This window comes from Oxyura jamaicensis, chromosome 4, assembly GCF_011077185.1.
Source record: "Oxyura jamaicensis isolate SHBP4307 breed ruddy duck chromosome 4, BPBGC_Ojam_1.0, whole genome shotgun sequence".
NCBI lineage: Eukaryota > Metazoa > Chordata > Aves > Anseriformes > Anatidae > Oxyura > Oxyura jamaicensis.
The window spans coordinates 44,262,594-44,316,975 of NC_048896.1; the positions used below are offsets into that span (position 1 = coordinate 44,262,594).

General features: G+C 41.8%; 1 long non-coding RNA gene across 1 annotated transcript; it reads left to right on the forward strand.

Moving 5' to 3' along the window:
- The first annotated feature begins 3,674 nt into the window (after positions 1–3,674).
- LOC118165600 lies at positions 3,675–32,240 on the forward strand. Its single transcript, XR_004750128.1, has 2 exons — positions 3,675–3,847; positions 31,907–32,240. It is a non-coding gene; the product is annotated as an uncharacterized LOC118165600 (long non-coding RNA).
- The last annotated feature ends 22,142 nt before the right edge of the window (positions 32,241–54,382 follow it).

Below are 54,382 nucleotides of genomic sequence, written 5' to 3' on the forward strand. Positions count from 1 at the left end.
TGTCATCACAATGTGGCGCTTCATTGAAACAAATTAATTGAACAGAGCCCAGTTCTGCCTGGAAAACCTTATTATAAATAATGCCTTGCTAAGCTTGCAAGCAAGGTGTTGCTAATGCAACACCAAACTGAGTCTTGACCTTGTTTGACATTGAACTAAAGGAAAACAAAGTAGAATAGAAACCTCAGTCTTCAGCTCTCTTAACCCTTTTTCTCCACTTACAGAGCCTATTTCAGTATGTTTTTAATTCAGGCACATCAGTTTGGCTTCATGCCTCCTGTTTTAGTTTATAATGAGATAGATTACCATTGCTCTTCACATCAGTTACTATTCTCTGACTATTTGGCCTCTTTTTTTATTTTTTTAAATTTTTTTTTTTTAGAATGGAGATAAAGTTTTACCTGGACAGGGAGATTCAAGACTTGGGTTGGATATTTAGGTTGGATATTAGGAAGAACTTCTTTACTGAACGGGTTGTTAGTCACTGGAATAGGCTGCCCAGGGAAGTGGTTGAGTCACCATCCCTGGAGGTCTTTAAAAGACGTTTAGATGTAGAGCTTAGGGATATGGTTTAGTGGAGGATTTGTTAGCGTTAGGTCAGAGGTTGGACTCGGTGATCTTGGAGGTCTCTTCTAACCTAGACTATTCTGTGATTCTGTGATTCTGTGACTTAAAATTAGTGAACACATGCTCCCCATGAGACACACTGTGTCAGGGAAGGAGCCTTTCCAAAACAGACTTCATCCAGTCTATTCAGTCCTTTTAGAAATGAAACTGCTCCCAAGCTTTGTAAGTCTCCCTTTGAAATATCATCAGCCACCACCCAACTTCGGCCACCCAATCCACATCAGCAGTCTTATAGCACACTGCTATTTATATTGCTTATTCTTTTAAGGGCAGTTTTCCATTGGGAATTGAAAAACGAAAAGGTCTTTTTTTTTTTTTTTTTTTTTTCAAAAGTGAAAAGAAAAAAAAATCAAGCAGAAAACTAAAGATCTGTTTCATATTATGTCTGGTTTTATTGTTTCCCATTTCCCTCTTGTGATCAAAACTAGATATGACATGGGAAACCAGTGTCCTTTAATGGATTGGGTAAGAATTTAACTTCCAGCAACAGAGCCAGCATTGAAGATCATGGTCTTAACATTTAAAACCATTTCTGCTTTTCTTTTGTTCTGATTGAAGATGACATGAAAACAGAGTGAGAATAGATTTTAAATAAGACATCTTAAGCCAAAGCAGGCCATAAGTGACGAGATAGTAAATACGTCTTGATTTCAAACATGTTTTTTACATCAATACGATTTTCCTCCTCCATAGCCAAGACGTTTTCTGTTAAATTTTAAGTCTGTAGGTTGCAGAACAAGTTATTTATTCTAATTATGAAGAGACTTACAGGTTTCTTCCCTGCTAACAATTACCACCTTCAGGGAAATACTAGAAAACATATCTTGATGAGCTGGTCCTAAGTAGCAAAAATATATGTATGTCTTATCCTAAGCCTTAAAAACAACAGTAGCAGTAAAAGCCATTACAAACTAATGAGGAGTGACAAATATATTAGCTCAAAAAGTAGCAGAGATTATTAGTGTCTTTTTGCCAGTCAAGAGCAGTAGTGCGGTTATACACGAGTTATCAGCATTGATACTCTCTTAATAAACACTGAGGTTGAAGCCTAGCTACAGCCAAAAAGAGGTATCTATATTTCTGATAGTGGCAGTTAAGAGCAGGCTTATTACTCCCATATCAGAAATATGCTGATTTCCTAGCTGGCACCAATGGGACAGGGAGAGAGAAGGAAACAGCAAGCAGCTGTGCTAAGATGCTGCCTAGCTGCCAAGGCAGCTAGGGAGCAATAACCCTATATACTTATCCAGGGATGGGACAGAGCTGGAGCGATCAATTCCAAACAAGCAATAAATGAGGGCAGAGCACGCCAGGGCTGTGTGAGTGCACTTGCTGCGTGGTTGTCCCTATGTAGAAAGGGGCAGGGAACAGGATCTACCTCCCTGGAGAGGAGGTTATGCAGACCAGTACCATGGCCTCATCACAAAGCTACACATATTTTGCCTCTGCTCTTCCCACTGGTCTAAGATGATGAATATGGAGAGAAAGCCCACCCCAAGGTACTTCTGCATAAACCACAAGCACGACTGTGTTGAAGCTGGCAAGTGCTGGTCAAGCTTGGAGGGCTTTAATTTGGTTTAATTTCATTCTAGAAAACTAGAAAAGGGTTAGAACAGTCTTGTCAGTCAACTGGACAATGCTAATGGCTGCTATCATTCATTTGGTGTTGAATTTTAATTGAAGCAATTTCACCTTAATTTAGGATTTAGTTCTCAGTCTGAACTGGCATTGCCACACCAGTTCACCACTGCCCTTTTGGCTACCTAAAAAAGAGGGAGGTACTCTGTCTTGACATTGCTGGTGGGGACATGCACATGCCCATAGGAACAAAATCAAAGATCTTTTCAGACAACTACCAAGAATGTAAATGCATCCTATTTTTTATCCCCCAAATGGTCAGCCTTTCATTTCCAAGATCATTTCCAATTTTAAGTTCAGAAAGTGGAATAAGATTTCCGCAAGTGACAGCCAAGAGCAGCACTAGCACAAACCTGCTGCAAGCTTTCAGCAAGAAGTGACACAGTCCCAGGAAATCTTTAATTGAAGTTGACAATGCGCAAAGAGCTGCTCTGGAAAGTGTCAGAGACATGGAAATAAACAAAGTATATTAAAAAATAATACTAAAAATCAAACTCCACCGCAAATCACAACAAAAGAAACTCCCCCGAGCCAAGTCCATCCTTGGAATAACATGAAGTACTTACTAGGCCCATGCCAAGGATGTCTTTGCTCCCTGTACCCAGGGACATTAAGGCAACATGAGGGCAACAGAATCAAAGGACGTCTGGTTTCCTGCCTGTTGCTGAGCTGCCCCTGCTATGAAATTTTGGGATGCTGTAATAGATGGAGCCCCTATGCCCCTCCATCAGGAGCTATTTGGCTCTCTTTCCATTAAACTGATACTCCTCATTAAATCTGTGGCTTCAGAAAAAAAAAAAAAAAAAAAAAAAAAAAAGGCATGAAGCAATCTGCTGTAGTGACTGTTTTCTGGCAGAGCTGCTCTTGTAAACTTCTCCCCTGTGGCTCCCTACCCCTGGAAAAATGTTCAGGACATGGATTTGAGAGATGAGAAACTGATTGTGGTGTTCCACCAGGTCACAAATGAATTGTACAAGAAATAATTCCCCCATGTTGTATTTTCATATGTCTGTAATGACTGATAATGTCTTCATCTTCAGCATTGAATGCCCTGTAACTTTCATGAATTCCCTAGAAGGTTCTGAAGTCTGGTTTACGCTGGTCCTTGTTCCACTCACAGTCTGTTCTATGACAGTTTTTATCTATAAAACAGCTCATCCTGGGTTTACACTTTGTGGAAATACAAATGTTTGAAGCTGGTTTGAGAGGGACGGTTGGACTTTCTTCAGTCCTTGCTGTTTCCCCCCAGTAAAATCTTTGAAAGCTAGCCTCAGCTGTGCCAGATTGGTGGCTGTGGGGCCTCAGGAGGACTGTGTTATCTCCTGCTGCAGGCTGACGAGCTCTGCATATAACACTTGCAGTCCCACCATCTTTCTTGCTGGTTTTCTCCAGTGTGCTAGCAGTGGCTGTTTTATCCCTTGAGACAAGGCTCAATGGCTTTTTCTCAAAGCCTCTTTGCCAAGGGGGAGCCATACATTACCCTTACAAGTTGTTTTTATTTATTTCCTGTTTTTATCTTCTGCATATAGATTCTGTGCCTTGAAACATGAATGTCATGTCTTAGATTCCTTGTGTTAACAAGGTAAGTGAGGCTATTAATTTGTTTTGCTCTATAGTATTGTTTAATCTTCTACTGCCTTGCTTGGGTCCCTTCATTCAAGTTATTAACTTATAATACAAAACCATAATAGTTCCTGGTATCCTGCTGAATACTGTTGGTATTTAACAGCTCTAGTGTGCTTTATTGTTGTTGCTCCTTGGTACTGTGGTTCTTGTTAGCACTGGTCATTAGAGGAGTTACAGGTTACAGCTATATGCTTCAAAGATTAGCTTCCAATATGGAGTTTCCTTCTTATCTTGAAAAACCTGCCTGAGGTGACTTCTACTGTATCAACAAAATACAGTTAAACTTACACAGGTTTTCTTTCAAGCTTGCTCAAAAGAGCATCTTTTTGCTACTTTTATATGTTCTGTTTAATAGCTTCCTAAGCAAAAGTGAGAAAAGCAACCAGCTTTTACAATGCAGTCTTTAGGATGTGCTGTGACACCAGCAGGCCCACAGGAAAACCAGAAATGTTCAGAGGGAAATTTCCTGAGGAACTTGGGGAGGCATTTTATTCTCTTACAATGAAATACTTGCTTTCTTTTCTCTTTGTGAATGAGGTTGACACCTCAGACCTTCCCTCCACCTGCAATTTAGGACAATCATTTTAATCTATTTCATAAGAGTTGCAGTTCCCTGAGGTGCCACCTCTGCCCTTGAGCATTGCTGTGTCACTTGGTGCACAGCTATATTGATCTGCTTCTCTAGCTAATAGCAGGGCATGAGGAGAAAAAGAAGGCATTCTTGATTGAGGAGAGGTATAACATCCTCTTCCCACCTTGACTGTCTGTAGCCTGAAACTGTTGACCTTCAGAGCAGGCTTCTTTGTGTTGCTCCCTCCTCTAGAAGCAGAGCAGGAGTTTAGAGGCCAAATAAATAAGTATTAGCCAGACTTGTAATGGTGTCTGCTCAGCACGCAGTGACAGTACTACACCCAAGTAACATACTAGCTTCACTGAGCAGGTGATTGAGATTGCTGTGGGAAATGTGTTATCAGCTGATGGCGTGTTTTAACTTACAGTAAATTATAGGCTTCTCGTTTTACTGAAAAATGGAAATACAGTAGAAATGAAAGAAGACATTAAACTAACTGGAGACAGAGTGGAAGGATCAATCATCCTTCTAATCACTAAAATCACATTAAAACACTACTTTCTCTTGCAGCTGTGCACAATGGGAGCAATTCTCTAACAGTTAATAGCAAAGTGTTTGAAAATCTGCAAAAAGAGTAATAAGATATCATATGTGAAAATAATGAATGGCTTACTTTAAGATAACTTGCCTATCCAGAATATAATAACAAGGACACTCATACTGGTTTTGGAGGTAACAAGTTTCTCACAGATTAGAGAACCTTTCAAGTTAATCTTGTATCTCACTTGAGGCCTCTGTAATGAGGGGTCACGTGCTATTTCTGACATATCTCTTGCAAGTCACTGCAAAACAGTGAACTGTGGAGACCTTTGAGTTGTTCTGCTGCTAGGTTCATGTGGTCCTTTGCTGAAGATGCATCAGAAGTCATGACAAGTCACAGAAAACTTGCTCATATGATTTCTGGCACAAAAGGAGTCCTGTAAGTGAAATCAAGTTAATGTAAGAGGAAACTGTCCAACTTTCTTTACTCCATTGGAGGTATCTAAGGGGAGTTCGCGAACATGTATTTAGGTTCCTTGCAAGCCTGTTACATCTGCATTTGCCCTTAGTTTCATTTTCTTGGCCAGGATGATGAAGCTGATAAAACAAAGCAATTGCAGTGTCATAAACTTTCTCATTTGTCTATTGTATTTAAAAAAAAAAAAAATAATCCTTTTCCCCTGTTGTAAACAGGATTGTAGCTATATTAATGTATTTGAAAATGAATGGAGATTGGAGGATGAAAGTCATCAATTACAGATCTGGCTTCCTTTCCTTCCTTCCATTTAAATGATGTTATTTTCCTGTGAAATAGAAATAGAACAAGCTATGTCTTTGGGACTTCAGCTATTTTTTGCTCTGCCCTGCATGGAATCTTTCTCTCTCAAGAAATAGCTTAATTTTTATCAGTCCTTATCTCCCTACTTTTGCAAAGGCTGAGTAGAGCAGGACATAGGGATCATCACCTTATGTCACATGGATAGGGTATCAGAATATCCTAAAATGATGAGGTGTGTGATGGGGAACCAGCATAAAGTATGATATTAATGTTGTGGGTTTTTTTTTTTTTTTCAGTGGCTGTAAGGACAAATAGAGGGCAGGTGTTAGAAGCCTTGTTAGAAAACTTTTTCTTTGAAAGGCTTAAATCTCTACAGTTCTAGGGTTTTTTCTGCATTTAGCTGGGACACCTAACAGATCATCTCCCTTATATAATTCTGGATAGCCACTTAAATATTACAGAAACTTTGTATTCACATGGATAATTAAGAAGTATCCTCAGTTTCTAACTGATGGAAACAGTTGTGCTGCGTCACTTTGGGGCTTAGGGGTAGCACTAAAGACTGTGCTAGTAGAAAAAACTTTTGCTGATCAAATTGGTAGTAACGATGAAATCAGTTTTTCCTTTTGAGGCTAAGAAAGGTTTAGGAATCTCTCATCTCCTGTAGCAATACAAGCTTTGTCTGGAGGCCTAGACACTGCTTACAAGGAAAAGAGTGGCAAAGAAAGATCTTTAATCTGAGGTAAATACAGTAAGGACATCTCCTACACTTAGTAATGGACCTTTACAGGGTTTTTTCCTTTACTTAGGACAGCCAGATCTACTGGTTAGTCCTACCAGTATCCCAAAGTAGCATTGTGAACAGCATCCTACAGTGTTCTACTACATTTTTCCAAGGGGTTTTGGAATATATTCTACCTGAATTCAAATGAGCTAGAAAGTGTGCCTTTTTTTTTTTCTTTTCCCTGCTGGGGGCATGCTTTATTTTCACCCCTTTACATTCCTAGCATGGCATGTAAAAGCATGTAGAACTATCTACAGTCTATCACAATTGTCACCCATTGTTGGTGCCCACTGTATCAATGGGTTCCACACAGAAGCCTTCCATGCAGTGAAATGATTGAGTGTCCTGGTTTCAGTTAGGACAGTTATTTTTCCTCCTAGTAGCTGGTAGGGTGCTATGTTTTGGATTAGGATGAGAAGAGTGCTGATAACATGCTGATGTTTTAATTGCTGGAGAGCAATGCTTACACTATGCCAAGGACTTTACAGCTCCTCACTCTGTCCTGCCAGCAGGCAGGCTGGGGGTGCAGCAAGAGCTGGGAGGGGACAGACCCAGGACAGCTGACCCAAACTGGCCAAAGGGGTATTCCATTCCATCTGATGTCATGCTAAACAATGCATAGGGGTGGCTAGCTGGGGTGGGAGGCTGGCTGCTGGGGGATAGGCTGGGCATTGGTCAGCGGGTGGTGAGCAATTGCATTGTGCATCACTTGTTTAATACACAGTAGTAGTAGTACTATTATCATCATTATTGTTACTATTATTTTTCCTGTCTTAATAAACTATCTCTATCTCAACTCATGGGCTTTACTTTCTCGTTTCTCTCCCCCATCCCGGAGAGGGAGGAGGGAGGGTGAACAAATGGCTATGTGGTGTTTAGCTGCCAGCCGGGTTAAACCACAACAGTCCTACTGCTGTGTAGGTGAGGGATGGTGAGGTATATTCTCTGGAGTACAAGTTAGTAAATTTGCCTGAAAGGGGGCCTCATGCAAGGAGGAGGGATTTGATATGAGTAATATTTTTTTTATCTGGGAGTCATGCAGACAGTTAGTCCGGCAAAACAATGACTATCCATATCTCTTCACACCAAAATACTCAAATACTTGGTACTATTTTAGCAAACAGAATAATTTAGGAGTACAATTTTATGGGCTAACAGCTAAGTCCTCACATCTAAATTGATTTATTATGAGCAGCAGCAACCAAAGTAGTAAGTTTCTACACAAGAATGAGGGCATCTTTATTCTTCAGGCATATAACATATTTGAGCTTGTGTGCAGCAGTACAGCTTGCCAAGAGCGTAAAGGGACAGACCAGCAAAATTTAGTACTTGATAAAGACTGCACAGACAAAAAAGCAGCAAAAGCAATGAAACCCAGGAATTTCTTATCTTACATATCATCAAAACAAAATTCATCTTATAAAAACAGCAAAGGAGTTGCATGTTTTTGGGTCCATTGGGTGTTGGATATGGAAGCTTAGACTTTGAAATGATCAAATGATCATTTCTTGGTCTATCTGGATCCAGTTCAAGGTTTCAATCCCTTGTCCAGGACTTTCTCCACTGATAATCTAAATTCAAGTTAGTATAGATTGTATGTGGCAATTCACCTAAAATTGTACTATTACTGCCTCTCCTTTCCCTGGAGTTCAACTACTAGTGCATATTGTCACAGGATGGGATTTCGTTGAACAGCCTGGTATTTCCTGCAAGGCCTTTCTTGCTTGCTTTAATTCAATATTTTCATTTCCCTCAAACCTCAGTGATAGATTCTAGCAGGTATTTAGGTATTTTCCTTTTTTTTTTTTTTCCTAAGTAACTTCCTTTCCTAGAAATTCTGGCACTAGAAGACACGAATATCCACTTTTGTTTATTGGTATAAAAGTTAACTTGTCAATCTATGTCATAATGCCTTTTAGGAACTCATAGTACTACATCTGTATGTTGTTTTCAGCCTATTTCTAGAGTCAGTATTTCCATTCTCTGTGGAGAGACAAGAAGTAGAACAAAAGTTCAGGCCTATGTTAATTGCCAGGTCTGAGGGAAAGGTTTAGACACAGTTTTCTTCCCCACAGAAATTTTCTCTATTTATATACTTGCATTCAAGAGCAACTTAATGGTTTTAGACAGAAGAGACTTGGTCCTTGCCAAGAGAGTACATCTGGTGTTAAATGTGACCCCAAAAAAGTAGGGCACTAATGAATGAAAAGGGAGAATGCAATGAAGTGATAGAATGACTATATTGGTGTAGCTGTACAGGCAGGTAGATATGTGCTATTTGTCTTGATTACTTGTAATCAACACAATGCCTATGAGAATAGGCTCATTCTGTTGACTGGCATCTCATAGAGCCATAAGCCTTTAAGTGAAGCCTTTTAAAAAATAATTCCATTATTTTGAATGTATCTAACTCTTCATATGAGAAGAGCACTTACTAAACTCTCAGACAAAGCAATTTTCAGCTAAATTACCAGAAGTCATCTATGGTGCAATCAACAACATTCTTCAAATTTGCTGAGTCAGTCTCAAGGTTAAAAAAAAAAAAAAGCTGTTTGACATAGTTCTACAGTAACCATACTTTGTTTTTCCAATAAAACAAATTTATTTCTGAAGCATATGCTTAGGGTAATAATGTAAGGTTCAATCTATTTAATTCCATCTTGCATCTTAAAGCTCCATCTCCATTTTAGAATTGAAATGTTTGTTTTTTTGAGGAAGATACACTACTACAGTGATTCATGACAACAAAATCTTAGACAAATCACTTAAGTTTATATGAATTGCGTGTGAAGATGACTAAAAGGGCATCTTGGCACAAGTTATGAATTCAGTCTGCTCACTACAGTCGGAGGGTCAGTAAATATTTTCCAGAAGCTATGTTGCCTTCTTCCATCTTCTTTGGTCTGTAATATCTGTATTATTGATGGATGTTCAAATATTCAGATATAGCCAGCAGGAACAGGGGAAAGCTTGGAGAAGGAGGTAAAGGTAATCACAAATCAGAGGCTCAAAACAATACTCTTATTGCAGTTGCCTGTCAATACAAAAAGACCAAAGCCTATTTCTATCCACCAGTCCTTCCTGTTTCTTTGAATTATCTGTAACCCAGAACAGAACCTGGATTGCTGATATTCTGAGGTTACTTTATGTAGATTGCTATATGGAACGCTTTAATAGTAGTATTTCAAAAATAAGAGATAAAAACAATGTCCTCAAGAGAGCAGCAGAAAATACTTTTTTTTTATCAAGGTGGGGGCTGTCTTTCCTGAGTTGTATTTTCCTATAATGTGTAACTGCACACTTAGTGCTGGAGAGAACGCAGAGTTCACAGCCTTGTTTTCAGGCAGACTCACTGCAGTTTAAGATGCAGCACAAGCTGTTCCCTATTGTTCTGTGGCAATATTTTGGCATGTGCTCAGCTGAGACTCCCAGATTCACATGAAGCATTTAAACAAGTGGCCCAGTTTTCAAAGTGCGTGATTGTGAATTTAAGCACCTAATTTAACTGTCTTCAGGGAAAAAATATATTTTTTGATGGAAAAACAGTGAAGAAACTTTTTTTTTTTCTTAAAAAAAGGGCAACTTCAGTACCTGCTTTCCAAGGTTATCCTGAAAGCTTCTATGTGGTACATGCTGCAGCTCTAGGCTCACAGAATCACAGAATTTCTAGGTTGGAAGAGACCTCCAAGATCATCAAGTCCAACCTCTGACCTAACACTAACTGTCCCCACTAAACCATATCCCTAAGCTCTACATCTAAACGTCTTTTAAAGACCTCCAGGGATGGTGACTCCACCACTTCCCTGGGCAGCCCGTTCCAGTGTCTAACAACCCTTTCGGTAAAGAAGTTCTTCCTAACATCCAACCTAAAACTCCCCTGGCGCAACTTAAGCCCATTCCCCCTCGTCCTGTCACCAGGCACGTGGGAGAACAGGCCAACCCCCACCTCGCTACAGCCTCCCTTGAGGTACCTGTAGAGAGCGATAAGGTCACCCCGAGCCTCCTTTTCTCCAGGCTGAACAAGCCCAGCTCCTTCAGCCGCTCCTCCTAAGACTTGTTCTCCAGGCCCCTCACCAGCTTTGTAGCCCTTCTCTGGACTCGCTTGAGCACCTCCATGTCCCTCTTGTAGCGAGGGGCCCAAAACTGAACACAGTACTCGAGGTGCAGCCTCACCAGAGCCGAGTACAGGGGGACGAGATCAGCTCCCTAGCCCTACTGGCCACACTGTTTCTTATACAGGCCAGGATGCTGTTGGCCTTCTTGGCCACCTGAGCACACTGCTGGCTCATATTCAGCTGACTATCGACCATCACTCCCAGGTCCTTCTCTGCCTGGCAGATCTCCAACCACTCATCTCCCAGCCTGTAGCTCTGCTTGGGGTTATTACGCCCCAGGTGCAGGACCCGGCACTTGGCCTTGTTGAACTTCATGCAGTTGACCTCGGCCCATCAGTCCAGCCTGTCCAGATCCTCCTGCAGAGCCTTCCTACCCTCGAGCAGATCGTCACATGCATGTAATTTGGTGTCATCTGCAAGCTTACTGAGGGTGCACTCAATGCCCTCATCCAGATCATCAATGAAGATATTGAAGAGGACCGAGCCCTGGGGAACGCCACTAGTGACTGGCCTCCAACTGGATTTGACTCCATTTACCACGACTCTTTGGGCCCGGCCATCCAGCCAGTTTCTAACCCAACGAAGCGTGCGCCAGTCCAAGCCAAGAGCAGCCAGTTTCTTGAGGAGAATGCTGTGGGAAACGGTGTCAAAAGCCTTGCTGAAGTCAAAGTAGACCACATCCACAGCCTTTCCCTCATCCACCCAGCGTGTCACTTTGTCATAGAAGGAGATCAGGTTCGTCAAGCAGGACCTGCCCTTCATAAACCCATGCTGACTGGGCCTGATCGCCTGCTTTCCCTGCAAGTGCTGCGTGATGACTCTCGATAATCTGCTCCATGAGCTTCCCTGGCACTGAGGTCAAACTGACAGGCCTGTAGTTTCCCGGGTCAGTCCTCCGGCCCTTGAACCATACCAAAAAGTATTAACTTCCTGACTGCATCTTGACTTGCAGGGAGAAACACAGCCTCTTTTTAATAAAGAGAGGAGTTCTGGTTATGCTCACCTGATCACTTGGCGTATTGCTACTGCCATGCTGGTCTGTGTGTCTGTGCGTGTGTTGTGCCAGCCCTTCCCTGCAGTGCAGCAGGAGTCAGGATTTTGTCTCCTGAAATACACTGAAAGCACTGCAGAGAGGAAAGCTGTTACGTTGCTTCATGTGATGCATGTGACCAGCAGTAGTGTCTTGGCAAATTCTTGCTATGGCCTGTTAGTGCTTCATAACTGATGCCTACAAGTGCAGTGCTCAGAGGAAGGATCCTGATACCTGTCTGTCATCCCACCAGGAAACGGAATTCAGCCCTAATCTACTTGATGCCAGAAGCCTGCACCCTCACTCAGGGCAGACCTCCAGGTGTAATGGGGACCAGGGTGACTCTCCTGTGTCCAGCCTTGTATCACAGCCCCTCTGAGCAGCCAGGTGGGAGACAGCCCCAACAGCCTGCCAGCTGGTTCCTTTCAAATAGCCCATCACTTCTGCTGCATCTAATGCATCTCTGCAGTGCGAAATACAACTTCCCAAATTTTTGCACTCTTCTTTCAGGCTTGATGAAGACCCCACCTGCCAATTCCTTTACCCAGGGGAAAATTCTAAAAAATCAGTTTCTTGGGTGTTTTCTAGACTACACTATCAGCTTTGGGAGTGTCAGAAATCATTGTAACAAGGCAAAGAAAGTGCTTTTAGGCAGCAAATCACTAAAGCTGCCTTCCCCCTGCAAACATGATAAACTGGTCTCTTAAATACAGTTCAAAATCCCTTGATCTGTGGGGATTTAGTGGCCTTACCCAGAAAGCAGGGGGTGAAGCCAGGCAATGACCAGGGAGGAGAGGAAAGTGCCTTAACTGCTCTGTATTAAGCAGGCTGGGGAGAGAGTGGGCAAAGGAGATGGTGGCAAAAGGAACTTGCTTTCTAAAGTGCAGCTTCATGACAGATTTCTGCATAGCTGCTGTCAAGGGTGGATACATTATAAAACAAAAACAAAAAACTTCCCTGAGTGGACAGTTAATGAGGCAACCTAGTAGTTCTTGGTTGGTTTATTTTTGGCATTGGTGTGACTCAATGACAGATGTGTAACACTTGAGATGCACTTCCCTCATGCTAAACTTACAGCAGTGATCCCTTGTGTCCGTCCCCTATCAGCACAAGAGCAGCCGGGGCCAGGCCTGTGTTTATGTTGCTCCCTAAAGCTGTGATTATTTCTATACTTCAGATAATTGAGTTTCAAAAGCCTTGAGCCGAGTGACAGGGAGGCAGAGGAAGAGTGGAGCTGAGGGATTTTTTGTAACAGATTACGATTTACTTTCCCGTTCCAGCAAGTGGAAACCCGCACTGCTTCCCTGTGCTGCCTGTCTCAGAAAGGTACATGTGCTACTCTCATGAGGACAAGCTTCCATTGTCTTACTCTGGGGCAACTTCACTGCTCGCTTATAAATAGGAACAGATGTTTCACTCGGAGCAATGAAGAACAGGTGTGCAGAATGAAGTTATTTTTTCCTGATTTAGTATTGTTTCCCTTCCTTCACACTAGCTTCTCTGTGAAGATAATCCACTTCTCTGCTGCCCAGCCACTCAGGCTGGAGTGGTGGCTGTGGGGTGTGCTCCCTCCCATGTGTGCTGCCCTAGAACATCTGGATTTAACGCTCCTGTTCTCCCCAGTGCCCAGCAGTACAAAACAGATGACTTTTGCAGCTGCAAGAAGGTGGCAGTGAGGGAACCTGATTCAGTATGCTTGATTATGTAAAAGGTGTCAAGGCACAGTCCGGTTTCCTTATGTTGATAGATTTGCACTATTTTCAGTATAGATGGCTGCAGCTGCTGGCTCTGAGAGCAGCTGTAGCTTAGATGGAAAGCGAGTGTTCATTTTCAGAGGGATTCCTGGCCTTTGCTACTACAGTTAGTCTTCTAGTTAGAGTCTAATTGTTTACTCAGTGTTCACCAGTACATTTTGAAATGATATAGAAATGGTTCTGCTATGTTCTGTGTTAGTGGACTTTATTCCTTTGTAGGGAGCGGCTTTAATGGTCATGAGATCACACAAATAGTATTAGCGTTCCCACATACAGAAAGTGGGGAAGGTGTAAGTGACTGGTATGAGTGTTTATTACCAGAGGAAGATTTCTAGTCAACTTGAAATAAACTGCAAAATTGTAGGAACAAGACACTAAATTTAACAACGCTACTTTATTTGGGAGATTACCATGATACATAACTGTTACTGTCTGTGTTTTGTGCGTACCCTTTGATCACTTTTCTTAAAAGAAACCAGAAGGCTAAAAGGACAGGCCCTTAGAGCATATGTGACATCCCTGTTCCACTGTAAAGTACAGAATGTTTTTCTGCCATCCTGTTCTGAAGTTAAATGCTTAATATTGCTAATACTGAAGGCGTCCTCAGTCCTTCTGATTCTGAAATGGCCTTTTAGGAAGTGAACTGTGCTATTTCTTTTTACACCACAACTGTTCTGAAAGCCAGACTCCAGCATTTCATTACTATGTAACTTCAACTGTGCCCTTGCCTGTGCTTGATAACTAAGTTATTTCTCTGGAATTAAAAAGGAACCTACTCCATTAAAGTAAAGGTGCTGACATACACAGGACTTGTTTGCAAGACAATACACAGGCACCCAACAGCTTAGCTTTTTAGATCTTACAAATCAATTCTGGTACCATCCAAGGAGTGCTGTGTTTTCTAAAATGACTGAGGTCTCAGTTCATACTTTGCTGACACTATTCCTGTTGCAGTCAGCTTTCCCAAGCTGTGGGAGGTACACTTCAATTACTTTCTTATCTGATCTGCGGTCACTCTCCTCAGCTCCCCTAAACTATGACTGCCTTTGAATTCTGGTCAATAATATACCTGTATAGTACTTCTTGTCAAGGTCTTCATTTCATCTTTCTTGGTATTTTCCAGCATGCAATGTTCTTTTAAGAGCTATGGGGGGGAGCAATTCTTGCAGAAGTGCTTGGAAGCTTTTCTGTGTCCATGGAAAATACTATCTTTAATGGAAGTTCCACAGTGGCATATCAGAAAATGACAAAAATAATCTTATTTAGGGAAGAATAAGGAGGAAAAGCCTGCAGGTTTCTTGTATCAGGCTACACAACAGATATACAGCTTGCCCTGCAATGAAATGCTGGGCTGCAGGCTGGCAAAACATGCTGGTACTCTGGATTAGCAAATGAGAAGTCTTGTAAGTAAGTAGATTACATTTTTAGTGGGGACGTGAGGGCATCAAATGAAGATTCATGTGCATATTGACCAACTGATATGATAGTGAATGAGAGTTTAAGTGAGGAGAAGGAAACTGCTGTGAGCAAAGGCAATGTGCGTTTTTGAGAGTAACATGAAACCTCTTGCCTTGGACTGCTTCCAAGAAACCGTGAAGTTACTTGACATACTATTTTTCCAAAGTTATGCTAGTGATGATTAATACAGTGTTCACTTCTTGCACTGAAGCTTCTAGAATATGAAGAGAAGAAATAATTTTACTGATGTTGATGGTTAAGAAATGTTCATGGCTTCAGAGATCTGAATACTGTAACCTTTTAAAAGTCAAACCCAATACTTTCATAAAATTTTCTTATTACTATGTCTGAGTATGAGACTGATGCAAGATATCAGTTTCCATGACCAGAAAGTTCCTGGATTAGTACTTCTGTCCATTTTGTTCATTGCCTAACTTTTGTCACAAAAAAGTATACAACTGTTCCATTAATATCATAAAATGCAGGCATCAATAATCCTTGAGCTGCTTGTAAAATTGGTACAAGGATGTGCCTTTCAAATGAATGCTTCTATCTGCAACATGTGAAACATCTTCATGAGATGTCACACCCATTGCTGGTGACCTGCAGCTCACCACATGAATGCTTCTGCTGAGACAAGGCATTCTTATGTGAGGTACTTAAAATCAAACCAGCATCATTTCCAAGTTAAATAATGTTAGCTGAAGAAAAAACAATGTTTTATTGTTCAATAAAACTAAGTATAAGAGCATAGCCTTGGAGTTTGATTGTAGGTAAGCTTGCAGAAAACATTTCTTCTACCTGGAGGCATCTTAGATTTGAGATTGAAATCTTCCTGGCCTACTCCATCTCCAGTAGAAATCTTGCAAAATTTTGGCCACCAAAGTTTTCCTGTTTCAGAAGTGGAACTACTCAAACCTTAATTATTTAATTTGCTTCAGTTTTGAACTCTAGAGTAGACTGCTTTTGATGTGAAGAATTAAGCTCAAGTCTTTGCTCAAAAGGAAGTGAAGCCACAGACTTCCTAGGAATAGCACCAAAATCTTAGCATCCCTTGGAGGAGTGTCTTCCTCCTTACAAGTGAGATTCCTGATGGAGTACCAGGGTACCACAGGGGGCAGCTGCTCTCTCAGGGACCGGGAGCAGGGAGGTAAGGTGGCTGGCAGGGCAGGGGCCTTGGTCACCCCACAGAACCTGAGCAAGGCAAGCCTTGAGGTGGTAACGGGTCAGGTGAGAGCCCTGTCACCATGTGCATCCTTGGTGATAAGGCAGGGTGAAGGTCTAGCTGGGAAGCCACTCCACCGTGGGAGGGTCCATGGCAACAGAACTTCTGCAGGTGCACTAGATGAATAGTGACTTAAGACCTCTGTTCTGGCTGAGAAAAAGCTTTGTAAGTGCTAAGACTTCAGGGCCATGGGAAGAAAATATGAATGGGTGCAGTAGGACTGTATATGTGTGAAGTTCTACATGTATAACACTTTGGGGGGGGATCTGTATGACCTGCACTGCACTAGCAGAATGGCCTGGAGAGGTTATGGTTCAGCTCTGTTACCTGCAGGAAGCAGGGACTGCACAGGCTGTAGAGCGGAGAGTACTTCTGTAGGAGGCAGTACTTCTGACCTCCAAATGCAGGAGCTGCAGGAGAAGGAAATGGAAACCAGGTGGATTACATATTCCAAAGTATGCTTTTTGACCTCTGCTCCCTGCCTAAGAGGTGAACTGGGTGCTTTGTTTCCACCTTGCGTGTGGGCCTAGTTCTTCCTAGAACTCAGTGCTGGGGCTCATTCTACTGCCATTGGAGTAGAAGCAGCAAGGGAAGGACATTGTCCTCTGCCACCTCTCTTGATCATGTGGCAGCTGGGAATAGGTTGGCCTTTGATACCTGTATGCTACATAACAGACACAAAGTAGAAACATAACCAGTGCTTACAGTGAGCGTGAACATAAGATGGGTCAGCTTTAGTCTTAACAAAAAAGTTTGTATGTTGGTTAGCTCTTCCAAAGGAGCCTGATTGCTCGCATCACTCTTCTACACCACACCCTTAGAAATAAGTACAATATTTTATTTCCAAGGACAGTATACTTCCTTGACTTTTTGTATTCTTCAGGCTTGTCACTTTGTTTTATTACTGCTGTCACTATAATTTCCTTTCTTCCTGGTCTGGACTACAAAGTTCCAATGAGTGTTTTGGTTTACACTCAATCTGTGCAGCCAAATCCTTATGCAGACCCTTCTCTTAAAGCTATTGGTGCTTGTTCTCACCACTTTCTAGCTTTTAACTTCTCCTTGTCAGAATTATTTTTAATAGCTGGAGTAGTCAAGCCCAGTTTCTCTCAGTCTGCAATTGATTTTTTTGTTTCAGTATCTGTACTTTCCCTACTGAAAGGGCAGAGAGGCATTAGAAGACAAATGCTGATGCTTTGGCTTGGTTTCAGGGCTTCTCTGCAGAAGGTATTAACAGTGGGATTCTGGTGTATTGGTGAGAGCAGGTTTTGGTATTCTGGAAGTGTTGGCATCTGAGGATTCCTAGACTCCTATAATCTATTCCTGGAGATAAAGTACTTTTCTTACAGTGTAGACAGAAGTGCTCAGCCTCTACCTGCTCCTGCTTCTTCTTCTGACCTTGAAGATGTTTACTTATATATAATTATCTTATTGCAGTATTTTAATGATTTAATAATCTTCCTTGAGAGTAATGTAATTCTTCTAAAGTAGAGCAGCACTGCAAAATAGATAGATGCATTATATACTGTAAAATCTACCAATGCCAATTACTTCTGACCAAAAGGCAGCTGAACAAACTGTACATGAGTATTTTTTTGTCTCATGACTGCAGTAAAGACAGGTCAGTTTGTGTCACAGTTACATCACTTGAGATACCAAGGCTGTTGAAGGCATAAGCAATAAATCTGAAGTTGCTGCTGAAGTGCAGAACTGTCAAGAAGAACAAAAGCTAACATATATACTAGATTCTTAAAAAAAAAAAAAAAAAAAGAGGTGTAGGTTCTTCACTGAAACTGCTCTGATTTAATCAATGGGACCCCCACCCACCTACAGGTTGTTTAAAGCAATAGAAATGTCAGTTTCCTCTCTGGAAGGAAAAGATCTCACATCCTGGTGCACCAAGTTTGCTCCAATGTGCCTGAAGGCATGTTTATAAATTACTGAGTTCTAAATAGGTGTTATGCTGACAAATTCCATGGCTACGATCTTAGTCTCCACAGATACTGCGGTGAAGAATGTTATAGCACCACTGTATTTGACACACCTATATGAAAACAACACTTTTATCTCTAGTCAATAAATGTCAATATCTTCATGACCTCCAGATTTAGACTATTGACCCTACACACCTTAACATTTAATTGATTCAATTTACTGTTGAACTTATGAGAAGTCCAAGTGACTGGGAAGATCAGACAGGGAAAGCATTGTCTGTTCTTAAACCTGAAGTGACAGATGAGCCCACAAAATGTCTCTTACAAGCTGTTCAGTTGCAGATCTCCTTTGACCTTGGGCAAATTCTAGAGTATAACCTTTCAGGATTTCAACAATGTCTAATGTTTACATGGAAATCTGTCAGACTACCATACATTGAGACACTGGGCAGACACCTCCAGGTGTTCACATTATTTATATTATGTTTTGCAGTGTTGTAGACAAGTTACTTAAATATCAGTAATCAGCCTAATCTGGCAATCTATCACTTGATAATGCATTTTCTATACTGTCTTTTGATAGCAAGTAATTGTAGTTATTGCATTGCATGTGTAAGCTTGTTTGAGCAAGGAAAATGCCACTTATTCCACAAGATCTTTTGTGTAGATAAAAATAATCGTTTTTAGCTACTTTGCTAACTTAGCACCAGGTTCTCCCTTTGCAGTACACTGGACGGGAATGTCTCCATAACTGTTATCAGTGCTCAGCTGCCTTGGAGTTGTGCTGGGATATTGCAATTGTACATTAGCCCTTGGGAGAACTATTGCAACAGTGCTTCCTGGTCCACATCTAAGGCAAAATTAGCTTTACATAACTCTAATTGTTCAGATATTTGATTTTAAGATAGGATGTACCCTGGGTAGGTATTTGGGTATTTACAATACCTGTTTTTACATGTTGTTCTTTAAAATGTGAGGTTTTGATCATAAAACTGCAGTATCGTCCTGTTCTCATTTCTGAAGTGCCATGTTGTCCCAGCTTGCAAAGAGGACTGGCTGGAAATTTTCCCTTTCCATTCAGCTTTCAGCTCTATTTTTGCTGGAGTAGGATGTTAACAGGAATAGTATGATACAGTTTGCTGTGCTACAACTGGAAATTCCTGTTTGGGGCAAATTATGAGAGCTGGGTTCCATTTGCTTGTGGGGCTTGGGCAGACTCCTAGCTGGAGGGTACCGCTGTCCAAAGGGGAGGAAGCTGTCTGAGCAGAGGTGAATACAAGAGTGGTAGACAAACTGTCTTCCCCCTACTGGAAAAAGAAAAAAAAAGCTCACTGTTGCTGATTAGTACCCCTCCTCTGTAGAAGTAAGGGGGCTCTAGGTTGTAGGGATGAGAGATTGGATCACCCCATTGCCCTAGTCTGTGTTGTATGTTCCTCTCAAATGCTGCCTTCTCTCCTGTGCTGTTAATAGCTGAGGGGCATGATGTTAACTTTGAATCCAAATTTAAGGGTAGCAAGACAGTATTCCTAAGGCAAAGGTTTGAATTTGTAGACATGTTACCACATTAAAGCTCTAATGCTTGCTTTTACATACTTTGGGGGCTCTTACAGCACAGTAGTTAGAGGTATTTGGAGGATGCAGAAAGATTTCCTGCATGGTGCAGAGTAAGATATATACCTACTGTCAAATCAGCTTTTCTGAAGTCAGCTTTTCTGTACTCTCAAAATTAAGTAATATTCATAGTAGTACAAACTTGTACTGGAATCTACTGGAAAATTCTATTAAATTGTCTCATACTTCATTGCATCCTTTAAATCTAGGCTACATTTCTTTAATGTTTAATTTAGAGCATGTTCTGCTCCTTCTTAGATACCTTTGAATTAAAGGTCAGTATTATTGCTAATGCAGGTTAGCCTTATAAAACTGAAAGGTAGTCATGCTGTCTTTCATGTAAGACAGTTCAGGAAGAGCTTGTGCAGCTGCAACACCAAGAAATATAGAGGGAATGGTAGGTTTAGATGAAAAATTAGACATTTTAATTTGCTCTGTAATTTGCTGCTGGCGTCAATTGGAAGGGAGATAATTATTAACAAGATTAATGCAGTAAAGATTATAACTACTTGATTTTTTTTTTTTTACTCTTTTCCAATCATGGCAACCTTTAACCAACTTTTCTTGTTGAAGACCAATTCAGATAGTAAGGAAGGTCCAGGACGTATTCCAAGGCACGGGCCTATTTTTTTGTCAGTCCACTTCCTTCCTTGTAACAGATTTTTCCAGCCTAAGGCAGAGCTCACAAGCATCATTCACACCACTCATGGTGTACGGTCACTTCCATGTGGCGATGGCCTGGCACAGGGACAAGGCCTCTTATTGTCAATAGTGACCTAAAATGCTGGAAACCTGATCGTAGTGGCATGACAGGGTCAGAGAACAAATTACAGGTAAACATTCTTGTTTGTGTTTCCAGGCCCTCAGTGAAAAATGTTCTCTGTATCTTCAGAGGGGATATTAGCAGCTGTTCAGCTTCCACATCTTCAGTAGGTATCCCAGAGCTAATGAAATCCTGGTGGATCCACTGAAACAAGCAGTGCTATGACTTTGGCAGAAAAGAGCCTGGTCCTCCAAATACTGAGGAACCAACAATTGGCACTTTGTCACTGAAATTTTTGCCAAGAAAGCCAAAAATTCAGCAACAACAATCACATGGGCTTTGAAAGAGTCAAGAAGCCCTTGTTCAGGCAGATGTGAATACCAAATATATTGGAAGATTTTTGTCTGAAACTTTTATGTTCCTCTTCAAAAGGAGAATTTTAACACCATTTACAAAAATATCTCTTCCTCATTTCACTAGTCATAAGTTCAGGCACAAGGTAAGGATTTCTCTTCTTGTCATGTATGCGGAGAGGTACTGAGAAGTAAAATCTCATGTTGCCTTGCCTTCTCATCACGGGTCTGGACAAGTTGTTTCATCTTTAGAGTTTTAAAGTCTCCCCAAATTCAGATGAAGGGGCTGTTCTAAGCTTGTTCTTTTTAATAGTTTCATCACCTTCTATGATTCCAGTATGCTTTACCTTGGTGATAAACTTTCCTTATCTCAAACTCTGGCCCTTAAAACAGAAGGTTTTCTTAATCTTACAAGGTTTTTAAGATCCAAATGTTTGAGTAGTTATCAAAACACTCCATCCTTGCAACAAATCGTATAAATGAGACATTTTTAATACACCCTTAATCAGGAAACTTCAGAGAGTATAGTATTAATTGTAGGCCAGCTAACCTTAGTGCTTTTCCAAGGAGCTCTCAGCCTTCAGGCTGGGACAGGATCTGTAATTCTTCCTATTCTTGCTAATAATTATGACCTAGTTATTTGAGAAGGTTTGTTGCTACCTGGGAGCACCATCTTAGCGATAGTAGATATGGTTCTCTTTGATTTCTTGATGTGACACAGAATATTTTTCTACTTGGAAATAGGACTTCATCAAAACAAGTCCAGAAGCTTTTTTATTGTTGAAATGCCAGGAATCCTCCATTCTGCAATGGGGCCTGATGGGTTCTTGTGTATCCCCAGTAACTGCCAGCTGAAGCTGGTTTGATACTGGGTTTCCTGACAGTGTAACAGCAGAAGTGGTTAATGCTGTGTCCACTACTAATCTACCCCTGATGGCCATGTATGGAATGAGCATCTAAAAGGTCTGTTATTATAATAATAGAAGTGTTATTTCTTAACACTCAGTGTGGAGTTCATCACCTTCTCTTGTGAACTGGTCTTTAGACTTCCACAAACACAGCAAGCCTCGTTGAGAATCTCGACGAGAATTTTCCTAAAATGGCCCAGAAAGTGCAAGATGTTGTTGTCACAGTTAATGCTTTCCTTCAGACTGACAGCAAACATGGCCTCAGGTAACCCCATGTGGTGGGTGGTGGTGGTGGTAACACTGACATTTTCTGGCAGTGTGTAGGGCAACATATAGGTATGGGAACACTTGTGGATGGACCATGCAGCCAGGATCCTGGGGCAGATTAATAAGAATGATTAGCAGTAATTCTTGTGGACGCAATTACAAAGGAAGGCACTGAGGTTTTTCTTTACTGCTCTTGCAGAACAGAGCTGTCATAGACATTTTATGGTCAGTGCACTTCTAATCATACGCATCTTGCTATACTTGTAACATAAATATTCCCACATGAATATTTAGGAAACAGCTTTCCTGTGGTATTGTATGGCATTTGCATAATTATCCCTGCAATTCCTGGCAGATTCAAACTGTCAAGTCTGTTTACATTGCAGTGGAAAAGTATTTACTGATCCATACAAATGTTACATTTGCATCTGTAACAGAAAATGCATACCTCGTCAGTTTGCTAATGAGCAAAATTATACATCTGGTTAAAGGAACTTTATCAGAGGCAGAGTTGGCATTTCCCATATGCCATTAATATATGGATGCACTTCTTTCCCCCCTGGAATATCAGTCAACTGTGAGAACATGTTATCGAGGAAATAAAATGGTGCCAGAATTTATATCAAGTATTAAACCCCAGGCTTCTGAGTTGTTGACTTATAATAGTCACAGCCTCATTTGGCTAGCCAACTAACAAGTACAGCATTAATATTGGGTTCAGAACCAGAGGAACAAAATCAATGAAACACTGTCCTGGCCTTTAAAGGACTGAATGTTTGGGGCCTAAGTACCAGTGGGGAGGTGCTGAGTGCCTGACCAAAGGTTTGGTTTCCAGAGCACTCAGCTCTCCTTTGCATCTACTAAATCCCTGACTGATGAAACTGGGTGCAAAACTGCAAGCAGGCTGTGCACAGCCCCTCAGGTCTAGTTGGGCTTATTGGCTATTGAATGAAGCATCACTGCTCCAAATCTGGCTTTGAGAGACTAACATCAAACCTGGGCAAATACGATGGAGCATAAGTCCAGTTGGGGTTGGTATGTCTGGTTTGGAGCTGGCTGTGCTAACTCAGCTTGTTTCACGCAGAGCAATTCAGCGTCTTTGCCCTGTATTTTTGTGTTAAGTGAATGTGAGAAGAATCCAAAGGATTTGGCTCCCCATCAGCCTAAATAGGGGACTGTTGGCTGCAACTCAGCCTAGTTCTTCTAGGTGCAGAAGGAAAATGATGCGCTCTAGGACTCTTCTGCATTGCAAAAGGAAGCTGAGGAATTACCCTGAAGTGTAAAATGTTCAGATATCAGGGGTCAGGTTCCAGCTCCAATGGGGCTGCATTAGACAAGACAACTGTTTTAAGATATGTTAAGTTTTCTTTGTCTTTGGACATTTCCAGGTGTACATGATGAAATTCTGGACTTGTCCCTTGATTTAGAAAAGCTACAGGTTTACTTGTCACACAACTGAACTTGACACCTCTGTTAGCAGGAGCTGGGGTGCTACTGCATCAACATCTGTGAGACTTGAAATAAAACCAGCACTGCATCCATCTGAACCGATGACCCTGCTTCATCACAGACTTCTTGCTTTACTGATTGTCATCCAACATTTATATTTTTGGTTGGATAGGTCAAAGATAGTAGAACAAGACATTTTGATAACTGATATGGAAACTGTGACGGAAACTAGGTGTTGAATGCTTCTTTGACATTAAGCTGCTTGAGAAAAACATACTATTTTAGTTCTAGGATTTTATTTTATACCACTGCCTGCAGTAGACTAAGGTGCTTGATCACTTCAGTTTCTCTCTATAAATTAAAACAATGCTTGTGTTTTTCCACATTCCTAACTCTGGTCTTCAAACTAACAACAGACTTAAAATGTCCAAGAAATGAATAACTGAGCTGTGAAGAATGCTCTTCTATTAGATAGAGAAGGATGAAGCTGCTTCTTGACCCCAAGCTCTGAAGTTCCTTCCTTCTGTGGCTCTTCTCTTCAATAAACGCAGCTGCCTTATTCAAGCCATTAAAAGCCTGAAAGAATAATTAGAGCTTTTCTATACAGGAATTAATTATGTTTATCTTTTTTTAATCTATGAAGAATCATAAAATTTGTTTCTTCCTGTCTTGGGTAACCAGGCTTTTAAATACTCTTGATACTTGCACACCACACCACAATATAAATATATTTACTTGGTGCCCATGGAATTGTGTATAATAGGAATTGTCTCTGAAACACTTCTCCACAGCTGATATTTTATCTGTGGGCATATTCACATGAGGAGCCTATTTTACTGATGTTTTAATCTTCCTTCAGAACAGTTTTTCTAATACAGGTGCTATTTATATCTGTATTTGCCAGTGGCCTTAGGCTTATGTAATTTGGACATGTGTTTAAGTTAGATTGACCTAACCTTTATGATCTTGATCTGAGTTTTAAGAAATTTTAAGGGGGATTCAGTGTTTTGGTTTGTGTTCTCTGAAATCCTGTGGTTAAGTCTCCTCTGCATTTCCTTCCCTTTTTATAAAAATGTCATATTTTACTTATCTGATTAACAAATGGGAACATATCTCTGGGGCTTCAGGTGTTTTTTCTTTTACATAAGTGTGTCTTGGGGCTTTGGGGAAGCCCCAAGAAAGCCTTTGCTTAAATCTGCCCCCACACAACTTTGTGCTGAACACGTTCTTCAAATTCTCTGGCTCACAGGCTATGGGGCTACTGAGGTAGAGTATCCACATATACAATGCCACTCAGAAAAATATGAAGGTAGAGAGGAAGTGTAATGATGAGCTCTGCACAGCAGACTGTCTGCAAAGGTTGACAATTGGCTTTGGTCTCGGGGTGGGAGGGTGAGCGTGACCTGAGGCAAGTGAGATGTGGCAGGGCACAGATGTAGCTGCACACAGTATGTTTGTCAAAAACATGAGCTGTTGCTGCCTGAAACCTTAGAATCAAACCTCTTCTGATTTGGTTGTGCTTGACTTGTATTATGGCAGTCCAAGGACGTGAAATAAGAATTTCAGGTGTTCAGGACTTTTCCTGTGATCCTTAAATTTCTTCAACAGCATATCACTGTAAGAATCAAAATCCTTGATTTTTTTTTACTTAAGTTTTCTTTTGGTTCATTTGCAGTGTCAATATTAATGCTATCCAATGTTTAGACCCCAGAACAGTAGATACGTGATGAAGCTAAATTTTAAGAGGAGGAAAGTAGAAAAATTTCAGAAAATCCAAGTTCAAGAATTAAATTGTTCACCCGTGCTCTGGGAAATGAACTTATGCTAAGGTTACAGAGTGAGGTTTGGCTTAACTGGCTGTGTTCAAATTTTCCTACACCCTTTGGTCATAGAAATCTGACTTGGCTTGGATGCCTGCAACATCAAGCCAGGCATGGTCTGAGGTATGAGAGCAACCAAAGCTCGCTAATGTGGCATGTGCCACATTAATGGAGCCATTTGGCGTGCAGAACTGTGTGCATATTTTTTTTCCCTCTTAACCAGAGTTACAAACAACCAGGCTGCATGCAGTACTTTTTAGAAAATATGGTTGAACATCCTTAGGTGGATGTTTTTGTCTTTCCCATTAATTGTTTGAATGGCAGGTGTCTACACATTTGAAGAATTGACTGGCATTGAAATATAGGAAAGGTCTATACTGAAAAACTTATAAGCTTCTACGTTCAATTATCCTTTTCCTCCTTTTTGAAGTAATTTAGTTTATTCCAGATAGGTAAGTTTATATTTTTTTAAGAAGGGCTAATTGTAGTAAATAAAGAGCTCAAGCTTAGATTACTAATACACTATTATCATGCTTGAGATGCTGTTGTATTTGTACTAATAAAAAAATTGTCAAAATAATTAGAAATAAAAATATTTAGAAATAGAAATACTATGTTGCAGTCATAATAAATGAACATAAATCTGGAGATGTGCAGTCTTCTGAGTTTTCAAGTTCATGTTGTATGCAAGTGCATGTAACATTGTTAGTGTTTGGTGGGCTTCTATCGTGTGGTACAAATTAGCAAACTTCTACAAAAAATTGTCAGGGAGCAGCCTATATGAGTGTAAACAAATTTGAACTACTTCAGAATGCTTGAGACAAAATCCCTAATTACAAAAAATGCAAGAACAAAATGATCTGAAAGTAGCAAGTAATGACTTTGAGCTTAAGTCCAATGATTATTATGCCTCTGTCAATGAATGAAATGTATATAATCTTCTGAAAGTAGAGCAATTAAATCTTACATCATGGAGCATGTTCAGTTACCATTGTCAATTAATTCCACAGTATTTTTCTCACTGCTGCTTAATTTCATGAAGGCAGTTATTTAAGCTTCCTAGCTTCTCAGCTGTTCAAAGTACTTAATGGAAACAGCAGACATAGATATTTCTTCATTTTATTGCAATAAGCTGGCCATGTACCCCAAAACCAAAGACAAGCAGGTTCAATCACCTTTTCAACAGGATGAAAAAACTCTTTCCCACTTGTTGGAGCACGTGGGAGTACAGCAGGGTATTAGCAAAAGAACAGATCCGGTATTGTCAGCATGCTGCAGGAGTGCAGGGCATGGCCACTCTGCTGCCTGGAAGGAAAGCAATTAATGCCTTCATAATCTCATACTCCTTCCTGCTTTTATTTTTTACAGCAGCAAAAATTATGACTGGGATGTTATTGTGATGAAATCTTGCAGGCATAATATGGCTATGCAGTAATATGATATTTACAAGGTAATTCAGGCCCTGCTGATGAATTAATAATTTAAAATGTCAGCAGGAATGCTCCCCTGCTGTGAGGTGGGGGCCTCCTCTTGCATATGTTGTTGCATTAAACTTAGTTTTCTCCTCTCCCTACCTCCCTCTAAAATGGCAGGATGACTTTGAATTCCCCTCAAATAGGCATTGTGATGAAGACTTGGAGGTGAACATCACTGGATTTTGTTTCTCGAGGCCTGGAGAGCACTGGAGCACCAGCCATCCTTCCTTCAAATGCCGCCAGTAGTTTTAAAGTGCTGCCCGAGGTGACGCTGCTGAACCTCAGCCCTGGGGACGTGGCCAAGTGGGATATGCTGAACTAGTGTCACCCTGGCCCTTCTGCCAGCTTCTGAGCCTCCAGGCATCATGGTGGGCTGGGAATGGCAGGTCTCCTGCCCTCTCTCCCCTCTCTGACTGCTTGTCCTCTCTTGCTTTCTATGCACACAGCACCTGGAGCCTTCCACAGCCTGAACTTCTGCTTCTCCATGGCAAAGCCCATGGCACAGGCAGCCTCACAGCTGCTGCTTAAGAAAAGCAGATGCTTGGCACAGTGCAAGCTCTGCTATGGCAGTGTGGATGTGCACCAAGCGCAAGAGATCCCACAAAGTGGGACCAAGATTGGGAAAGGCACACATGCATTTATACAAAAGCCACAACTTACCATGGTGCAGTCCTAAACTGGCTCTGTGCTGTCATCGGTTTGGGTTATTCAAGAGTGTGTTCTCCACATGTGGATATTTTTATGTTCTTGTCAGGGCTGTGGAAATTTGGATTTCCTTCTCAGCTGCCAGTAACCCAAACACAATTCCAGCTACTGAGATGTGCTTGCTGCTAAACACTTCCTCACAGACAGCAAAGCTAGCTTTGTCCAAACTTGCTCTCTGGAGATGTCAAATTCTTCCAGATTGCACTTGTCAAATCCTCACTGAGACTCTGTATTACATGTGCAGGCATATGTGTGCTTCTATCCTGACATGGACTGACTTTGACCTGCAAGTGGCAGTATATGGCTTAAAATGCTTCTCTCTTCCTTGGTGCTCTCTCCTCAGGCTCAATGACATTTGGAGCTCTGACTGAATCCTACTCGCTACCAGAGTCAGTCTCAGACAATCTTCTTGTCTGAACGGTGTCATACAGCTTCCTATTATTCCTAACGCTACTCAAGCGTAGGAAAAGAGTTTGAATTGCTTTCTTTTCTCAAGTGGTTTTAAAGCTGATTTACATAGCAGTGAGACTTCTTTCTGCGTCTTTTGAAGGCTGTCATTTACCTTTGTGAACTTAGCTATGCAGTACTACTTCAAACTGCTATAATGCCTGGGTCTCACCATAAATAGGCACTGACAAATAAGTACATTCAGGCAACATAAGAAGCTTAATTAGCATGTGTGATATCCTTTGCAAAGCTGATGTTAACTTTTTTTTTTGTTAGGAGAATAAACTTTTTGCAACGCCTTTAATACTTTTCTAATGTTTCCCAAGTCCCTCTGCTGACCCAATGTGACAGTGCCATGATTTAATCAGATCCCATAGCAACGCACTGACTATAAGCGGATGACATTGTTTCCTGTTTTTGAGATCTTCTTGACCATAATGTGTGGCTGCTCTTCTGTGAGAATTTGCTGAAACGGTAGTGCTCAGGTGAGACTGACAGCCCGTGCCCTTGTGACAAGGGACAGAAAATGGGATTGGTCCAAGCACTGCACAGGTGTTGGGAGCTGGAGAAGGCAGTGACACCAAGGTTGCTTGTTCCCAGTGGGGGCAGCCCCCTCTTCAGGTAGGACAAATAGATGACTGCCCAAATTGCCAGAAGGGATAAATACCAGTATGGTGGATTCTGCTAACAATTTCTTAGTTTGTGTGCCAATGATGTGGTTCAAGTTCACCCGTGCAACGGTCAAGAACAGATGGGCTTTCTCAGCTTCCTCAGCCTGGTTTGTTTATATGTTGGTTCTCACCTGAAGCTTGAAAAATAGTCAGTGACCCCCTACAAATTTGTGTTTTGCAGATGGAGTAAAGAGGTGTAGGTTATACATCCTGGCTCTTGTTCTGCTGTCTCACCTTGAGTCCTCCTAGGACTGAAAGGCAATCATAAGCAGTGTTCTTTTGTTTCCCCTTCTCCCTCTGTTTTATTGTGTAAAGGTGCCATGCTTCAGCCTTGTCAGCTGCAAGCCTGGTGCTTTTTCACAGTCCTTAAAAATAAATCTTAAAAGAAATTCTTCTGTTCTGTTTGGCTATAAAGGACACAAAGTTTCGTATATAGCACATCATGCATAAAAATAATTGCTGCAACTGCAGTGTACAAGTACTTATTGTTCTGAGGTAAAATCAAGAAGTGTCACAAGTGAAAAATATTACTCTGGGAACAGAAGTCCTTGCTTTAAGGAATAGAGGAAAACAGCTATATCAGTGGAAAGCCAGAACACAGAGAGGGTTTTATATATGTCAGCCTTTTTATGGTACTCATCAGAATTCCTTCAGTACCTCATAAATATGAATTAATTTATGCTCATAACTCTTCTGTGAGGTAGGGAAATATTATTCTCTTCTGTTCAGAGAAGGAAAATGGGCCAAGGAAAGATCAAATGATTTGCCCAATGTTACAAAGATGACCTGTAGTAGAGCGGAATATAAATGTAGATTTCTGGAGATCCAGGACACTTTTGGCCTCAAAACAGTCTTTCTCTCAAAGAAGATTGTTGGTGTCTACCACCCAGGGAGGGGGAAGGCCCCACTTTGAGGAGAATACAGGCAGGTTTTGAATGAACCATGGTGACAAAGATGAATTGCTACATCTGGAATCTCTGAGGTTTGGAGGTGTTTTTATGTTAGCAATGTCTAAGGGGGGTAACTTCAGATTCAGCTGTGTTTGCAAAGTAACAAGATTTTGAAAAGTAAATTATGATATTCCATAAACAATAGGAATTACAGATAAAGAAGGAAATCACAAGCTTAGGGTTTTCATAGGCTTTTCAAATGTACATCTGAACTTCAAAGCATTTGAGAATGCCCTATTTTTAGCACTATGGGTCTTCATTTCCTGTCAGTTTTATGATCTTCAATTTTGGAGATGATGTAAAATGCATTCTTCACTCAGTTTGCTGACAGCTCCACTCCCATGCTGGTTCTGCGTAAACCATCTTGCTCTGAGCGCAGCAAGGACAATCCTGAAGCGGTGAGATTTGTAGAATTATAAATGTTTATGGTTTAACTTTCTCTAGGCACACCAAATGTTTTCAAGTGAGGGAAGGCCTACCTTGTGCTGGGTAGAAAGCAGGTTATGAGAGACAGCCTTGGATTATCAATGCACCATCAGTGCTCTGAGGGCAATTAGACACAGCTGTGGGGACAGGGAAGGTGTTTTGGAAGGTGCTTTGTGCCACCTGAAAAGTCAGTGGTACAGCCCTGAACAGTAAGCAACCAGCCAGTATCAGGGTGCTAGCACAGCCTGGAAGAAGCTCAGTGTGCATCCAGTTGTGTGATGAATAAATACACTGTATCTCAGTATGTCTACTTGGAAATAGCCTTAAAATGAGACCCTGTGCTTACTGGCCTGTTCCTGAGCATTTCTTTCACTTTGAACTTTTTCCATCCCTTTTCTATCACAATAATGTTAAATCCTGTTCCTTTGTGCAGGTTCCTAACTGCAAAGTGGGTCTTGAGACACTGTGTAGGGCTTCTGAGCTGGTTGCTTTCACCTCAGCCCCACCTCCTTGGTGTCCTAATCTCAAACGTAATGATTTAGTTTTAAGACTTCTGGGATGTACACCCCTGTGAGGAGGAAGTCCCCAGGGTGATATCACTGTGGAACTTAAGTTGAAGGAAAGGTGGGGGAGAACATATATGTGCATATACAGTGACCGGTGATGTCTGTGAGCAGGGAGCAGGAGTGGGGGCGAATGTCGTACCAGCAGAGTTGCAGTGTCACCATAACAAAACACTTCCTCCTGTAGGCCCTGTCCCCCAGGGAGAGGTGCTGCAGGAGTTCACCCCTCCAGCCTGTCACAGGGCTCACAAGCAGTCCCTGCACAGCTGCACCCAGCGGTGCTGCCCGAGCATGGCTGAAACAAGGCTCAGCTGCTACATGCTTCCTTCTCTGACCTCTTCTCCCAAGCATGTGAACTACGTCACATCGCATAATGCCCCGTTTGATGCTCCCTGCATAAAAGCTTTTGCTTTCTGTCACTGAGAGCGATGTTAGCCTACAGGTACTTCCTTTATCTGTGTGTGGTGAGAGGCTGAGAGATGAGGAAATCTAAAAGAGCTGTCTATTGTCCCGCAATAGCACAGAGCAAGGCTATGCAGTGTCTGCTTGTTTCTGCACCTAGCCTACTCTTATCTGTCAGTCCAGGAGGCAGAAGGTACGTTTCTAAAGTACTTTTTTCCACTGAAAGCCGACAATCCTGGGTCCTGCTTGAAGATGGGGTTGCTGTGCTCAGCACCCAAGCAGAAACCCTTTTGGAAAACAAGAGGCATGGGGGCATCTGGCTGATTTCTTGCAGCACCAATTACTCAGATCTCATAATAATTATGTAAGGAGCGGTGTAGTTCTAATCCCACTGTGCCTTGGCTTTTTTCTCTGACCATCTGTGAGCAGAAGTGTCTCTGCCCTTGGTGCCAAGTGAGGGTGGATTTACCAGGTGGTGGAGACCACACAAAATGACCCAAGAATGGGGAGAAGGGAATAAGGGCTCTCTGCTGTCAGCATCTGTGGGGAGGGCGGGAGGAGAAATCCACCTTCTTCCAGGGCAAGAAGATTGTGGGCACAATGAGCTGTCAGCTCTCCCTTTTCAGAGCATGAGCAGCCTGGAGGAATAAAGTCTTAAGGAGTCTTAATGACATCTGAAGTTACAAGGACAAAGTGGAAATGGAAGAAGAAAAATTAAGTGGAGAGAAAGAGGAAAATGTGTTCAAATAACCCAGAGCTTAGCAGACATCTACATGAAGGAAAGAGGAAATTAATGAAAGATATGCAAACAAAATAAACAAGAATGAAAAGGCTCATGACAGGCCTGTAAAGAAGAGTGAAACCAGAAAATCAGTGCCTCCCTTAAATGTATTTGGAAGCTTTCTTTTCTTAATTCAGTTCCATATGTTTTGTGCTGATCCCATCTTTAGAGCTGATGGCTTATGCCTTTCTATCAAGCATTTTTTCTCAGCTGTGCTAACAAGTTTTTTTAAAAGGCAGGAATGCAGTGCTGTGTTTAACACAGAAAATGGAAAAGCCTGCTTTAAAGACTCCAGATCTTCCTGAGACTCCTGCCTTTGAAAAGCCGTTTGTTCCAAGTGTTCCAAGTTACAGACTATCGAAGGACAATAAACTAGAGCCAACAGTTTGCTGTTTGTGGCAGGTTTTATAGCCATGAGTAGATATCAGCCTATTTGCTGAGAAGCAGGAACTGTTGCTTAGGCTCTTTTTCAGCAAGAATAGGCTTCCTTACAGTTTGTGCCACAGCACTGCCCTGCAAAAGGCATAAATAAAACCTGGGCAGTAACAGATATACTCTACATGCTTTTTTAAAAAGTCTTAAATTCTGCTTTACAGCTCTTCTGAGCACCCTGTATGTATATCCAAATACAGGGGAAGCATTTTAAATGCAGCAGACTGAAGTGCCTTACCACTGATGCTAAATTTACAGTCAAGGAAGATACAAGCATGCTGCGTGCGTATGTCTGCTGTCAATTTGGCGTGCGCTGACGTATTTTTCTGACTTCTCCTTTCCTCTTTTGAACTACTAGTCATTGCTCCCCCACATTGCAAGTGACAACTTAAACACAGAGGATCCTGTCTGTGCTCCTAAATAAGCACAGGCCTTGTTTCCATTTCCCTACTGCTGCTAAATTCAGTGGGATATATTTCAGAAGAGGATAGCTCTCCCAGCTGCAGCCTACAACCTGACTCCATGAAATGCTCTGCTATTGAACTCAAGCATGCCTAAACCGGTACCTTTGACTGTGTAAAGGCAGGGTGGGAATTTTGGCTGGATGGATAAAAGTTTTTAAGAAGCAGGCGGAAAATTGTTTGAAAACTCAGAGGTTTTTCGGGGTTTAGGGTCAAATCCTCCTATCCTTGCTACTGCTGAACGACACTAATTAGCTTCTCTGGTGTTCCCCCAGCAGTGTAGGAGGAGAAAGTGAGGATGTCGAAGTCACACGGCTACATCATTTTGCACCAGGAGGTGCTGCTTCAACACAATGACAGCAAGTTGTAAAATCTTGTGTCCCTTCTGATGCTGGGAACCCTGAGATGACACGGCATCAGACCAACCTGTGCCTAGGGCCCAGCATGCTGCATGGACTTCCCATTTGGGATGAGGTTTGCCCGCACTTTGTGCTTCAGAGTTTTTATAGGACTTTCTTAGAAGTAATACATGCAGCTTCCTTTGAAGATAGAGCTAATGACATGCTGGTGGCATCATGACCAGAGCCAAGTTGGTGCCATCTCCAGGCTTTTCCATTGTCCTTAACTGATTGTGTTTAAGTGTAAGGGATATGCGCAGGACAGCACAGACCTGGAGGCCAAGCAATACATCCTTAGGTCTACTGTTAACACAAATCACAATCCCTTCAATGTACCATGGTCTGGTTAGGACAGCTATATACATTCTGCAGTCCTAAGTAGATGCAAGACATGTCCAAGGGGAGGTCGTACCCAATCCTGAACAAAATTTGTAAGTGGCTTAGTTTTTGTGGATTCTTCTGGGTAAAGAGCTGCAATTGCAAGAGGAGTATTTTCTCATCCTTCACTCTAGTGTGTTGGTGAGAAGTCCCATTTTGGCCAAGAATGTGAAATGCAAAACATCCTATTTGTCTCTTTTGTTTTCTCTCCCACGCATCATAAGGCTAAAATCTGGGCTGCGCCAAGGCAGGTGGTAAAATGCCTATTGACTTAACAGAGTCTGGGTTATACTTCAAAAATAAACTGCACAACTATGCAATAAATGAATTCAATGTCCCAGATGTAAACTTGTACATTTAAACTGGTTTAAATTTGCATTACTCTGCATTTATAGCAGTACTATGGGTGTATAAATTATTCCAGTGTTTCCTATATATCGTTTAGAAACATGCCAAACTAAATCCACCTAAACCCCAAAACTAGGGGCACACAATTCAATTATCAATTGTGTGCAAAATGTGCAAGCTGCCAGAAGTAGCTTCAATCAAATGTGTGCCCAGAGGCTCAGTAATGGATACAGTATTTTGATTGCTACTTTGGTCCTGTAGTACTGTCTATACTTTCCTTGACTTACATTCCTGCATAATTGTAGGCTCATTTCTTTGTTCCTAAAATACTTAGAAGGGAAAGTAAAGGAAAAATTAAAATCATTGTCTAATTTTGTATGAGCAGAAGGTTCTTTGGCATAGATCTATGGTGAAACAGGCATTATTGACAGCTTTGTCAAATTTCCCATATGGACAGTTTATCCCGATTTCAAGGCATTTACAAATAATGGGAGTGAAAGATCTCTGTAGCTTGTCTGGCAAGGCTGAAACAAGAAACGTGTATATGGCTTACTTTGGAGAGCTTATAATTTATGGGGCCATTGTCTTGCTTTCCCAAGGAACTGACAGGTTGTCTTTCACCACAAACCAGCTCAGGCTGATTTGGGACCACGACAAATAATCACAAAGTGACTTTCATGAATGAGCACATGGTGCAGCCCAAGGAAAACTGGCAATGTCAGGGAAAATGGAGCAAAGCTTTATGTTCAGAATGTGTTCAACACAGAGTCTGTTTTACCTGGTTTTGCTGTCTTGCAATATCATTTTCAATGCACAGTAAAAGCAGCTCTAAGGAAAGGGAAGCTTGCCAGCTCGACTAGACATCTTTTATATGGTGAAGATGGCTGTGGCTGTGAATATCTGTTTATTAAAATTTCTGAGTGTGTGTAATTATAGAGTAGTGTGTGATGAATAAAGATGAAGTTGGGCACAAAGTAAATGGTCTTTTAGAGACTTTGAGTCTGCAGTAACTGTAAAATTCCTGGAAAGCTTCCTGGCTCACATGGATAATATATGAACAAAATAGGCTTCTGTTGATGACAAAAAATAGCAAAATTACACATGATCAAATCCAATGAACATATTCACCAGAGTGATTATTACTATTATTTTTATGTGATGAGGTTTGCATTGTGTTTTTTATGTTTGCACTTCTCTTCTAGGAAACTCAATAGGGGCAGGAATAAGAATCTGCTGATAACTGATCTGTGTTGTAATTACGTTGGGTCTGGTTTATGTCTAATGATAAGATTCCTGTGTTTATGTAATTCAGACACCTGAAAATAAAAATGGGAGTTCGGAGCTGCAAGAACTGAGATTTGCACAAGAAGGGAGTTTCACTTTCTGCTGATTCATAGAAAATAATAGGGATGAGGGTTGAGAGGTTATCTAGTCCATCCTCCTAAATCAATGTAAGCCCAGTGTGTTTTGTGCAGCTGCTGTGGGTTTGAGAGCAGATGAAGAGCATTTACATACTCAGAGGCTGCTAACATGGCCCTTCTTCAGCACTCTCTTTTCAGGCTGCTGCAGTGGTCTTTTTTACACCAGCCCTCCTAAGTTTTCATTCTTCCTCTAAAATGTTTATTTAGGGAGGAAGAGGTCTAAAAATACCTCCTGTCCCTGAAAAATAAAATAAAATAAAATCCACTGTTGATGTTTTCACTGAAAACTGACTAGACCTATTACAAGTGTGCTGAATCAATTGAGTTGCTGTAATTAATAGTCTGAAATTACCCCAGGGTCATGATATGCTCAGTTCTTTGCTTCACCTCTCAACTAGTTTCATATTGGAGTTGTCTGTCTTGTCTGTGTAGGTATGACACCATCAGAAGCAGTTGTTCACCAACAGAACATATGACTTATTTTGAACTGGAACTTCTAGGAAATTTTATGAAAACTAAAAACAGCTCTAGTAAATAACAGTAATATTTATACCTGTAGTCAAGGTCTCCTCTTAATGCCTTACAAACCTCCTCTTGGAGCTCTTCTTCCAGTGGCCTTTGATCTTGCAACCACTAGCAACCACTTTTGATCATAGTTTCTGTCCACTGAAAATGGAGTATTCTTCATTGACACAGAAGGATATGGTACGACCATTTTGGGGCTGCCCTGCTCTTACGTCTCCTCATTGTGAAGCTTAACTTTCTCAGTGGCACCTCTCAAGGCTTAGCCAGGATTCTCTGCTGGCAATAAAAGCGCTGGCTTCTGCTAGGCTTCTTTCTGAATCCAATTCAATTGTCACCAAAAAAAATATCTCTAAAAGCCTTCCTGTCAGATTCCTAAAAGGCAAGCAGTGATGTGGATCTCCAGAGCTCACCCACTGGTTCTTGGGTTGTTGCTCATCCACCCGACTATCTTGATGAGCTGTGCCTAACTGATGTCTGCAGATAGAACTAGTGACTTCTGTAGCACATGTGAAAATATCGATCTTTTCTTCTTCCTCAGAAGTACAAATAGCTGAGTACAAATACCTGGTTTTTCATTTAAAAAAATAATGTTCTTTAAAAAACATTGGAGCAAATCTATCAGTCTCATGCTCCTACTGTGCACCATTACACTGTAGCATCTTATCCACATCAACAGCAACCACCAAGTGTGTAATCCTTAATGGATATGAGGAACTTCTCCCTTTCGGAGTCCGAAATTTGCTTGCAAGGAACTGGAATTAAATTCTCATCCACTAAGTGTTCTGTCTGTTAAAATAACTTGGTTTTCATCTAGTCTTAAGATTAACTTCTCAAGTGTATCATCTTCAGGAGAGATAAGGTTTTGATGTCAAAGCAGTAGGTGATGAATCTCTCTTGCAAAGCTAATGTGCGTTTCCAGAAATCTTTGGGTTTTTCTTAATTTTTAACAACATGTTTAATATGTGCCCTTTTATTTCTCTTCCCTAAAATTTTGTATGACTTTGCTGGTGTTAATTTCTTTCTTGTATTTTCTTCACTTTTTGCTTCTTTGAGGAAATCAATTCTCAAGTTTTTAATTAATTCTCCTAGCACTGTCATCATAATTGGCATGACCTTTATGGTTTTACAGTTTGGGCTGATCTAATTGGCCAACTGACACCCTCCTCATGTTTACTGAATTCCTCTCCTGACTGTAAAACCCCATTTGTTTTGTCTGGGTGACAGAGTTCTCTCAGCTGCAATCTTTAAAATTGTTTCAGAAGACCTTTTTCTTTCTTATCACTCTCTTCTTTCTTTCAAAATAAATTGTATTAATTAGTTTTTAAATCAGAAGTTTAAGGATCTCTGTGTAGTCTCATTCTTATCTCTAAGTTCTTTACACTGAGGCTGTCCTCAATTAGGTTGTGATAGCTATTTATATCACTCCTGAGTGTTCATCTCCAGTTATGAATCTGTACAAAAGGCCAAGTCTGAATTTACATGGAACATACTTCAGCAGTTCTCATAATATAAATGACTGAAACATGATTAAAGAAACTAAAAGAGACCTGTGAAGGTAATTTAAGGTTCAGCTGAAGTCATTTAAGTTACTGAGGCTCTATTAAAATGGCAAAATCAGAATTTGATAGCAGAGTGGGATTTTATCTTAAATTTGAAATCATAACTTTTGGTCTGTAGATATCTTTTCTGTAATACTGAAAAGAAATAAAAGGTCTCTTAACATCATTGCACCTAGTTTACAAAAATGGTTTTGCTCATACATGCAAATGGAAATTTCAGAGTTTGTCTTGGGAATGGATTTTCTTCAGCTACCTAAGCCGGAAAAATTCTGCATTTTTTCTCCCAGCTGAGTACCCATAAAAGACCAGGTGACTTTCACATGGTCGGTGTTTTTGTCATAAAACATTTATTTTTACTTGAAAAGCTTGTTTGTAAATCTGGTGTAAATGAATGGCATGATATATCTGATGTAATAACTCTCTAGATAAAAGGTAGATTCAATCAGTAGATCGAACACACGTGAAACCAAGGTAAATATGTAAATGGAATGGAGGATAGTAAACTGATCCTTGGATTTCACTCTTGTATAAAGTATTTATATGGTATCTGTTCTTTGGATTCTATAAATAGTGTGCATTTATGTGTTGGTGTGACACCTGAGGATGGCCTACAAAGCAGCGCCTCGTCTCTTCCATAAATAGACTGAAGATGGTTGATAGGTGTTCAAACCCTGTCATTGCTCTATATGCTTAACCCACAGCTGCTCTTCCCTTGTCAGTTTGTTTAATGGTGTGGAATACATACATTGTCTTCAGTCAGATCCCGTGATGGATGTTGTTTTCAAGATTCCTATAGGAATCTGGAAATACCTACTGCACTGAGGGCTGCGGAAGATTTTAAGCCAAAACCTGCTAATTTCTGGACCCTGATTTCTACTGGGTGCAGTTTAAGAAGTGATGCTCAGCTATGTCAAATATGGGGGACAAGTGAAATACCTGTGGACATAATGTGCAGTAGTACCTGACTGCAAGCTCAGAGTTGTAATTTTGGCTATAACATCTAAATTGTGCTTCACTCTTCATTCAGCATTTTCTGATTTCTCTCCCTCTTTGAGAGCTGTGTGTGTGTGTTTCCTTGATTAGGCACAGGGTGAGGAAATGGATCTAACTGAAGTTGTAGTAACTGGGTATCTCCAACCTATATGGCTGCATTCCTATGCCTTATGTCAGTGGGATTATGCCCGTGACAAATTGAATGCCAGTTTAACAAACATAGCCCTACTATAGAGATGCATTGTGTAAAGCTGAAAATCTCTTCCCCTAGTTCATTAAACCACCTCCATGCTGACAAGTAATTCAATGTCAGTTTTTTTTGTTTTTTTTTTTTTTTTTTTCCCATTTGTAAATGTTAGCTTCTTGCTTTAAAATTTCTCATCTCTAATACATCTAAATTGTAGGTCTAATCTGCAGCCCAGAGGGAATTGTACAATAACACCTTTTAAACACTGCAGTGCCTTCCCTCTAAGTGCTAGCATTCTGGAGTGGTTCTCTTGTGCGGGCTTCTGCAAAGACTGGGGTGTTTCCTCCAGCACTTTTCCCTAGGTCACAGAATCTCTCCACTGCTGTCCTGCTGAACAAGACCATGCCAGGGTCTGGGATCAAAGAGGAGCAGCCCAGGATCTTTACATTTACAGTCAGGATTGCAATTGAGCCTAATGCCCACCTTGCTGTGACTGATGTCCTGTCAGCAGTTAAATGTAGCTTTCCTCCTGGCTTGTATAAACACTTAAAAAGGAAGGCATCCCAAAAGGAGATGCACTAGCAAAAGGTTTGAGGAATCCTGCTTTGGCGTTTGTACAGAAAATGAGACTGAGTTTCCTGAAAGCGGGTCAAGTGCTCAGCATAAACTTGAAATCTCCAAATAGACTCATACAGATGAATAATCTGATGTTAACTGTGAATTTATTGAAGTGGGTTAAAAATAAATCCTCAGGATCTGTCTGAAATATCCTGACTGCAAATGCCCATTCTGAAGGCACTACTCGTATATTTTCCCTTTCTCTGTGAAGATCTACACTTGTTTTGATTTACTATGATTGGAGCGGCAGACTAGACCAGCAGACTCTGAGTTCTCTTTTGGGACTTTTCATTCTTTCACTAGTTTACAAGCCAACCAGGTAGCTTTCATTAATAGTCATTATCAGTCTACCCTCCACCCTGTTTTCCCTGCCATCAAATAGCACAGAGCTGAGGGAAAGAAATTAAGTGCAGGCCATGATTGTGTCTCTCTTTCCATTACCTTTCAATAATCTTTCATGTCTTTAGCATGAAGAGGAAAAGAGGGTTGTGAGACTGAGGGGAACTGGGAAGAGCTGTCCCCTTTTGCTTGGTGAAAGCAAGAGAAGCAGGTGAGATGTAATGTGCGTCCAGCACACCATTAGCAATTCCCATTTAGCAGCATCCTTGAGCTTGGAAGCCACTGTTTTCATTTTGTACTTACACCTGCCGTTGATTCACAGCTCCTATCGAGTACCACCTTGAAAAATAAATCATTTTCTTTTCCTCTAGCGGTGCATTTGATTTCTTTTCCTTTCTTTGGGCTGAGTTTATTTCAAGCTTTCTGAGCATTGAATCTCTAGTATGTGAGTAGCCTCAGGCAGTCCAATCTATCAGGAAGAGCACCTCCAGATAACTTATTGTGTTTCTCAGATGGCATATATGCAAAAGCAGGCTGTGAAAAATATCACTGCATAAAGAGATCATATAACTGTGTTTATCATAAAGAGGGCAGTGTGCTATGTGCTCTTAATTGCCACTTCCACTGTAGTAGCTTGGCACACAGATCTCTTTATTTCAGCAGTACTACTTGTTTGCTAGAACAGAACCTCCCAGACAGGTAGATGATGTTGTCACCATCACAGCAACAGAATCACAGAATAGTCTAGGTTGGAAGAGACCTCCAAGATCACCGAGTCCAACCTCTGACCTAACGCTAACAAATCTTCCACTAAACCATATCCCTAAGCTCTACATCTAAACGTCTTTTAAAGACCTCCAGGGATGGTGACTCAACCACTTCCCTGGGCAGCCTATTCCAGTGACTAACAACCCGTTCAGTAAAGAAGTTCTTCCTAATGTCCAACCTAAACCTCCCCTGGCGCAACTTTAGCCCATTCCCCCTCGTCCTGTCACCAGGCACATGGGAGAATAGACCAACCCCCACCTCGCTACAGCCTCCCTTCAGGTACCTGTAGAGTGCAACCTCACAGGCATTTTGTAGGTGCAGGGTTGGGGCAGGATTTCAAACTACTGCATTTAGCTACATGTGTTTCCTGTGTTGTGAATAGCTGTGTGGCTGGAAATGGCTAATACACAGTGAGTGTATTTGTCCATAGTGCCTTTTTGCATGAAGCTCTCTTCAGATCTTTGGGGGTCTGCCTCTGTGTGGCTCAATACAAACCAGAACATCAGGATTTGCAAAGTGTGTTGCAGCTGAAAGCTGTGTGTAGGTGTTAAGTATTAGTTATTCTGCATTTTCTGTAGTATCAGCATAGCACAATCACTCCACTGGCTCCTGTCATTTATCTTCTGGAGCAGGAAAAAAAAAAAAAAAAAAAAAAGGCAATACCTAAGAAAAGTAAGCTGAGAGCAAACTGTGCCACATGAGAGCTAATTTCAAACCACTTTCCTTTAGAAATAACTGCAGCGAAATTCTTCTTTTTGTATTTGCCTGAAACAGGAGGTGAGGCTGCACAGTGCTGAGCTTACTGCTCCTTCACATCCAACTCCCTATTGGAAAAACAGCACAAGTGTTTGGTGCAGTGGGAAGAGCTCAAGCAGTGCCCCTTAACAGAAGCAAGCCAGTCTGTCCTGACAGCAACCGAGTTTCAGCTCAGCTAGAGCTTCAAGGAGCTCCTGGGAGCATTGAACCCATGTTGTCTTCCCTCCCTGGACGTTGCCTTCACAGAGAGGTTTGGCTCTCTTTACCTACTTATTTCCTTTGGTGCACCTCATGAGAAATCCTGGGAGGATCCCAGAAACAAAACATTTAATTAACTGATCTCCCTAGGGCCGCTGAGGAGGTAAAGATGCTCTGAGTGGCATTTTGCTGAATGAGACCAGTCAGAAGCAGATACACGTCCCCACCAAGGTATCCAGGGCTACCCCTGCCATGTCCCTGTGTACAATATTGGTGACCTCCTCTCTCAGTTGCCGCCAAGGCTAGGACCAGCTGTGACCTCAGGAATCCCCTCAAAACTCTCTAAATGGGACCCAAGTTAGCCAAAACCAAGACGTCACTGTTCAGGGCAAGAGCTGCCCATCTTGTACCTCCTGCCTGAAATTGCTTCTTCTGGTAAGGAGCGCTCCTTCAGCTTCTTTCTTCAGGGTGCCTCATTGCAGGACTGCATCCTGTCCATGCCTCGAAAGGGCTCACTGAGTACAAGTGGCTTCTCAGAGTGGAGACCAAGGCCTTCCTGGTGGCTTTAAACCTGCAGCTGAATCCACAGGGGCCTCTGTTACAACTGATTAAATGAAGCTATTAAACCTTAAGGTTTATTTTGTGAGCGATCAGAAATGGGAATACATTTTTGACTGCTGCCACAGCTGTTGTGCTTATTCAGTTATTGACTCTTCTCTACAACTTCCTTGAGACTTGGTCTTTATTTCCTTATTTTTTTGACATCACTGAATGTGAAAGCCTGAAATTTAATTTTTGTTGTTTTTTTGTTTGTTTGTTTTTGTTTTATTTATTTTGGTTTGGTTGTTGCTGTTGTTGTTGTTGCTTTGTTTTTTAACTTGATGGCAGGTAGGGAAAGATTAACATTTGGTCATTTTAAACCCGTTTCTTAAAGTTTCTCTTTTTTAAAGGCTGTTTTTTAGAACAAAAAAAAAATGTAAAAAATAAAAAATCATTCCACTCACTCTTGAATCTTAATTTATTCAGCTGGGACTAGATCTCATTAAAGTACCCCAAAGATATTGACTGTGCTTTTGTCCATAAAGAATAGTTCCCCTTCTCTTAAAATATAATCACATAGTGCTTATTTGCAAAAGGAATTTAAATTGCACACCAAGTGGATTCTTCTGGACTAACAGAGAAAGGTTTGGGATTTCTGCAGATGGAATAACGCTGTACCCAAATATATATTTTAGTCTGAGAACACAAGCTGAGTAAGAATAATAGTTGTTTGTGTTTTTTTTTTTTTTACAGCTAATGGGAATTCAACTTTAAATAAAACCAAGAAAGAATTGCTAACTGTAATACACAACATTAAATTATGAACACATCTGATAGGGATACACAACATTTTGGAGTATACTTGTAATTTGCAGCTATCTAAATAGCCATTTTGTTATCAAGAGGGCTAAGCAAGGTAAAGAGAGGTGACACAGGAGCAGAAAGCTTAAGGAGAAAAGAGTAAAGGTAAAAAGCAAGGAGAGGAAAGCAAGTTTGGCAGCAGCAAGACTGAGGCAGAGGGAAGGAGGCCTTGACCAATTCAGCAGCTCAAAAACCCCATGCTCAAGCTGTGAAATGCAGGCTGGTGTTGGCATCAGCAGCGCCCTTTAAAGACAGGGGGCAGAAAACAGAGAAGCTGTCCTGGCTCATCCCTTGCCAGGGCTGGGCAGAGGGGAAGCCCTTTAACTCACTGCAACACTGGTTTCCCTTAAATTTCATCAAGCTCATGCAGAGTTTTATTTTTTATTTATTTTCTTGAAACTTACGGTGAAAATAGGTCATTCCAGGAAGCACCTATTTAACTCTCAGTTTTCAAAGAGCAGCTGAGAGACAAACTGCAGTATGTGATCAGCTTTGGCGTTGTCATAGCTTTCTTCTTTATCAACATCTTAGAAAACCTTATTTACAAAGGAGTAGTAAAAGTTAACATTCAACGCATGGCTTGAATTTCAGTGCTGTCAGAGCACTCTTTTTTTTTTTTTAGCAGGCTTGCAGCTACGTCTCAAGCATGAGCATCAAAGATTCCGGGGAAGTGCCAGAAAGCAGATAATCAAAACACTTATCAGGGTCTTCCGTGGGCTCTGCAGAGGAAGGCACAGCTCCTCCTCCCCTCTCGAGCCAGTGAGATCCTTCTCCCTCCCACCCCCTGTCCTGCCTGCTTCAGGGCAGTGGCTGTCCCTTATCATGTCCGTCTGGTGTCCCACGCTGTGGGACTGCTGAAGGGCTGAGGGGGATGCTGCTAACTGCGGGCATCTGGAGCTTTGGAGGGAGTCAGGGCAAGTAAGCAAACTTCAGATATATAGCACTTTCATTTAGATGCATTATCACCTCTTATCTCTAAGACATATTTAATCTAAAGGCCTCTCTGCCTTATCTGCTGCCAAATAAAAAGGCAGTCCAGATATTCTGGCAAGGTTTATAGACAGGCTAGAGAATAAAATCCAATGAAATACAGACAGAAAAGGCTAGAGACAGCATATTGCTAGCCCCTTTTTGATTAAGTTGCTTTACTGGAGAAAATGGTTTATTTTAGGTCATTCCATCTCTTCTCTGCCTGTTGGGGGGCAGAGCTGCAGGCAGGCAGTGCTACTCATAAATGCCATGCTCCTCCTTCCACTAAATTAGCCGAAAGGTAGTGTTTCTGTTGGGCAAATTCAACATAAGAAAGTTAGTAATTTAGGCAGCACCAAAACATCCAGCACAATTGCAGGACCCATAGCACTGACTTCTTGGCTCACTTGCATAAATCTGTAAGCTTTGTTCTGCTCCTGCATACCGTGCCCATGACTGCCCCAGGTCTTCACTGCCTGCTGTTAAAGCTTGGTATGAGCAACTGAGCAGTACCCTTCTGGTCAGAACTGGGTTTCCAAATGGGAAACCATCCCTCGAGAAGCTTTGGCCAACTGAAAGGGCCATGAGTACGCCCCTTAGTACTCACAAGATGCTGCTGGGAAGAAATGTAATCCCCACAATTTAAATACTCAAAGCCCAGTGTTGGTCACCAGGGAGGGGAGCAGGTCTGTGTCAGCAGAAATGCAAGCAAGACAGGGAGAAACAACACTAAATTTTTACCACCCTTTCTCGTTGCGTTTTTAATAGGTCTCCATGGATTTGATGTAGTGTAGATGCTGGAATCACCCCTGCACTTAGCCTGTCCTGTAAACCTGCTCAAGGAAACAGAGCATTCATACATTTGGTTGCCTGATAGTAAATAGAACTTGCCACCTATTGTTATCTGATTACATAAAGCAAGGTTGGTAGTACTGCTAGGCACTGATTTAACGCTGAGATATTCAAGGTCACTAATCCACCCCTTACTTACACAGCTTGTCAAGTGCCGAGGCATATTTATGGGGAAGTGGGGGAGGAAGTTCGTGCTTTTCCAGTGACTCCCTCAGACTGTCGGTCAAGGAGCTTTGAACATAAAAATAGTTTGATTTTATTTTTAATCTCATTCATTTCTGCCACTGCAGAAATGTTTGTCTCTCACATAAGTTTTTGAAACAAGCATTCAGACAGAGTGGGGGATCTGAGGGGCTTGCAGTGGTTTGGGGTCATGGACCTTGCAGGCTCCCTTCATTCACACTGATCAAACACTGGGTCAAACTTTGTCAGACTTTGTAGTTTTTTATTTTTATTTTTTATTGGAATGAGACCTAAAAGTTGCTTTGCCTTAAACATCTTCATGTCCTGGGAAGAGCAAAGGCACCTCCTTCCTGATCCTGGAAAAAATGTTATGATAAGCATCTCTGTAGGTTTTTTTTTTTGTTGTTGTTATATTCAAGAAGAAAAAGATTGATAGGAAAATTCTAAATGGAAAAAGCTTGCTGAGTCAGATGAGTCTTGAAGACAAGTTCTGTAATGGAAGTAGGAGATACTATCATTTCCAAAGTATTACTGTTTTATTCCGAAATTGACAGCCCCATGCACATGGGCTAGACCTACCTCTCCCACCAGGGCTATATAGTAAGACTTAGGGGCTGGTTCTGTCAGGAAAGTGGGGGAGAGCAGCAAAAGGTCTTTTTGCATATCTGAAGCAAGGTGTCAATATCCAACTGACCTAAAGCAAAGAAGGTACCTTCTCACCTTGCAAAGCATGTTCACTCTGGGAAAAGAAACAATGCATCGTTGATTTAATTTTAACTAAAAAAAATATTTAACTAATAGTTAATTTCATTCCACTTAAAACACTGCAGAAGGCATTGGAATAAAATGGCATTTACCTGTACCTAGTACACAGTGATCTAATACAACATCCTTCAGCTGCATCCAGCTGTATGCTGGGATTAATTTCACTGTGCAATTTGGGAAAAGTGGGTAACAATTCCGGCAATGTATTTTCTCCTTCATTACTTGGTCTTTTTCATACATTTTTTTCTTCAGTTGCTCCCCTGTTCTGTCTTAAACACACATAAGCAAGTATTGGGATCAGCTCCAAAATGCCTCTCTGTAATTAGCGCTAATTTCATGTGCCAGCCATCGTTGATTTGGGAGCATCTGGGTATAATCAGCACCAGCACTCCTGGGCACAGTTACATGCACTGTCCTGCAAGAGCAGCTAATTCAGCCCTGGCACCAGTTGTGACTTTGTTAAATTCAGCTGTGGGCTGTGACTGTGAAATACCCTTACTTCTGAGCACAAGTTGTAGCAGTGTCTATCCTGCGACATTCATTTTAAATCTTTTTCCTGGCGATGGGAGTGGAACTGGGCCAACAACAACAGAACTCAGCTTTTTGTTGAAGAAGTTGCTGTAAGTGGAGGAGTAAAGTGCTGGGCATACAAACTTCTAAATAAGTAATGAAATGTGCTTGTATGATACGGTCTCAACAGCAGGTAAGGAGAGAACGGGGTCTCCTGCAACAAACTGTTTGTTGAGGCACAGGCAGAGCTCCGTGACTTGGCTTCCTTGCTCTGCTGGAAAGGCAGGACAAGTGCTTGGTCAATGCAGAGTATTATTCTCCCTATGTGCCTCGACAGCTCCAAAGGGAAATTCAGCTTGTTCTACACGCAAGCTTCTGCCCAGATGACAGTGCTCTCTCCTACCGATGCAGACAGAAATGGGCTGCTGTCAGCGTTACGTTGTGTAACTGGCACCCTGTTTTTCCCATACAGCTACTGCCAAGGCAAAATTGTTACTCATCTGTAGAGTAAAACTGTAACTCAGGGGTCTTCTTCCCCTTATACTGCTTAAGGTTCTTGCTGAAAAACGAAGTATACAGTCTATATGGGCATGGGCATATGACTGCTGGTGATACCAAGTGTCCAGAGGTAAACACTGTGCAGTCTTTTAGTTGGTAGCTGCTTACAGTTGCAATTAACAAGCAGATAAAAGGACCAGCTGGGGTCTTACCAGTGCTCAAAAACCAAAGGCAGTCACACAGTGACATTTCCATGAGCCACCCTGTTTCCAGCAAAATTATTTTTCATGTCTGTTCTGCTGTGCAGACTTCCAGCAAGGTGCCTCAGCCCAGCCTGCAGAATGGGAAGAAGAGGTCTTGCAGTAGGGATTGATGCTGGGATGATCGCTGACCATGAGCAGAAAAGTTGATTGCCATACAATCATATGAGAGAGAGCAATCGAATTCAGGAATTAATTCTTAGCTAGGCATCCCACTTACTTGCAACTCTGAAGTGGCTCTACACTGAAATCTGTAAGTAGTTCAAAAGTAGCCAGCCCCTGTCTCATCCGATCCAGATTCTCCTAGTGCAGGATGTCTCTTTTTTTCCAGACTGAAAGTTGAACAGCAGCCTGATTTCTTTGTAAGTTACTCAGGAGTCTCAAAATTTCTCTAATAGTTTAGCACGATCTGTAAGTGGTTGGGCTGCATATGAACGGCTGTTTGTAATAGGAAAAAAAAAAATGCATGGACACTGGGATGGTTTGGAATTCAAGCACACAGGTTATGCCAGTTCTATTTATCTTAAAAAGGGATTTTCTCCTTTTCATTTGGAAAGCCCCCTCTCTTCACCTAGCACCACGTATGCCAAGGCCAGCCTGGGAGTGAATCCCAACCCCTTCCGGTTCTGCTCACAGCCCTAATGACTGCAGGCAGTACTTTGGCCGCTGCTAAGGACAGGTTTTTAAAGCACTACAGTGGTTCATTTTGGGAAATGGCAGCAGAAGTTCCTGTGCACGCATACAGGGGCTCAGAGCAGATGTTACCAGTTTGGGAACGCTGCTGGCGTCCACCTGAGCGCTGCATGGGGAGCAGGCTCCTGCTCCATCCTTTTGCAAGCCTTGGCGCAGGGGCTGAAGGAGCTCTGCTGCAGTGCTGTGCTCTCCCAGGCAGCCTCTCCCTGAGCGCACACAGCACCACTTGCATAACCAATGCACAAGTGACCACCAGATGGCCTGCAGGGAAGCAAGAAGATAAGGTCAAGAGTTTTCTTTCCCATTCGTGGGTAGACACTGTTTACGGTCCTGCATAATCAGATTCCCTGCGCACCAGCTGACTTCCTAAAGCATAATACAATTGACGAGTAGAAAATTGCTCACGTTATTATCCTCAGAGCACTCCAAAGGTAAGCAGCAGTCCCTGGCATTCTCGTGGTACAGAGGCAGAATAGGGACGTGAATTATTAAGCACAGACACTTGCCGCCATTCACGCCCCTCTGCAGGGCAATGGTGTCCCCAGCTGGCTCAGGTGGACTTCGTTAGCCACAGAGCAGATAACGATCCAGCCACGATGTGCTGCAGAGCGGGTCTGAAGAAGCTGGATGAGTTGTGGAGCGGTGGCTTCAAGCTGGGATTTATGCTGCAGCAATAAAGCCTCTGCAACGGGAGCTAACCTAAAAGGTTTCTACCTGAGGAGTGTCTGCGCTCCTCTGTTGAGGCAGTGGTGCCTGCCTGAGTGGAGCAGTGATAAAAACCCAGCTCATCTGTCTTGTCAGGAACTAACCATCGAGGTATGCAACAGCCGGCACTGGTGGTGTTAAATCCAGCCCCTCCTGTGCCGTCCCCTCAGGTCTGCAGAGTTTCAGCTTCTTCTCTGCTCCCACCTCATCTTCACTCTGCTGCAGCCCAGGGCCATTGGTCTGTGTGTGTGTGCGCCCAGGAACGATTCTTGTCTGTCTTCTTCCTCAATGCTGACAGGTTGGCAGCTACCTTAAAGCCGTCAGAGAACCACAGCAAATGGCAAACTTGGAAACACACAAATGAATTCAGTCCATTTGTTGACTTCAGTTAGATGGCAAAAATAGTCCTCAGCTCCTCTTCCAGGTTCAGGGAAAGGCCAGACTGAAATACCGATGGATTTTTCCTTTTACTTTCAACAGAGACTTGGGAAATGCTCCTGTAAGTCCTATAACCATGGGCTATACCTTTCATTGAAGTAGATCACTATCAGTTTCCTGCCTTTGCCAGACACATGCCACATTACACACTGTGCAGATGAGTAGCAGCACTTCTGAGCACACACATGCACGTAAAACCACCACATCACATCAATGCTTGTTGATTACTGCATCGTGCACGTGCTTCTGTGCCTTTCCGTCCTGTTTCCAGCCTCTACAGACTGCAATAATGCTGTTTGCTGAATTAAACACTGCTTTACCCAATCCCTTAATACATTTTAGAAAATGAATAACAAAACCATTAAGTGCTTCATTCAGAATTAGTTGGCATTTGTGATAGCTGTGAAAACTGCTCCCGATTCAGGAGAATGAAAGCACCAAGCCATGGGGACCAGCCGAAGCAGAGCTCTTCTCCTGGCCAGGGGAAGTTCACTGATCCACACAAGGGGGGAGTTTTAGCTTCCTAGCAGCAGGTATAGATTAAAGCATTAGACCCTATACCTTTGAGCAGCGGTGTTTTCTGCAAGCACAAAGCTACAGGTCAAGCTCTAGCAAGGCAGTCATGGGATGTGGCCCCACTGAATATTTCCCCCTGAAGAAAGTGGGGTTGGAGGGCTATGGGGGAGTAGTCAGTGGTCCCTGCAGAGCCTGGAAGAGAAATGGGGTAGGAAATGTGGGCATCCCACACCCAGAAAACCACCATCACAGCAAAGGAAAAGGTTGTTTATCGTGTGCTTCAGGAGACAAGGTGTTTCTACAATATTTCCTGCTACGTGGGTTGAGAATTCAAACCCAAATCTTGACTATTAAATGAATAAAGGTGGGGCTCCTAACAGGGACTTTGGGAACAGCTGGATTCAGAGGTCAGATCTGCTTAATTTTGGTCCATCACTGATTGCTGCCTCATAGGGTGCAATAAGGTTCTGGGCCAATAAAGCCTAGAACAGGGTCTTTAATTAAATGTTACATTTTGTTAGGGGGCAGGTCAAAGCATTGTAGGTATTTGTACTCTTTTTCAGCTCAACATAGAGCCCCATTTTGGCACAATATCAACGTTGTCATCCCAAGATGGGGCCAGTCTCTCAGATATTGATTACAAGAGGGCATCCCTCCTTCGGTTCTTTGGTCAGCCAGGAAATTGCACTTTCGGTGTCTGACCTAGCCACAGCTCTCCCTCGTTTCTTTTCTCTCTCCCAGCCAAGTTTCAGTTAGGGCATCATGGGCAGAGACCCAGGGTGGAAAACATAGAGGGACTGCTGGATGCAGCAGTCCTTGGGAGCCAGCGCAGAAAGAACCGAGGAGAAGATGAGGAGGGTTTGCATCTCATGTACACACAGGTGCACAGAAGCCTGTTCCTACTTGCAGTAGCTGCAGTTGTTTCTGCTAAAAAGTCTCAGCTGAAACAGCCTGGTTTTACAATTAACAAAAGCTGCTTGTGCAGTGTGTAATAGTTGAAACAGAACTAGTTTGGATAATTTTTTCTTCATTTTAGTGCACTATATATTTTGTGAAGTCATTCCCCTGTAAATCTCCATAATGTAAGACTGTTTTAAAACATGCTTCAGCTCCATGAAAAAAATAAATAAATAAATAAATAAATCTGTTTTAATTACATGATCAATTTCTTCCTTTGGTATGCCTTTTTTTTGCATGCTACAGACCTTTCTTTCTACACCATTATCTTCAAGGGAGGGTAAAGAGTAGTGCTATTACTGCTCCAGGATTAGGGTTCTGTAGATAAAGCATATAGTGAGAATTACCACATCTAAATAGGATTAGCATTATTTTTCCACTTATTTTTTAGGTGGATTATTTTTGTATAATTTATTTTCACCCATAGTAGCAAAACAGCTTCAAGCTTCTAACCCTCTTCTCGCCTTCTCCTGCCGGCTGAACGTTGTCTTGACACAGAAGTACCTGGATAAGGCCAGAGGCCAGGTCATACATGAAATGGGACCTGGGTCTTTTGTTCTTTTATTTATTTAATTATATATATATATATATATATATTTTTCTTTACCACTGGCAAGGCCATCAGCAGAGAGAACAGGCTCCTTGCCTTGTACTCAGCTCTGGGGATGGATGTTTTATGTAGTGTGGCTGCAATCCTTCACCTCATTTAAAATCCAGGCTGGTGGGAATCCGTTTGGGATGCTCCAAAGAGGAACCTCCCCTGGAGACAAGGACCACAACCAGAGGAGCAGCCCCTTGGAGTGGGTGTCTCTGCCTTTCACACCGCAGGTCGCTTCCCCAGGAAGGAGGTATAGGGGCTCTCTGCTTTGTGAAAGGCCCAAACCGAAGGGGATTTGGGGAGATGCCTGTCTCATCCCTGTGGAGGACACCTGTTTGAGCCGCGCTTGCCAGTATGTAGACAAGTGAAATACTAGTTTGCTTGTTCTGAGGGGATTAGTCCCCAAAAGAGGATTGCAGATGCAGTGGGGATACTTCTGCTTCCAGGGGCAGGTGGCAGCTGGGGAAATCTTGAGGGCACCTGCCTGAAACATACAGCACCACAGGTTCATTAGTGCCACTGCGTCCCCTGGCAGATCCGAGACATTTCAGAGAAAAGCTTTGTTAAACATTTCTGTTAAAGTAAGAGAAAGAAACTGCTCAGCTTTCTGAGGACCCAGGAGTTTTAAATGAGCTGGTTGAAGAGCTGGGTATTTCTAAGATGGATTTTAAATAGCTCTTTAGACAAAGGAAGAATCTCTGGAGCTGTGCCAATACTTACAAATAGAAGATGGTATGCCCCAGATGCTTTCAACCGCTATTTCTCATTCTGACATTAATTCTGAGTAAAATATTTTCAATGAGATACAATAAAACAAATGGAGGGGGCAATTAATGGGTTTGTAATTATTACTTATTACTATTTATTAAACAGCTTCAATGGGTGCTCTCACATTTGAAACAGATTGCTAGAGAGACTTTCAGCTGGGGTATCGCTGAGGATATATTGTGCTTAGACATCTGGTAAGGATTTGACTACATCTTACACAATGTTGTGAATAAGAATGCTACAAAATTCCCCTCGCACACGTTAAAAATAAGATAGCCAACGGCTCTTCAGTTGTGGCCATGGAGCAGGTAGCTGTGAGCAAGGGTCTGCGTCTCCAGCGTAGTCAGCTGGTGTCTTCTTCGGGGCCACGTGTACATGGGCTATAGATGTATGTCTATAATGATATGGATTGTTAGAGATATAATGTCACCAATATGATTGGGATGGCAGCAGGGTTATGACTTAAAAGTCATAAGGAGCAATGTGGTTCTCCAGATAAAGTAAGAATAAGCTAAATAATATAGTCATGAGCTGAAGTTTATTACACACATATATAATCTGGCTGCAATTTAGACAAAAATCGTGAGGGGAGGAAATCTTCCTGCTCCTCAGGCAGTGGTGTCTCTGTGAAGGATTGGAAGCAACAGTGGGTAATCCGAGCTTGTCCTTGACAGGGCAGTCTGTAATGCAGCCCTTGGAGGTACAAACACCGGTAGCTCCAGCAGCGATGGCATGAGGATATTGTCTGTGTGCTTGGCACTGGAGAGAACACTATTGGGAAACTGTGTCCGCTTCTCTCACCCACCATTCGAAAAGGATATTGGCAAGCTGAAACAGGCTCAGAGAAGAGCTATGAGGACAATTAGAAAGCTGGAAAATAATTATTATGGGCAGAAAATCCTGTATCTAGGAGCTAGTATCTATCTCATCAAATGAAAAGGGTGAGTTATGGGCAGTCCATAAGAGCCTACTAGGGAGGAAAGCTTTGGTAATGGTTCTGTACTGCAGTCTTGAAGCCAGAAAAATGGGATTAGAAATAAAACAGAGAATTTAACAGTGAAGTTAAAGTTTATGGCAGCAATTTGTAAAACAGTTTTATTTTTGTTGTTGCTTTGTATTGTTTTTCTTATAGCCACGCGTAAATGAGAATTAAGATGGGGGAGTGCTGCCCAGGAGTCATCCCTGCTGGCCTCAGGAGCTACGCATCTCAGAAAACTACCAGCAGTATCTCAAACAATGTGTGAGTTAAAATTGCATGATCATTCGCACACTGATAAATACAGGCATGGGTCAGGGTCTTACATAAAATCGGTTATTTTCCCTGCTTTGGAAGTTGACGAAATTGTTCTACACTTCTCACATGTGTATAGAAAATAGGCACCTTTCCAGCACACTGCCTGTTTTGTGGGATATAAGAAGGTTTGGGTGTCTGAGAACAACATGAAAAAGGAAGTAGAAAGGATTGGTTGGGCAAATAACATGGGTAAGGATTGGGGCAACAGAAGTAGCAGAGAAGCTGAGTAACTTCCTGCTACCCAGAGAGGTCTGAAACAAGTGAAATTTTTCACAAATACACAAAGGTGAAACAAATCCTAAAAGGAAAACAAATGAGGGAGGGATTTGGGTTAAACATGTTTTTATGCAGGTGTCCTCATTCATGAGAGAGTAAGGGAAACTGCAGATGATCTGAATGTATAAGAAGCTGCCATGGAGGAAATATAAAAGAAGAGACAAAAAGGCTGTAGAGGATATAACATGGGAATAGAATAACTGTGAGATTTGCAGAGAAAAATATGTAAATTACCTCACTGAGGCAGAGGGAAAGATGGAAATAATCCAAAGGAAGGGAGAAATATGCAGAGCATTTAGGCTGCAAGATAAGAAATGTGCAAAGATGGGAGCACAGAGCAAGTGACATGACCCTGTGGTGTGATATAGAGGTATTAAAACTGGCAATAGCTTGGGATTTCAGGTGTAGAAACACAAATTGAGGAGCTAGGCTCAACCTCTAGGAGGTCTGCTGCACATTCCCAGGCACAGCACCTGCTTTTCTCTTCTGCTCTCCTGGGTACAGAGACACTTCTATCACATCATCAGCCCTGTGAGCTGAAATAGCAGCAATACAAGGGAAACTTGGAGAGACTGAAATGGGTCTCATAGGGCTACTCTCACCCAGACGTGGGTCAAAGGACATTTGGATCAGAATTTAGCTGGGGTATTCTCATATTTCACTGGCTTTATCTGAGCTGACTTTTGAAGTGATTGTATGAAAACTGATGAGGATTTGTCTGAGACATGTTGCTAGAAGTTTTGGGCTGAAACTGGGGGAAAATGAGCCCAAAAGTGATCTGGAAACCTGGGTGCTGCTTGGCTGCCAGACAGGGGATTCCCCTAGAAAACTTCTAGTGACATTTGTACCAGCCTTGATGAAGCACCAGTAAAATGTGCAATAAAGGAAATCTTTCAGATGCAGGGAGATGGATTGGATGACCTACTAGGCTTTTTCCATCTTTAACTTGTGATGACTTTATGAAAGCACTTTGTCAGCTCCTCACTAACTACTGTGTACTTAGCTCTGATCAGTCCTGTCAGATTGCAGTTTGGGAAGTTAGATTTAGCTATAAATTCCTGTCTGAGTCTCTCTGAAATCCAAAAATAGAATAGTTGAAAATGTATGGGCTGAGTTATGGATCAAATGTGTCACTGCAGGAACCAAGGACAAAATGTGTGACATTAAATTGATGTCAAAGAAAAAGCCTCTACTTGACTATTTCTCTGCTTGCGGAGTACATTTTTCAAGCACAGAGCTCTGTCAAGACATTAGCTAATTAATCCTCACAGGATGTCAGTAGATCATTATTTACACCTCCATTTTCAGTCAGAAGAAGCAAGTTTAGAAAATTCTTCCATGTTGCAACTAGAACGAGGAGCACGAACATCTTGCCTGTTGCCCCATGCTGAAGTCTCCAGTCCATACTGCCACCTAATGCCTGTCTAAAATATGTGAGGAAGTGCAGCAGGTGCTTTGTTAGGAAAACGAATCAAGTAGAATCAAGTAGATATCTTCTAACTATTCACAATGTATAATAGTTTAAAAATATATGACATAGAATGAAAAAGAAAAGAAAGAAAGAAAGAAAGAAAGAAAGAAAGAAAGAAAGAAAGAAAGAAAGAAAGAAAGAAAGAAAGAAAGAAAGAAAGAAAGAAAGAAAGAAAG